Source organism: Rhododendron vialii, chromosome 4a (genome assembly GCF_030253575.1).
Source record: "Rhododendron vialii isolate Sample 1 chromosome 4a, ASM3025357v1".
Classification (NCBI taxonomy): domain Eukaryota; kingdom Viridiplantae; phylum Streptophyta; class Magnoliopsida; order Ericales; family Ericaceae; genus Rhododendron; species Rhododendron vialii.
In genome coordinates this window covers 13,613,535-13,667,889 of record NC_080560.1, presented here as the reverse complement: position 1 = coordinate 13,667,889, position 54,355 = coordinate 13,613,535, and the positions used below count along the sequence as shown (strand labels likewise).

The 54,355-nt window shown below is 41.8% G+C and overlaps 5 protein-coding genes across 6 annotated transcripts; 2 read left to right on the top strand and 3 right to left on the bottom strand.

Moving 5' to 3' along the window:
- Positions 1-5,275: 5,275 nt before the first annotated feature.
- On the bottom strand, positions 5,276-11,440 carry LOC131322636 (uncharacterized). 2 transcript variants are annotated; one of them, XM_058354030.1, is made up of 5 exons: positions 8,128-10,904; positions 7,961-8,053; positions 7,561-7,674; positions 7,239-7,291; positions 5,276-5,649 (listed from the first exon to the last, which is right to left on the bottom strand). In XM_058354030.1, exons 1-5 carry the CDS (start codon positions 8,238-8,240, stop codon positions 5,573-5,575), a joined length of 450 nt encoding a protein of 149 aa, XP_058210013.1. In that variant the 5' UTR covers positions 8,241-10,904; the 3' UTR covers positions 5,276-5,572. The 2 variants fall into 2 exon arrangements, 1 of the variants encoding a protein (XP_058210013.1); XR_009198904.1 differs by lacking the exons at positions 5,276-5,649; positions 7,961-8,053; positions 8,128-10,904 and adding an exon at positions 10,917-11,440 and having other exon boundaries at positions 6,911-7,291.
- Positions 11,441-29,543: 18,103 nt separating this feature from the next.
- LOC131322635 (uncharacterized) lies at positions 29,544-30,742 on the bottom strand. Its single transcript, XM_058354029.1, has one exon. The coding sequence runs from the start codon at positions 30,397-30,399 to the stop codon at positions 29,887-29,889; it is 513 nt and encodes a 170-aa protein (XP_058210012.1). The 5' UTR covers positions 30,400-30,742; the 3' UTR covers positions 29,544-29,886.
- Positions 30,394-32,265, bottom strand: LOC131322633 (uncharacterized). The gene is made up of 2 exons (XM_058354027.1): positions 30,600-32,265; positions 30,394-30,511 (listed from the first exon to the last, which is right to left on the bottom strand). The coding sequence occupies exons 1-2, from the start codon at positions 31,691-31,693 to the stop codon at positions 30,412-30,414; spliced, it is 1,194 nt and encodes a 397-aa protein (XP_058210010.1). The 5' UTR covers positions 31,694-32,265; the 3' UTR covers positions 30,394-30,411.
- A 2,753-nt stretch (positions 32,266-35,018) lies between these two features.
- Positions 35,019-36,455, top strand: LOC131322634 (uncharacterized). Its single transcript, XM_058354028.1, has 2 exons — positions 35,019-35,527; positions 35,608-36,455. The coding sequence occupies exons 1-2, from the start codon at positions 35,043-35,045 to the stop codon at positions 36,005-36,007; spliced, it is 885 nt and encodes a 294-aa protein (XP_058210011.1). The 5' UTR covers positions 35,019-35,042; the 3' UTR covers positions 36,008-36,455.
- Positions 36,456-50,641: 14,186 nt separating this feature from the next.
- LOC131323700 (uncharacterized) lies at positions 50,642-52,325 on the top strand. Its single transcript, XM_058355547.1, has 4 exons — positions 50,642-50,956; positions 51,534-51,632; positions 51,717-51,805; positions 51,851-52,325. Exons 1-4 carry the CDS (start codon positions 50,780-50,782, stop codon positions 52,323-52,325), a joined length of 840 nt encoding a protein of 279 aa, XP_058211530.1. The 5' UTR covers positions 50,642-50,779.
- The last annotated feature ends 2,030 nt before the right edge of the window (positions 52,326-54,355 follow it).

Below are 54,355 nucleotides of genomic sequence, written 5' to 3'. Positions count from 1 at the left end.
CGGTTGCAGCAACAGGAAGAGAGGGTAGCAGCGGCGACAGGAGGAGAGGATGGTGGCTGCAGTCGGTGATGGAGATCCGGATCTGGATCCAGATGGAGGCGAGGCCGGGGGCTCGACGCGGGTTATGGAGGAGATCAGGGCGAAGGAGGAGGAGATCACTGCAGCGGCAGTAGAAGGAGAGGATGGCAGCGGCGCGGTTGCAGCAGGTTGCGGAGGAGATCGGGGCGAAGGATGAGGAGGAGATTGTAGCGGATAAGGAGGAGATCAGGGCGGCGGCGGTGGCAGCAAGGGGGATCTTTGGGAAGAGGAGAGGAAAATAATTAGGTTTAGGTTTAAGTATTTATAGAGGTGGGGATTGGGGTAAATTTGTAAAATTACACCTACAGAATCTGTAAGGAAACACACATATCGTGTATAGGACTTGGCCGGCTATGAAAGTGAAAAGTAGGACCGGCCTAGCATTTTCTCTAAAATTAGGGCCCCAAAATTTTGGATCGGAGGGTGCTATACTAGGTATAAAAAATAAGCCAATTATGCTAGTGTAATTGTTGCTTTTATTCTAAAAAAATACAAAAAAAATGATATTCAAGTTATACTTTTACGTATGTAAGAGTACGTGCAAACGAGCCGAGTCGAGCACAATCTAGCTTTAAGGTGTTCGAGCTTGGCTCGTTTGAAATTCAATGAACTGGTGCTCGATTAATTAGTAATTGAGAGCTTGAGCTCCGTTTCGAGTACTAAATAAGTTGAGCCCACACATACGACCTGAGCCTACTACTAGCTCGAGCTCAACTCGTTCTACACGGCAAAATATTTTGCTCAAGCTGCCCAAGCCAATCAAAGCCGAGTCTCAGAGTAGTTCGCTAACATCTCGGTTTGTTTGTAGCAATATATATAATCCAAATGTACATATAGTTGGTTTGGATGTTCGGCTCCTTTTTCTCTTAGGCTGATGCGTTGTTGGGTATTTTTTGAAACTAAATACAAGTAGAATTTTATACCCAATCTGCACCAAAAAATTTCTAAGTGATCATATATTCGTATGTGAATAATGGTTTATAATTTAAGTACTTATTTAGGTAATCCATTCATATTGATCAAAGTAAATCTAGTGTTATTATTTTCAGGGAATTTTTTTAAAATAACCCCTAAATTATCACTCAAATGACCTGAACTTGTCAAAATATTGATTAAAAACCCGAAATCGTGTTTGCTGAGTTGATTCATGAATTGACCCAGAAATACATTTTGGAGGCTAATAAACGGGTGCGACCTCATCAATGTACCTTAAGGAGATTTTTTCCTTCTCGTAGGGTTATATACCTTAATTTCATCAATGTTTGAATAATTATAATAGTAATAATAATAATAATAATAATAATAGTTTTAGTACAAAATATATATATATATATATATATATATATATATATAAAATAAGAAGAAGAAGAAGAAGAAGAAGAATACACATTGTGTATGGTTTCTAGAGACTGAATAATGTGTGAATCAGAGAGAGCTAGATTCATTTTTCCCCGACGGTCAAGGGTGTTCGGTTCAGCATATGCACACCTCAACCAATCGCATTACCGGTCCGGTCAAAGGCAGGCCATCCGCGCCAAAACTAGGAAATTCACAAGAAATTATTTTCATGCAGCTTGACTCCAAGAATCAAACCTTGATCAATCGTGCAGCGAACACACCCACCAATCAACCGGACTAACCCTCGGGACTAGAGAGAGAGAGAGATTCGTGTTTCTACGCTACATGAGTTGGGGGACATTAAAAGCACTACAGACATAGGATCTGAATTGGGTAGTTGCAAGTTAACGACGTTCACATGAGTTATGTCTTCCTTTCCATTTACTTCAATCCCTGCCATATGGTCCACATTTTTTCATTTTCCAGATGTGGACGTGAGAGGAGAACCAGTGGTGCTTAATCTATTTAGCATTTACAAAGGTGCAATGTAAAACAGTACTAGGCTTCTTTGCCATCTACGAATCGGGGACCGCAAAGATATAACTGTCGGGTTGTGAGATTTCTTCAAATCCAGGTTTGATGTCTTGAATTATTTACCCGTGTGAAGCCTATTGCGTGAAAAGATTATTTTTCTTGTAAGAAATCAAGTCGATCCAACATCAATATAACTTCATGATTTGGATCGATAACATTATCCTTATCTGCTAAAATGATAATCTAAGCGGACTCTACTAAAAACGACTTGAATTTGGAGTTGGGCTTAATTGGAAGATGCCCACATTGCCTACCAGCTTAATTTATCTTCTGTCCAATTTGTAAACCTGCACACGAGAATGTAGATGATAAAAGCAAGGGCCCCCACGAAAACGATCTAAGTCGTTCATTAAATGTAAAATATTTTTTTAAGAGCCCTCACAAAAAATCAGATCAATTCAATACTTTTAGGTGTTCAATCCAATCATCTAACTTTTTATTATCCTGAAATCCGACTAAAAAATTTAATGATTCGATAATAAGAATCGGATTGAGCTGATTTTTTGTGAAAACTATTGAAAAAATATATTACATTCACTGAACGGCTCGAATCATTTGTATGGAATCCGTAATGAGCCCCACACCGCGATCTTTGCACACAATTTGTGCACAGTTGTTTGAGTAGCAGCGTTGAATTAACTAAATAGACATATATGTACAAGTAGTGCTTGCTCTTATATAAGTGGTGGTAGGGTAGCCCCACCTGCAAATGAAAGAGATCCAGGAAAATGTTGTGTCCATGCACATGCACTTGGCGGGCCATGCTAATTGCCTTGATATGTAGGAGTAATCAATTGCTAGCTTTTTTTGCAATTAGCTTCAACGATCAAGTACTGGTCCCAATTCCCAACAAGTACTCTCTTTAGGGGATCCCATGTCTTAGTGTTTTTAATCTCCTTTGGCACCACATCCTCCACACACTATCTTCTTGACTTTTCTACCCATAGCTAGGTAGTAGAATATAGGCCCCTTGATGGAAACTTTGCAATATTGAAAGCATTGCAACTTTCAAAGAATAAGACAATATTAGTATAAACTTGTCAACCTAATCAAGTACATAAGTATGACTAGGTCTAGTAACCTAGCTAGATAGAGCCAATTTGCTTCTCTATGATAACAGCTACTATAATGTTTGGGAATTGTTTTTATTTTGTGTCTCAAATATCTGTCACTTTTGGTCATGTTGGAATATTTAGAGCCAGAAATTCTCCATCGTATGTCATTAAGCAACTGTCGTCTCATCGATAATCATAGATCTAGAAATGTTAATCATAGGGTCCATGATTTTGATGTATTTTGATTGAGCCATTCCATCTTGCTTTTCATTTTGTAGATTATCGGTTTACTTTATTGCTCAAATCAATTATTAAGTACCGTAATTTTTGAAAGTGGGTGGAGGATATACATATCCTTATTTATCTACTTTTGTTGAATTTGTAATTTTTTTGAGATGGAAACTATATATAGTATATACACAGTCCTCTTCAAGTCAGAGATCCCTGATTTTTCTTATGGTCCGGACCTCGTGCGGAAGTCCACTTTTTCGATCGAATTTCGATAATCTGAACCCTTCAATGTATTTAAAATGTGTTTTTAAGGGTATAAACGCGAAATCGGCAAAAAAAATATGATTGGAAATGGCTTGATCAAACATTTCTCGATTTCCCAGTCATATTTTTCATAAAGTCAGTCGAGGCGGTGGTCTGACACCTCGACTGGGGTCCTAGGCGTAGCGTAATTACTTTAGGCCGCAAGATGATTAGTCGATTGCTAGGCGGGATTTATCAACGATGAGTCGGCTCGGCAACCGTAGTTGGGTAGGTGGGATTAGTCGGGTAGGCGAGGACCAGTCAGCAAGTATCTTATTTAATTTCTTTGAATTGGGGTTTAAATATATAATAGCATAAAGTACAGGGTGTCAAGTTTTATCTTTCCAGAAGCGGGAACTGGTGAGGTAAAACAGGGTGGGCTTCAAGGCCCAATAAGAATCATCCCATAAGATAAGATAAATAGAAAACAGGGTGGGCTTGGGCTTTGAAGGATGTCGAGTAAGATTTTGAAATGACTACAAAGTCAATTATAAAAATGGGAAAGGAATATGGGGTGAGTGAGTGAGTTAGGCCGGTTCATTTTGAGGTTTCAAAATTCTTGGACAAGTAGTTTCAGCAGGCAACCTTTTTTGTGGCCAAATTTGACCGAGGGAATAACTATGGCCGTTTGCGTTACATCAGAGTTCTCTCCAATTTCATCAAATCAGAATTTTACCCTAGACAATATCTCATATTATATTTGTGGGAAAATGTGAGAGTGATGAGAAGAGGGTTCGAGAGTATAACATTGTGTGTACTGTGAACCTTAAGTTGAGGGAAAAAGTACCTCTTATATGTTCTCTTTACTTTAATCTAAGATAACTTATTCAGGATACACTCTGGTCCCTGTGTATTTGGAACTTTGCCCTTATCTAGATACCAAGTCTCTTTAGTCGATCTTAAGCATTTTCCATTATACTATTCTTTACGACAATTGGACTTACTCCCCCACTTGAGACGATCTCTATCTCAATTGTACCCAATTTATCTTGGTGACCTTCGTCCTAGCCTGGTCAACTAATACGGACCTAAAATCCAGCCACTACAGTACATGAAATGAGATGTGTGGGTTTTTTTTTTTGTTTATTTATTGGATAAGACTGAGGAATGATAGAGTTATTTTGAATTGGTAAATGTGGAAAAGAACGAGTTAACAATTTACTTAATTGGATGAGCGTTTGGTTTGGGTAGAAGTTTTAACAATTTACTTAATTGGACGAGTTAACAAGTTCTAAGCTCTCAAGCCCCGAAAAACAAACGGGTAGGGCTGCTCAATGAACCAAACAGCTTGAGTTCGGCTCAATCTTAGCTCGACTCTTGTTAGTTTATAAATTCAAGCCAAGCCCGAGCATATGTGCTTTTTGACTTAATAGACCTGTGAACAAACATAGGGGTGAATCAATAAATATCCTAAATATGTAAGATCTTCCCTTTCCATTTACATTTTTTCACCAATCACAATACGTTTCCAATACTTGTGCAAGTGAGATACAAAAATTTAGGGCTTCATCAAACCCTATAAAAATCTTCCATGGAACATTCACAAGGTTTAGTGAGAAAACATGGAGCTGCCATCACCTTCTTCTTGGTAGGATTTTCACTGAACAATATTTTTGCGAAGGCATATAGCTAATTGTCCCCAACTTTTGTCATTTGGAAACGTCCCGAGTTTAAGCTCAGACTTGATGGCTCGAAATTTCACAAACTTAAACCCATGCATGAAAGCTCGAGATTGACTTGCATATTTCTTGAGACAAACCAAGCTTATCACATCACAAAACTTCAATTATGAGTCGAGATTGAACAATTAATCTTAAAAATTCTCAAACTCGAGCCGATCTTGAACTCTTTTAAAAAGAATTTGAGTCATGCCTGAGCAATACTCTGTTTGGCTTGATTGCATACAAAACGGGTTAATTTCTTAAAGGCTTGCAAGCTGGACCAACATACAAGAGGATGAAAACACCCTTTTCTTAGCAAATCAGTTCTACTATGAGAACTCTGCCATCACTTTCAAGTTTCAAGAGATGGTTGACACAGACCTTTGTATCTGCTACACAAAACCAACACATGATTAGTCGAGGCTCATGTAAACTGGCCCCCAACACCATTACAAGAAAGAAAATGTATGCGAGGGCAAGATTTGCTACGCATGTCTAGATACGTCTTTTTGCAAAATCAGTTGACATCCCCTATGTGGAGAAAGACAGATAGCAAGACTGAGACTACAATTCAGGACTCTACCATCACTCCAAACTGCTACAACTCCCAGTTGTGACAACCAAACATTGAAAAATAATAATTCAAAGTCTGTTTTACTTGTAAATTAAAAAAAAATGCTCAGAAATAAATTTTTCAATCTAGATTCGCTTGAATGTGTTGGGTTTTATACAGTACTATATAGGGTTTTCTTCGATTTCGTAACAAATAATTTCCAGTATTTGGTACTGTCTACCTCCCGATCCTTGAATACTAGACAAGACTGAAACAAAGCAAGAGGCAAAGAGTGGTACTTTTTTTTTTTTGGGGTCAAAAGTGGGAAGATTATATTGAGAAACGCTCAGCGGCACTTACAAAACAAAGATCATTACAAAAAACTCGGATGAAGCCAAACTAATCGTCTAACAAATACAAAACGAGAAAATCACAAGGTAATCGATGTCTTTCATCCTAACCCACGCATGACCTGACGCAACAGCGACACTTTTAAACTGTCTAGCATCTAATTAGAAGTCTCAAACGAGAAAAAGTGCAAAGTTATTGACAAAAGACACCAAATACCCAGACGATCATATGCACTCCAACCAGGGATGAACGCACCAGGGGAGGGGAAGGGGAAGAGGAGTTGTGGTGGCTAGGGTTGAGAAAGAGGGGGAGAGAGAGATAAGGTCGGCTGCTACATTTGGGGAGAGAGATAAACAGTGGTACTGTGGTAGAGTTCAGTTTAATGCTCAAACCCTGAATCTCTCTACAAATGCAACAATGCTGACAACCACCATCTTTTCTGGCGAATAAATACTTTTTGGCGCAGATTACCACTTTTTCCGGTGACTACCACTTTTCTAAGCATCTACTACGACCTTCTGTCTGCTGGGAAGGTTTTCACACTTTTTGGAGTTCTTGTGTCTTCTTTTCAGCGAAAAAGAATGTTTAAGATGATGAGATGAGTGAATCAAATTTGCATTTCTTTTGTTTATTGGAGCTTTAACAACAAACGTGTCTTTACAAAATTTGATACTCCATTTATCTTCGCGTGTTTGATTGAATGCACCAACGATAGAACATTCTCTCTCTTTTTCAGAGTTGGGGCAGTGTACGAGATTTGTTGGTGTATTCTCTTATAGCACCAGAATAAAAAGTGAGTTACAGACAATATTTTGAGAACAAAAAACAAAAAACAAAAAACAATTTCCAAAATCATTATCCAGTTCAATAGTTATATAGGGAAAACATTTTACTCAGGACTATTTTGCGCCGTAACAAACAAAGCCTAATTCCCTTCTTACAAAAAAAAATGAATACACTACACGTGATGGTCAGCTCTCGAACACCATACCCGAATAAACTGTCATCGCGAACCTTTTTCTTTGCCTAAGTGCTAAATTGGTAAGGGGCCATAAAGACAGATACAAAGATCACCTTGAAGCAGCCGTGGGTGGAAGTAGCACTTATAGAAGTCCCAGAATTCATCTCTGCGACATGAATACAAATGTAAATTTGAAACAATATTGGCCATAATGACCATACCAGGCACAAGTTGAAGAAAGGGAAGAAGGGAGAATGCATATTGTATTCTGGATTCTAAGACAATAAATCCTTCCCCTACTTCCACACAAGTATAACAAGACGAAAAGAAAGGCAGGGGAGATAAATGATGTCAAATTCACAAAAGCCGTGGATGATTCCGATACCAATTGCATACAAAAGGACGATGGTAAAAGGAAGAGGAAGGAGGAACAACCTGACTTGGGGAAGGGTGAACAAGGAATAACCCTTAACGTCTGTGTGCATGTCAAGCACAATCACAGCTAACCGTGATAGTCCTAGTGCCTCCACATCAATCAACTTCTTAATCCTGAAATTAATTTGAGAAACAGCCAGACAACCATGTCGTATGAATCAATATGTCAACACTCAACAAACCCAAACTCACAGGATTTGAAAAGTACATAAAAGAGAGAAATGGCATTTCACTCGGCAGCACAACAGCAAAATCAACGAAGTAAATTGAAATGCAAAACTGGCAGATGTAGAAAAGATCTGGGGAAAGATACACAATTAAAAGAAGACAATCCGTAAAGCAGCTAATAAGGAAAGGTGTTTTGCTTGACTAGCAGGAAAGTTGGGAAAGTGTCTTTCACTGGTAGCTTGCTTTTACTGCTTTGACAGCTCTCTCTCCTTCCACCGATCTGTTGAGGTATGGCTCAACCCCTCTGGGGAGAGGGCCTCTCTTCCTGCATGAAGTCCGGAATAGAGTCAGGCTTTTCGTGAATAAAAGTCCAAACAAGTACTATAGTCAGTACTTTACCTTTCGCTAAGAGTCGAGAGCGTCAGCCCTTTCATCCATCCAGAAATGAAACGACTTTCCAGTATGGAGTTGTGTGGATAGAATGGTCTACCTCGAATAAGAAGTGGAGCCATAACAATTGGTCATAGCTAAGGTGGCGATAGGTGTCTATGGAATTATTCAGAGGTTGTACTTGCCTTGAGCCTTTTGCCAAACAATTGAGAACACCTTTCCAAATCTCTGTTAAGCACTCATAGTTAGAGAGTCGGACGGTTTTTAATACCACTAGAGCTCCTCTTAAAACTGCCGCTGTTGCCTTGTTAATTGAAGCTCATAAATATCCCCGAGCCAGGGAAGTACTCTTGGAATATGGGTTACCGCCATTAGGCACTAAAGAAAGCCCTAACCCAACCTATATAATCTTCCTTCCTGTAAGCTGCAGTCCTAAGGCCAGTGCTTGTTGGAGTACCCGTTATAGCCCAAAAATGAAGACCCTGTCAAGGATTTATGTCTTCTCCTCTTTTGGATAAATTCCTTATTTAATTACTGATGTAGAGAACTCCATGTTAACTCAGCCTCCTTCAGATGAGGTCAAAGGTGTTCCACATGGAGCAGCAGTTAGATTTCCTTTCCAGGTTATTACTAGATTCACTTCTATTATTTGCTGGGAGATTTTCACAGATACCTTTCTAGGTTCGAGGGAAGCCCTATGGGTTCCAGTTCTATTATTTCAAATAAGACTTTCATGGTTACACCTTTGTACTTGGCTGCTACTATTTTCAGTTTGATGGAGGGGCTTGATATTCTTATGCTTCAGGGTCTTAGGTTGCCTTGCCCAATTCTAAGATTCGTAAGGGGTATCTGATTTGTTGGTGCATCGTTAAACTTCCCTTAATTAACATAAAATATGATGACTGTTATTGTGATAATCCAGGCATTGCTAGAGACTCTTAAGGTCTTTTTTTTTGGCCCTATGCTCAGCCCATAGCCCACAGTTCCAGCTTGTTGGTGGAGTTTCATTCCAACAAGTAAATTTTCAATAATTCGGAGGATATGACGCATTGAGGACATGCTTTAAAAAATTATCTTATTCTATTATATACCCACAACCACACTCGGGCAAGCTCCTGAAGATGAATTACAAAAGATAAAGCTATACATGTAATTAAGATATCAAATGTGCCTTGATTCACACCATCATTCACACAAGTACTCTGACAAAAACTGTTTCACCTTTCTTGCGTGCCTTTAAAAGCCAATAAATTGTCACCCATTTACACACACACACAAATAATAAAAATCATCTTCTATGATTTATCTTGAGCCTAATATTCTGTTTTAAGACCCCGAGTTCCCAAGTGTCTGTAGAATGTCCTAAGAGTCTCCTAGCTGGTCCAGAGTGTGCTCGCTGCTTATGAGTGTTAATGGGCCTAAAGAAAACAGTTGAGGGAAATATAGGACCCTTTCAATTTGAGTGTTGGACACATGTCTCAGAAAGTGTCTGTAGCATTGGTGTTCGCCAAAGTTGTGACACCAGTAAGTAATCCGACAAAATGTATGTGCTACATAGATGTGAGATGAACTACCGATATATGAATTAAAGCCTGAAACTGCATATAAAGCTTATTTACAATTAACTTTGTGCAAATATTTGGATATTGGATGGCAAAGAGATAAATTGAAGCAATATTAGAAAGGGTGTTTTAGCACTCGGATAAAAGAGGGAGGAACACCAAAAATCAGCACGAGAGAAACCTGCCCATGATTACGTAGCAAACTGACAACTACTACTTTCAAAGTTTGATCGAGTTCTCTAGTGAATAGTGTTAAAGCGCACTATTGGAAAGGGTAACTAGCACTAGCATATGCATATTGCTCAAAAGAGAGGGTAGGAAAACCAAAAATCAGCATTAGAGCAATCTGCCCATAATTACCTAGCGAACAGACACCTACTACTTTCATAGAATGAGTTCTCTAGTGAATATTGCTAGAGCGCACTATTGGAAAGGGTGTTTTAGCACTCGCATATCGGCATATTGCTCAAAAGAGATGGGAAACACCAAAAATCAGCACTAGAGCAACCTGCCCATGATTACCTAGTAAACCAACAACTACTACTTTCATAGTATGAGTTCTCTGGTGAATATTTATAGAGCGCACCCCTCCAACCACAACCAACAAAACAATAGTAGTTTTGCACGAGGAACTAATGTATTCAATTGAGAACAAGTCTTTTTATGAGTCCACAGTTAAGATGATTATTAGTATCTACAAATAGGAGAGCCTTCATTGTAACATTCCTCTGTTGTTTGATGTGAAGTAAATAATGAGTTCATCATAGCAAGTTCAAGGAATTGAGGTGATCAACTTTACGGGGTAATATAATACTGACTATGGTTTTATCATCAGACTAAGCAGACCCTTCGTACTTCTCGATTGAGTTAAACAAGCTGATTTCAGGGCTAGTAAAAGTGTGAAAGTGGATGTGAACCTCTTGGCACCTTGGCAATACACCAATACTGTCTCTCATACTATCAACTCTAGTGACTTCAAAATATTTCTTTTTCTGAACATGAATCACTTTGGTTATTTAGCATTCATGTTTGTGCTCTAGAAAATCCAAATCCCTGTAGTTTGACCTCAGACTCACCCGAGTAATACTACAATGCGACGTACGCCATTTGGGATGCAATAAAAACTTTAAAGGTCAATTGTCCATCACAAACGAAATGGGTAGCCTTTCACCCCGCCTTTATAGAGCCATGGTTCTGAGAAATAAGCAAACATAAAATCAAAGTTATAAGACTAACCTGCTTGGTGTACCACAAGCAATGTTAACACGGTTCTTTAAAATGGCCACCTGAATTCATTAGTAAGAACAAGGATAGATAAGTGCATATACAGTATAAGTTGAACAACCAATAAAAAGTAAACAGACTCAACACTAGGTCAGAATATTTACTCAAATAATACTTCCTTTGCGGTATGCTAACCAAAACACAGAGCATATCTTAAAATTTGTCAGTTCATGAGTTCCTTGTTTAATGCAATTACAGTATTGGATGATACCATATAATGCTCCTAATACCATAACCGAGTACCAAGAGACAATTTGTCTCTAAAAGTGGTAGGCAAAGTTAATGAAGGCTATTTCTGGTCTGCCAGCATGTTTCATGTCCCTTTGACAACTGTGGGTATCCAGCAAGCCTTTGCTACATGGCATATCGCTAAGCAACCTTACACTGTACCACACGCGGATTCCAACCTCTAAGTAAGCCCACCTCTTGGCACTCTACATCCGAAAGCACATGATAGCCTCCAAGCACCTCACCTCTAGATAACCAACCAGGCAAGGAGCATCTTCCATTCTTATCAAAAAAAAAAGGAGCATCTTCCCGAAGGATAGAGGAAGGAGCGTCCATATGTGGTTGACGTTAGTTAAGGGTATGTATGTCATTTTGAGTCCTTTGTAGTAGAGGGTCTACAAATAGAAGTCTAGAGTGCTCATTAGGTGGCTTTTGATTATTAAGAATAAGAATATTGAATATATTGATTGAGATATAGTTTCTCTCTCTACCCTTTGGGATTTATCCCCTTGAATGCAATTTTGCTCCTCTATTTGAATCTTTGATTCTCTTTGATATTTGATTGCATCATTTGGTATCAGAGCTTCTAGGCTTGATCCCAACCGTTCATCTTGCCAGAACTCTCGAACCCCTACCAGAAACCTGACTGGAAACTTTGCCGAAACCCTAAAATGGCACCGAAAAAACCTTGCCGGAGTTCCAATCCCCTCGGAATCCACAGTTTGACCTTGTAACCCACTCAAAGATTTGACTCGAATCCATGATTCGGGCCTTACCCAGTTGATTTCGCTGTAGATCAACCCATTTCGAAGCCAGTCAGCCCCTGTTCAGTTGGTTTCGACCCTTTTCGAAGCTGTACAAACTATTTTGCGCACAACCCAGCAGCTTTCTACAATTTCGAGCACAACCCAGTTGATTTCAAGCTGACCCAGCCCCTAATCGACCTTCAATTTCCAGTTTCGAACGTGACCCAGCCATTTTCAAGGTTTGAATTCAACTTCAGACTCAAATATGCCATTTTCGGCACTCGAAACAGAGATTTGGTGAACGTTTTTACTGTTTCAACACTCGATACTGTGATTCAGACTTAGATCTGCCTTTTTTGGTGCTCAAAACAGCAGTAAGGGCTTCCCTTCTACTCTTTTGGCTCTTGAATATGTGTTTTAGGTTTGATCTTAGCTGGGCTTGTCTCGTTTTCTGCTATTTGCTGCGATTTCTTGTGGGTTCATATCATTTGGGGATCATTTGTGTCGATTGATTGTGATTTGAGGCTGTTTGTATACTGAGTTGACTGGGTTTGGGTTCAAAACCACTGATTTGACTGAGTTTGGGTCTAAATCATTGAGTTGATTGAGTTCGGTGACTGGGTTGACCGGGACTGGTTTTGATTTTGTTGATATGGGTGATTAGCTTGTGAAATGGCTCATAGAGCACGGAAAAAGAGAGGACGTAGACGTAGAGATGTTATGGAAAATTTTGGTGACGAAATTGATACTTATGGCAATTCAAATTGCAAGAGAAATGAGTTAAAGAGTTGAGTGAAGAAGTATCTATCTTGGTTGAGAAGATGCGGCATGTGCAACTTCCAACCAAGGTATGAATTGCATTCGATTTGAGAATTGTTTTGGTGCTCCACATTGGGTTAGAGCATGTTCGAACAACATTGGCTATGAACTCCCTCAGTTTGATGGAAGCTTCACTCCTAAGGAGTTTGTCGATTGGTTGAATACTCTTGAGAGAGTATTTGAATGCCATGTTATCTCGGATGAAATGAAAGTAAAGTTCGTTTCTGAACACCTTCGAGGAAGAGCCTCCGATTGGTGGGAACAATTACAAGATAGCTGGAAAAGGAGAGGCAAGGGAAAGATTAGAGAGTGGGAAAAGACAAAGAAAACATATCTTTCCCTTCCTTTGCCAATGTTGGTTCTTTCACTAATGTTGCTAAGTATAGGACTTGTGGGAAGTCTTTTGGGGTTGGAGTACAAAGCACAGTTGATATAGGTGCTGTCCCAGTACAAAATCAGCCATTATTTGACACTTTGAAGGCTAGAAATTCTTCTACAAATGAGAAACTTGAATGCTTCAAGCATGGGAAATATACTTTCAAGTTAGAGGTTGGTGAAAATGCTTACGAGAATCAAAGTAATGCCTTTTTTGTTGAGGAGAAGATGAACTTCAATCCGGATGTGTTTGATGATGAGATGAAACACAGTTATTTCGACGATGCTCCCATCTTTGATGAGCATCCTAATGACAAACTTGAGGGTGTTCTTGAAGATGATTGTGTCTTTGATGTTGAAGATGAGGTTGAAGATTTGCCCATCTTTGTGGAGTCTCCAAATGAAGACTTTGGAGGTGATTTTGAAGATGTTCCCGTGTTCGATTAGTATCCTAATGAGTTCAACAATAATAGTGAAGAGGGAAGACTTGTTGACATTGTCAAGGAAGGGTTCCTCGTGTCTGGGCAAGAAAGTGTGGAAGTGCAAAAAGGGAAAGGAGTTGATCTTGCTTTGAGTGTGCTACCAAAGTCCAAAGAGGTTGTCTTTGATTTCCCACCGGTTCTAAAGGATTTCATAGGGTCGAAGCTTGATGATTGCTTCCATGAGATGCCTCCCGAATTATCTTTGGTGCGAGATAGCGAACTTTGTGTTGAATTCACTCGTGGCAACTTGAGACAACTTGAAGATCCTTTGGGAATGGTCTTTACTCACGAAAGTCTTGGGCATGATTTTGGGAATCGGTTGAGGTTGAAATTTCTCTATGCAATGGTTGGTGATTCTTGTGACGTTTTGGAACCTAAGGTGGTCACCTATGTTGAGGAAGTGTTGAGCCTTAAGAGGCATGGCAAATGGATGATTTCTTGGCACATAAGCAAGGAAGCGGTGGATGTACATAAGCGGAAGCTCGTATTGAAGATGGGTTATTACATAAGGGATGATGATGGTCAATAAAATGTTGCTACATGCCTAACCCGAAGCTTGCATGCTTTATGTTTTCTCTATTTAGTGTCTTGTGTTTGGTTATCCAACTTGACAACAAGTTGTTTTCTTTATAGGTGGTGTATGATGCAGTAGGTTTAAGAGTACGTATGTCATTTTGAGTCCTTTGTAGTAGAGGGTCTATAAATAGGAGTCTAAAGTGCTCATTAGGGGGCTTTTGAATATTAAGAATAATGAATATATTGATTGAGACATAGTTTTTTTCTACCCTTCGGGGTTTATCCCCTTGAATGGGATTTTGCTTCTTTCTTTGAATCTTTGATTCCTTTTGATATTTGATTGCATCAAATGGCTCTCGCGTCATAACCATCTCCTCTCACGTGATGATGACGTATGAGGCTCGAGGGCTCCGATAACCAAACCAAACCGAGCCTTAAGTCCCAATCACTTGGGGTCGGCTACATGAATCATTTTCCTCCATTGAGCTCTATCAAGGGCCCCACTTGTTCACACAAACCTACTATACTCATATCGTTGCGCACCACAGCATCTAATGTCAATTTAGGTCTACCCCTCCCCATAGCATTGCTACCCAAAACTATCCTATCTGCTCTCTTAACTACTGCATCTCCTAGTCTACGGTAGACATGTCCAAACCATCTTAGCCTATTTTCCCTCAACTTCTCTTCTATGGGTGCTACACCTACCATCTCACGAACCGTTTCATTTCTAATCCTGTCTCTTCTAGTCTTGCCACACATCCACCTCAACATTCTCATTTCCGCTACACTCATCTTGTTCACCTGTTGTTTCTTAATCGGCCAACATTCTATCCCGTAAAGCATCGCTGGTCTGATGGCAGTTTCATAGAATTTTCCCTTCAATTTTATGGGTACCCTCTTGTCACACAGTACACCAGTAGCGCTCCTCCACTTGAGCCACCCCACTTGGATCCTATGGGTCACATCATCGGCAATCTCTCCATCTCTACTAATGATTGAGTCTAAGTATCTAAAATGATCACTCTTAAGTATCTACTGGTCTTGGATCATCACTCTTTCTTCGTGCACACTGCTGGTACCACTGCTTGAGGGCTCCGATGCACGAGGATAAACCTTTACATCCCAAATTGTTCGGATATCAAGGACCCCGGTCCCGCCCAGCGTACCGAGCGATATGGCAATGTGGTACCAAGATATTAGGATGCCACGTGGGGCCGCACTCCGTGTAGGCCCACAGGGCTGACATTGGTCATGCTCAGAGGCATATGGCTAGGGAACGGTCCGAGCCCCATTCACGGGGCCACTACAATAGCCCCTCAACTTCTCCGAGCGTGTAATCGCACTTGGGGGAGTTGACAGTGACTATGCCCGATCACAACCTGCTGATCAAAGATTCCTTCGGTAACCGCCAAAGGCTTAGCCCTAGCCCCAAGTGCCACACGTCAATCATCATCGCTTGGAGAATCATACGGCATTAGGCATCTCGGCACGTGTCGTGTCAATTGATTGGTACGAACCGTTGTGTCATGGCCACACATCAACCCTCTAGTGGTTCGGGGAGCCGGGACTCTGTCTCCCATGCGGTCGATTGGTACACAGCCATTGATCTATGCCACGTGTCGTCCATCTGACGGTCATAAGGCGTCACTTTGTTTCCTATGCACCTGCCACATTCGAACCACCAATATATAAAGGTAGGTGAAGAGAGAAAATCACTTCTGCTTCTCTTTCCTGTTCATCGTTGTTGTAGAGCTTCTCTCTCTAAACTTGACTTTTCAAAGCTTTGGATCAATCTCGAGGGCGTTTTGCGGCAAGATCTCTCACAGAGTTCAGGTATGCTGATCGATCAGGCAATAACACCAGTTTTTCCTTCTTCTTTTTTTTTTTTTTGCATTATGCAACGTCTTTTGCCCAAATCAAGGCTTGGAGTAGGTTTTAGGATGCTTGGAACTAAAGAAAGAGATGAACAGGCACTGTTCATCATTCTTCCCGAGCTCTAGATTCTACTTGAACCTGATATTTTTTCCGAGCGAGGATCGAGGGAGGATACCTCCTCGACCTAGAGTTCCAAGGGAGGATACCTCCTCCAAGGCTTGCGACCTAGAGTTCCAAGGGAGGATACCTCCTCCAAGGCTTGCGACCTAGAGTTCCAAGGGAGGATACCTCCTCCAAGGCTTGCAACCTAGAGTTAGGTGTCCGAGGAGCGACGATCTATTCTGCCCAAGCTTTTAGGACCTCTTTGCCGCCATGCATCCACGTAGCTAATGACTCTTGCATGTGCATCTTGTCAGGTTTAGGCGAATGGTCATAGAGATCTCCTCGGACAGCTCTAGTAGTTCTTCAGCCCTCTTGTCACCGAGTGACGAAGATTTTATAGATGAGTTCCTACACGATTGCATTGGGCCACCCCCGTCCTAGTGGACCACATTGAACCTTACGATCCTCTTTTTGAACGAAGGCCAAACCCTCCGCTCGGGCCCTTTCACATGGATCCCCTGGGTCATCTGAGCAAGGCTGTAACAACCCGCTCTTGGAGGATTAGCTAAACCAGTTCAAAATTCCTGATAAACCAAAGATTTCTCTACAAAAACAAAACAAGATCAATTAAGCATATTACAGCCAACTCTACGACAAAATAAACAAGGGAGAGCTATACAAGATGTGTCATGCGTTCATAAGTCCATATGTTACAAACTTTTCCTCAAAAATATATCACAGTATGTACAAGGCCAAAAAGGACACCAAGTCAACTCCCATCTCAACTCCTAAAGCCTGTTAGACTAGTAGTGGACCAAACCTCTACTACACTCACTTGAAATGGATAGTGAGTGTTACTGCTCCATTCAAGTGGAAAGCATAAAAACAATTTACAAGAGCAAACATGGATCGAGTAATGCTTCCAATCATAGATAGCAAGAAACATACTACTTTTCACAAAACTATAAAGTAAGCAACAATTTTTCAAGAAGCCATAGGGTTGCTTCCCTCACAACCAAAAGTTATGACGTACCGTGACCCTGTGAACAGGGAACTTCCAACAATTTATATACCCTGTTTGTGTATAGCAAACACACAATTTATATACCCTTCTTGTGTACATCAAGAAGAAAACAAATCCAACCAACATCAGAGCGATGACGTACATTTGAAATAAAAACACATTTTAAGCAACTTGATCCATATCCACAATCTTCAAAATATTTTAACATTTGCAGAAATAAGTTTAATATTAGCTAGCTACTTCAATGAAACAACACACTCACTTTAAAGATCCAAAAAGCTAAAGCGAAAAGCCTCCTTCTCAAACTTGAGGTAGAGACACGTCCCCTGAACCTAGGATATGAATGACACTATGCTTAATATAGCTCAAGCTCAATGCAAGTGAAATGCATGCTTATGCGTTATGAAATCCAACCGCGCTACACTCTACGAATTTCTAGAATTTTTCTATTTATCCGTTTATCACAAGATTATTACCACAGATCTTAGACCCATATAGGAATTTCAGAATTTTCTGAGCTCAATAACTATTTTTAAACGGATACCGATCAGGCTGAATGCTTGCAGCATCAGCAAAACAGATTTTTGGCCAACTTTAAACAAAAATCTGTTTTTATACAGACATAATTAAGGCACATGGCTTACATATTTTGGAACCTCTATGTGTCTAGTTTCTAACAAAACAAGCGGAACGTGTTTTCGAGTCTCGAGCTAGGAGATATGACCGTTTTCCCAACTTGTGTCGGTGCAGTCAGCACTGCGAGTTTCACAGCAACAGCTCAGTGTATGAGTTTTAACTTCTTCCCCTCTTTGAATTTAATTCTAAAAATTTTACACAATAAACTAGACATGTATAGCCATCTCCAGCAAAAATATCAGAAAATCAAAAGGTCGGATAGTATGTAAGAAAAATTTGTTAAGAACATGATAGATTCAATCATGTTCAAGCTCTAATTGACATGCCCATAAGCCAAACGAATTTTCTAGGGTAAAATCCTTTCACCTCTGACCTAATTAGGATTTAAACTACACAAATATGCATGTATATCAATACCCAAAACATAAATTAGGTATAAGATAAGGTTTACCTCTAATTTGTCTTCTTCTTCTTCTTCTCTCTCCCTTTCTCCCTCTCTCTTTCTACGTTATACAGTAAATGGTGGAGCAGTGGAGACGGTGTAGAACAATGTAGAATGTCTATTAGGGAATAATTATCCCATGTGGTTAAATGTATGGGTTCAAATGAACCATTATTCATCTTTACCCTTCATTCCACCTACTAAGACCAATCTTTTTCATTAACTTAATTAGACCCTCAAATTTAATTATATATTGCTAGACAATTAATGATATGAGAATGATAACAAAACACGTGTATCATCAGATAGCATGACCAACGCGATATAAAGTTAAATGTCAAATGCGATGCACGTGCTTGCTCAGAACGAGTGTCTAAAAGGCGCTTGCGCCAATGCCCTAAAAGAAGTCCACGGTCCAAAGTGAGTTGAGCGCCCCTGCTAGTTCCTTCATTTCTTCAACAAGGAGCTGGGGTCCTACGAGGAATTTATACAGACCTATGCCATTCATCCGGACGTTAAGTCAGGTGGGGGCTGTCGCATTCGGACGATAATGTATACCGGGAGGGAGAGCTGACCTTTCCCCTTATGGCCATTAATGAGGGCAGAATTAGGTTCCCGCTCCACCAGTTCGTTTAGTGCGTCCTCCGAGAGTTAACTTTCACCTCCCAGCTGTCCATCAATTCCATCACATTACTATGAGCCTCATAGAGCTGAGGAGGTGGGAGGACTTGGCGTTCGGCATCGAAGAACTGTTCGGGGCGTACCAGTTGGGAAAGAATGCCGGTTACGAGCGGTATTACCTTACTAGCCGGTCTGAGTTTGACGCATATGTTGTGGTGTTAGGAACCTTCATGTTCGGCGCTGTGGAAGCCACTGCCACCCCGGTTCAGTGGAACACGGGCACCCCGGGTTTGTCTGTACCTCTCTCCTGTCCTATTGCTTTTACTTCCGAGATATTTTCCTTTGTGCATGCTTTTCATTGATTTTTGTTCCTTGCTAATTTCTGCAGGAGCAAACGTTGTCGAATAGTTTAGGAGGAGGAGGAACCAAGAGGTAATCAATGCTGCCTACGCCATTCCTGTTCAAAGGAGGAGAGCTCTATCCTGCTTGGGTACAACCGGTCCTACACCTGCTATCTGCAAAATAAGCCGAGGAAAGAAGTGAGTGTTAACCCAGTTCGGACAAGAGGTTGGGGTAGGGGGGAGAGGCAAAACATGAGGGGGGGCGAACACATTGTCAGAGGCGACTGCCACCAGTTCACCACCACTCGGCATCATCTAAGAGCCGATTGACCGAACTACACCAGAATCATCCGGGCTGAGAGGGGAAATGGTGAGGAAGGAAAGAGAGCCGGCGGATCTCAGGAAGGCTGTTAGGGGAAGATGGGGAGGACAAACTACAGCTCCTCTGATGAGTTCGTCTCCACTGACCGAGGTGCGGCCTGAGGAGCGTCCGAGCAAGAAGCCTCGGATTGAACATCCAAAGGATGGAGGGGAAGTGGGGAGGCGCCCCGAGAAGCGACAGGTGATTGACTTGGAGGATCAGTGGGAGAATTTCAAAATCGAAGGTCCATCCAAGGACGACTCGGCAAGGGACAACGAATTGAATGCCCCATGGACTCCAGTGTTCCAGACTTTCAGTGGTCGTCCAATCACCTATGCGGACTGTGCCGGTCTGAGCTTGTTGGTGGCATACGGGAGTCTCCAAGCAAGGTCACTTCCGAGGGACATTAAAGCAACCCTGGCGGAGGCGAATGATCTGATCGGTGAGATTGCCCAAAACTTGGTACTATCGTGTTTCTCAATTGCCATTCCCTTGCCCGAGGCGACTGATTCTTTATCGTGGCAGGCTGGAGTACGCACTCTCTGTCTCCACGAGGATATTGTTAAGCATTCTATTGCCGTGAGGGACCTAGATGATGCACTAGCAAACGAGCATGAACAATCGCGGCTAGCTCGGGAGGCTACCTCCCAACATAAAAAGAACTTTGAGAAATCCGAAGAGCTGAGGAAGGCTGCCGAGCGCAGGGCTCAGAAAGCCGAGAATGACAAGGTGGATGCGGCGGACCAAAAAGGCTTCAACGAAGGCTATGACAAGGCGACAGTTGAGTACCAGAACCAGGTGAGGGAGATCATGGGTAATTATTACGCCGAGCGATTCAGGGCCGGGGTGAAGTAGTGCCATGAGTAGTTACTAACCAAGATGAATCCTAGTGAGGATTTTGACCTCCGGAACGTCCCTGAGCCCCCACTTGAAGAGCTCGTCATGCCCGAGCCGGAAGCCAAGGAGCAAGAAGCCCCTTCGACCGAGCAGCCGTACGGGGACCAGAATGGCAAAGCTCCTTTAAAGATTCTGACTAGGACCGTCATAGCTCCCCCATCCTAGGACTCCTTTTTCCTCTCCAAGAACTTGACTTTCACACTTATGTTTTTCAACCGGACAGCTCCGAACGGTTGGAGTTTACCATTCCAGAGGTTTGTAAATACTCCATCCATCCCATTTTCTTTGTCCTTTTTCAAAGTTCGTGTCACTTTTCAATCGCTTATATCTTCAAAATGAATATTCAAAAATATGCAATATGGATTTTGTTTGATAATTTTCGATTAGATCTATAATACAAAGTTCTCAAAATTATGAAAAATATAATAAATTCGAACATATAAGCGTTTAAAGAATAGCACGGGTAATGAAAAAGGACAAAGAAAATGGGATGGAGGTAGTAACTATCTTTGTGTGACTGACGCCGAACAAGCCAGCTCACTGTAATAGTTTGGAAGGACTGGCGCCAAATAATTGGCCTACGTCATGTCGTTAGTAGGATTTAACACAACACTTCGGGGTTTTGCACATGAACGATTTTATATGATGCTCCTTATTTTGAAATGTCTGTGTATTTTTAACTCTGCTTAACGGTCTCTGCACCCTTTGCTTCGGGTGAGCTTGACAGGGAGATGAGCAATTTTAACCAAAGCACAAAAGTTGGAATTTTTTTCAAAGAATTTTTAAATACTAGCACCCCCTGGTTCGGGTGAGTGTGGCAGGAACTCACAGGCTTGTGCCGAAGCAATGTTGGGATTAAATTCTTAGAGCCATGGGAGAGTTTCATGTGTAATTAATCCAAATGATCGGAGCGATACCTAGTGATTGGTCAGTTTGATGGGGAACAAAAGCTGCGATCCCGAGGGGGTCTATCCTGGGCCAAACGTCGGGACGCAGCTTGGCCGAGCAACGGGCTAACTTGGAGAGGAAGAGTTTTGAGGGCTTCGTAGGAAGACTGAGACCCTATTCGTTTTGGGATTTGGATTTGTAGGTAATTAGTGTAGAGAGAAATAAAGTAATGATTGAAAATAGAGGTAATGATTGGAGAGAGATAGAGAGAGCAATGATTGGAGAGAAATAGGATAATGATTAGAATCCAAAATCCAAAACCATTAAACGAATGGGGTCCGAGTGTCCTTGCATCAATCCCTTGAAAGTTCGAAAGACCTTATCGGTCCGGGTGACTTATTGGGAAATGCTCTGAAAGGGGTTGCCCTTTGGGGGGCTAGATCCCTAAAATCGCAAAGTAACGGGTCTTGTAGTTGTAGATCGAATCGTAAAAGAGGAAAAACGATAGATGCTAAGAACAAACATAGGGAAAATGAGAGTTGGTTTTCTTTGATTATTGTTCAAACGTTAGTCATTACAATAGAGCTTTTGCCATAAGGAAAACAACAAAATCGGGGTCGTGGAAGGCTAACCCGAGACAAAAAGATATCTAGCTATAAAACTTCTTGACATTGTTGGCATTCCCGGATTTGGCGAGCTTCTACAATTTGTAGTTGCCTGAACCAAGTGCTTTATCATTTGGTACAATCCCTCCCAATTGGGCATGAGCTTCTTTTTCTTGAATTTTTCAACCACCTTTCAGATGAGGTTATCCAATTTGAACGCTCAGAGATGAATGCTCCTGTTGTAGCCCTTGGCTACTTCCTATTGATAAGCGATGAGTTTAATTCGGCATTTTCACATCCTTCCTCGACTAGATCCAAGTCGGCTGCGATGGCAGCATCATTGATCGATGCATCGAAATGCTCAGTTCGGATAGTGGGAAGCCCCACTTGGAGAGGTATGACAACCTCCATCCCGAACGCGAGGAAGAAGGGAGTTTGATCGGTAGAACGCCTAGGAGTGGTTCGGTACCCCCAGAGCACCGGTGGCAGTTCTTTGGCCCATTTGCCTCACCGAGATGTGAGTCTTCACTTAATCCCAAAATATATAGATTTGTTAGAGGTCTCTGCCTGGCCGTTTTCTTGCGGGTAGGGAGCGATTGATGTATCATATTTGATACCTAACTCGTCCAAGAACTTTATGTACTTCTATCCGACAAACTGGTTACCATTGTCGGTGATGATGGCAAATGGTACACCGAACCGAAAGATAATTTTTGGCCAACCAAACAGAATAACATCGGCCTCTTTAGTGTAGAACAATGGTTCGGCCTCTATCCACTTAGTGTAGTAGTCTTTCGTAATGATGAGGAATTTGAAGCTGCCTAGTGCTACCGAGAACTTGCCTATGATGGACTCAAGTGCCGGGCAAGCTGGTGGATGATCAGGAAAAACAACTTCAACATCTCTTGACGTACTGATCTGAGTCAAGCTTCATCTTAGGCTATCAATAGTTCTTCCAAGATTCCTAGTACCTGATTCAGGTGTGTCACTAGCAGGTATGGCCTGGTGAAGGATCGATGATAGAGTTTGCCCTTGGGATTTAGCCAAAACAGAGCAACTTTATTGCGCAGGCACTGTGCCTCCTTGCTGGTCAAAAGCGTCTCATCCCGTAGGTAGCTGACAATGTCGTCCATCCAACTAGGACCTAGGTCAATGTTTAAGACCTCATGAACCAAAACATTGATTTCAAAACTGGGTTTGTCGATCGTTCCAAATGAAATGGATCGTGGACCCGTCGCTAAGCATGCAGAGGCTAGACCAGCCAGTGCATCAGCGTGCGAGTTTTGTTCCCGATCTATCTACTTGACACGGATACCTTTAAACTTCTTGATCAAGCTAACTGCCGAGCTAAAGTACGTGCGCATACATTTGTCAAGGGCTTCGTATTCCTTGGTGAGCTGGTTAACAACCAAATGCGAATTATTATTATTATTACGAGCTCCTCCACCCCCATTGCCTCAGCAATCATGAGGCCATATGTGAATGCTTCGTATTCAACTTTATTGTTCGAAGCCGGGAAGTTAATGGAGAGGGAGTTCTCGTGGAGGATACCGACAGGAGGAAGAAGTACAATACCGGCATCGGCACCTCGATTATTTGAGGCTCCGTCAACATACATTTTCCAAACATCTCCGTGGAATAATTTCCAAGCAGAGCTAGGGTTGGCTTGTAACACCACCGTGCAATCCGGGGTCGGGGCTTCGGCCGAGACGTCGCTTGGTGTGAGCTCTGCAATAAAGTCGGCGAGGGCTCAGGCTTTAATTGTTGTTTGAGGCTGATACAAGATGTCAAAATTCGCAAGTTCCACCACCCATTATGAGATTCGGTTGGATAAATCTGCCTTCCAAAGGAGAGATTGGAGTGGAAACTCGGTAAGAACGACTACGGTATGAGCCTGGAAGTAAGAGGTGAGCTTTCGGGATGCCGAGACTAACGCTAGGACGAGCTTCTCCAAAGGCAAATACCTTGTTTCGGCCAAAGTCATAGTCTAGCTTGAGTAATGCACAGGCTGATGGTCCCGTCCCTCCTGCCGGACAAGTACCGAGCTTACCGTGTGCGGTGAGACAGCTAGGTATAAAAAGAGGTCTTCTTGACCTCGAGGCATGACAAGGAGGGGAGGTTCTGCGAGATAATTCTTCAACTGCTGCAACGCTAGGTCACATTCCCCGGTCCAATTAAAGCTGAGCCGACTTGCTTTCAAGAGTTTAAAGAATGGTTGACATTTATTGCAAGACCGACTAATGAATTGGTTTAGTGCGGCGGCCTGTCCTTTTTGTTATGGGTGGGACAAGTTTTTTGATTGCCAAAAGCTGGGCTGGGTCTGCCTCGATACCTCTGCGCGTCACCAAGTATCCGAAGAACTTCCCAAAGCCCACGCCGGAGGCGCATTTTTCGGCATTGAGTCTGAGCTTGTGCTCTTTCAGGATGTCAAAGACTTCGGTGAGATTTTCCAAATGATCGCTTTCCATTTTACTTTTGATGACCATATCATCGATATAAGCCTCCATCGTGTCCCCAAACTGTCACTCGAACATCTTTGTGACCATCCTCTAGTATGTGGCTCCCACGTTCTTTAACCCGTAGGACATAACTCAGTAGCCATAGATTGTTTTGTTGATATCGTCCTATTTCATTGCTATTTGGTGATAACCTCGGTAAGCGTCCATGAAGCTGAGGCAGACGTGTCCTGAGGTGGCATCAACCAACTTGTCAGTCCAAGGCAATGGGAAGCAATCCTTCGGGCAAGCATCATTAAGGTTCATGAAGTCTACAGACACACACGCGACTTGCCATTCTTTTTCTTCACGACCACGGTGTTTGCTAGCCACTTCAGGTATTGGATTTCATGGATTGCCCTGGCATGAAGGTAACGCCCGACCTCTTCTATGACCGCCTCGGAGTGTATCGGGGAGGATCTTTTCGCATTCTGTACAACCAAGTGTCAGTTTTCGTTGACGTTCAATTCATGGCAGATGAACAAGGGATAGACCCCGGCCATCTCGTACAGGGTCCAAGAGCTTAAGTTCCTTGAAAAGGAGTTGTAAATGACTTCGGCGGAGACGTTGAATGCACCAATTCGTAGGGTAACCACGAAAGCATCATTATAAGGCAGTTATACACGATCGAGGTCTTTCTCGGTGAATGTGATGGTCCATTGTCATCCATCGTCAGTCTGCGCCTTCTTCATTTATGGCCCCACCGTCATGACCTGTTTGGCGGTCGCTTGGTCGAGCTCAGAACAGAGACATTGGGTAGTGTCTCGATCTACCTGGCCATGGATAATGTGGATAGTTTCGACCTCTTCTTTGACCTGATCTCCTGCTCGCTGCACCCGTGCCAGGGTTTGCTCTTGGTCAATCAAACTACCGAGGTGGCCGGTCGGGACAAGTTGCTCTAAGTAAGCCTTGAACGGATTGCAAACAGTTTTGAAAATGGCCTTGTTCATTGTGGAAGGTGCATCGAACAATGGGGTTTTTGATTTTGCCATTTTCCGTTCCCAGCTTTTGGTTCAGGAACGCGAAATAGGGATATGATCCTTGATCTGTTCAATGATCCTATACCTTGGAATGTTGAAAACAGTTTTCTCGCCAACGAAGTCTTCTGGCTTCGGACCATTCTTGGGGGCCTATTTAATGTTGTTGACCTACTTTTTGGAGGTCGGGATATGTGCGGTTAAAGCACCGACCAGTGATACCACAGTAGCCTTCAGAAGGGTGGTTTTTTCAATCCCGCGCTCAACTTTGGACTCAATCAACTAGCACCATCCTTCGATACACATCATGAGCTCTTGCATGGATTTTGGTTTATTACTGGCCAAATCGTCGTACACCTGTTCGTCGTCGGTGTTCAAACTGAGCTTGAACCCTCTCGCCGAGATGACTTCATCACAGCCTTCAATTTTGTTAAAGAGCTCCCAATAATGAGCAACATACTGGCATAGCATTTCGTCGTTTCGCTTCCGTAGTGCGAGGAGTGAGTCGATTTCCTTCTTGTGTTTGTTGCTCGTCACAAACAAAGCCATGAATGCGGAACAAAGGGAGTCGAATGACGAGACGGACTTAGGGGAAGTTGGTTAAGCCAACTAAAATCGAGGCCGGGAATACTTTGTTGGGTCAAGACCCCGACCCTGATCCACACCTCTCAGCACAAGTACAAAATAATCCAAGCACAAACGAGAGATATCTGAGGAAAAATTCCACTATGTATAAATCGCATATACAAGTATGAAAAAACCTCTCCGGGAGAGCCACAAACCGGCTTCCCCACTCCTCACTCTCTCTCCCTCACTCCGGTGACTTTCCGACAGTATCACTGGGCATCTTCGACGAGCCCCGCTCCTCCCGAAGGACGAGCTCTCACATGCTCAACCTCTCGCCTCTCACTCTGTCTCTAGCGCACACACCACTGCCTTTGGCAGTCAACCAAAAAACAGGGAGAATAAAACAAAGGGTTTTATCCCCTACATCTCACACATGTGAGACAAAACCCAACAATCACCCCCTCACATGTGAGAAAATTGTTGCATCCGTTTAGCCTCTCTAGCAAGCGCCTGTGTCACTTGCAAGCCAAACTTCTCAACACCCCCACACCGGAGTGTACCGCCTGACCGAGTGTCTCCTTGCTTGACTAGATCTTCCGAGGCTAAACCCATAGCTCTATCCGGCTGCAATCCCGCCACTCTAGCAACTTCTGCATCCCTCGTAGAGCTACTTCGTGGCCCTCAAACCAAGATACAAACTCGCGAATCCGGGACGCCCTCATCCTGCTAGATCTCCATGGCCCATACTAGCAAAATCGCCAATATGCCACACCCCCTCACCGGGTGCCCGTGCCCAGTCAGAGGACACGATCTGTGACTCCATCTCTCCTCCTCATGCGACCGCATACGCTGAGAGGATCCAGTCACAAAATCCCAGAAAGAAGAGAATCCAGCGATGCGTCGTCGCGTCTCCATCTCAGTTCCTCTTTCTGGAGCTCCAATGAACACCCCCGCAAGCAGTAGCAATCATCACCCGGCCGGTATCCCACACACCCCCTGATTCGTATCTAGGCACACATATCCGTATGTCTTAGGTCACGACTCCTCGTACTCCGTGCCTATCCTATGTGCATCCACAACTGTTACTCAACCCGTTCATTGCCGATACACACCATACTAGTTGATCGTGTCAGGCATCAACTCCATTTGCCGTTGCACACCCACAAGCCCGTATGGTGGCCCGTCATCCGCTAAACCGAAAATCACATCCGATCAGCTCCTCCGGCAGCCCGATTCACAAAACTGCATCTCCGGATGTAGGACTTTGAACCTGATTGAACCAAACTGCCTCCAATCTCCATTGATCATCTCTACAAACACCCGGTTGCCATGATCAACCTCTGATCTCTGCAAGTTTGCACTGTCAATCGTCCGTGCCACTTTCCTGAGCCTCATGCCACTATCAGCCATCTCTCCCGAGTCACCTTCTGCCACTCGGTCCATCCTCGTTCCATTCCTGGCCATTCTCTACAACCCATGATCTCCATTGGATCTCCAATCCGTTGCCTTAGCAAGCGCCTGTGTCATTGCCAGACGAGCTCATCTGCACCCCCAAACCCGGAGTAAAAAGCTCAAAAGAATGTATCCTTGCTTACTAGCTCCTGCGACTGATCATAAACCCATTCAGGACATATCCCCATGCTGCAATAGGCCTCCACACAACCCGAACCGCCTTCAAAACGCGTTTTCTTGCTCCACTAAGAAATCGCACCAGCCTAGGAGCCTCCAAACTGAAAACCGAGCGAGGGGTTGGATCCGGAATGAAAAAATAGTCGAAATCGACTACTCATGCGAACAACAGAGTCCGAACGGCTCCGAAAAGCGCAAAAAACCAATCTGGAATATTCTCGAAATATTCATGTCGACCAGGCAATTGACCGTTGACCCATTGACCAGCCACGTCAGCGTTGATCGGCTAACGTGGCAAACAAGTGGGTCCCCTCTGATGACGTGGTTGCTCACATTGCGCCAAGTGGCGCTGATGTGGCGTGGGCTGCTGATGTGTCACCACATGCTAACACACGCGTGGCACACGCCCAGCGCGTGTGGCACACTCCTGAGACTAGATCTCACGTGCAGTCAACTCCAAACTTTGACTAGCGCGTGTGGCTTCATCCGGCGTCCTCCAGCGACGGTCCGACTCTCGTCTTGACGAGATGAACACAACCCCGTGCTCAAATCTTGTACTCGACAACTCCTGGGACGAGCCGCCCTTGAACCTCCTCTCCGCCACCATTCCGCCGCCTTTGACCGGCGATTGCCACCACCTCCGAGCTCTTCTGGCAACGTGCTGCACATATCTGTGCTCGTCTCGACAAGACGAACACAACCCCATGCTCAAAACTTTGGTTTGAGCACTCTTGGGATGAGCTCCAGTAGACCGAACTGCTGCCTCCACCCGCTGCAATTGAACAGCCCGTACGTCTTCATCCGGTGACGGAACTCGACCCCGTCACCTCCTATAGACTCGTCTAAGGGAGATACACAACCCTTACTGGTCCGATTGAGTTTTCAGACGGCTCAATCGAAAGCCCAGTAAAGAAAGTGCTCTGTGCTTCCTTCCGATCGTGCTTTGCTTCTTCCAGTGCACTCCGCAGCCCGAACCCAGCATTCTGATACCACTGTTGGGTCGAGACCCCGACCCTGATCCACACCTCTCAACACAAGCACGAAATAATCCAAGCACAAACGAGAGATATCCAAGGAAAAATTCCATTATGTATAAATCACATATACAAGTATGGAAAAACCTCTATGGGAGGGCCACAAACCGGCTTCCCCACTCGTCACTCTCTCCCCCTCACTCCGATGGCTTTCCGACAATCTCCCTGGGCATCTTCGATGAGCCCCACTTCTCCTGAAGGAGGAGCTCTCACACGCTCAACCTCTCGCCTCTGTCTCTAGCATACACACACCACTGCCTTCTGCAGTCAACCAAAAAAGGGGAGAATAAAACAAGGGGTTTTATCCCCTATATCTCACACATGTGAGACAAAACCCAACATACTTTGCAAAGGAAGGCGTTGTTTTGGTGAAAAAAGACATGATGTGCTTGTATTGCACTAGATGGGTATAGGCCTTGGTTTGTCGTCATACTTGACAAACATGGGCTGGGAGAATCCCTTCAGGGGGGTCACTAAGTCGATGTCTTCGGTAAATTGAGAGGTGCTAAGTCACTCTAAGCGTGCGTTGTGACAGGGCCGGATCAAATGGTCGGGACCGTCTGGGCAATCCATCACGTTGCGCTTCTTTGGGGTGAGGTTATACCACTTCGGGTAATCGCTGGGTTTGTCGCAGCACTCCCTGATCATTGTGGGGTATGCCCGCGCCGATCCCGTCAACTATTTGACTTGTAGCCATCTCAAAGGCCACCCTTTTTGACACGAGGTGCTCAGTCGCCGAGCTCTTCACCCTTTTGTTTTAGAGATGATCACAGTATCCTTTGGTTTGGATCTCTAGAAGGTTGTTGTCTTCCCGGGTGAACACGGTTTGTCCCAGACTTTGCCGGATGGAGTGGGTGGAAGAGGTCGAGACACTTCGAGCCTGTTGTCTAAGTAGCACGGATACGGACATGGACACGGGACACGGCAATTCTAAAAAAATCAAAATACGGACACGACGAGGGACACGCCACGTGTATATAATATATATATATATATGATTTATTTTTATTTTTTTTTCTTTTCTCCATGCTTACATTGCAATATGTAAATAATGAACAACTTAACAGTTAGCATTCATATTTTGCCATAAATACTAACCATTAGTAGTTTTAACATAATAGATTAGATGCATACATCATAACATCGGTCCATTAAAGCAAAACAAAACATCCATAGTCATAGATTTAATAGTTAATACAACCCAATCAAAAGAGAAAACATCCATAGTTCCATAAACTAAACAGCCACGTGTCCAAATATCAATTAGACCCAACTTCCATCACTTCTTCATCGCTATTGGCTTGGTCACCATCTCCATCGTCCGTGAAGATTACAACCTCCATTTCGGGTTCATCAAGTGAGAGGTTTGCAACCTCAAGCATCCCAATATCATCAAGTGAGCCAAATTGGTCTCCCGCAATATCCCACATCTTAGTTACCCCATTACAATATTGTGGACTTCTCCTTGATAAAAGACGGAGGTTACTATGAATATACACCAAGTCCTCCGCCCGTTGAGGGGTCATTTTGTTCCTTCTCAATGAATGGATGAAGGAGTATGTACTCCAATTTCTCTCACAACATGAAGAAGAAGAAAGTTGAGTGAGAATCTTCAAGGCCAAAGTTTGAAGAATCGGGGCGGATGCACCATGAATTACCCACCAACTATGAGGATCCATATTATATCTATCTTCAATAGAATCAACATCGGAAAATGACCCCTCCTTAGTTGAGAACTTGGCATACTCCACATTGGCTTTGGTACGCTCCATGGAATCATTTAATTACCTTTTCAAGCATTTCTTTCTCTCATTCATGACCTTTTCATCCTTGTGTGGAGGAACTCGCTTTGGATCCTCTTCAAGCCATATGTCACTATAATACCTACATTATAAAGTAAATAATTAACTAAGAGGTGTTTGCCCTAAAGACTTAGCAAAAATGGTAAATTATGTTGTAAACTTGTAATTACCTTAGATTTAGAGCATGTGCCAAGCAATGAAGTGGTGTATTGTTCTTGTTCCACCTATCCACTAGAATTTTATGAACAACATCATAAAATTCGCTCTCATCTTCCAAATGCTTTTCTTCGTGCTTGTAAATGACACACTTCACTTTCTCAATCATATTATCCCACATGTCGTAAATCAAGTGAAGAGTAGGCTTATCCGTGTCACATCCTCTAAGCATGTCATAAATAGGTGCCGTAAATGATAGAATGTAGTCCACCTTATCCCACCACTTCTCATTCAACAAAGTCTCCCTCACAAATGAAGCCCTTTGCTCCTCCCTATGAGAATTCCATTGAGTACTAATTAGCATCGATTGAAGACCTTGCTTGATGAGCGTAAACCTCCTAAGCATTACAATGGATGAAGCAAAGCGAGTCTCGGCAACCAAAAGCAACTTCAAAGAAACAAACTCATTAAAAATAGCCAATTTCATCGAGTGATTCATTATGAAATTCTTGATGCAACTTGCATCACCAACGACAATAGTAATCCAACTACACTCATCATACACAAGTGAGTTATTCTCAATGTTTTTCGCGGCACAAATGTTCTTCAAGGCAAGATTTAGAGTGTGCACTACGCAAGGAGTCCAAAAGATGCGAGGGTATTGGGCTTCAATTATTTGTCCTGCTGCCTTACAATTTGCAGCATTGTCTGTAACAATTTGAACCACATTCTTAGGCCCAACCTCAATAACTACCTCCTTCATCAATGAAGCAATGAAATGTTTATCCTTTATTTCCCCCTCACAATTAATAGCCTTAAGAAACATAGGTGCACCTCCGGTGACGGCCATAAAGTTAATTAAAGACCTTCTTTGAGAATCACTCCAACAATCACTTGCAATCGTCAAGCCCTTCTCCTTCCATGTCCCTTTAATAAGATCCAACAACCGTTCAATATTCGCCCTTTCCCTTTGAAGCAATCTAGTTCTTAACAAGTTGTACCCCGGTGGTATATATCCTGGTATGCTATGATTCGTAGCATACATGTAGGAACTAACATAGTGTGGATTTCTTGCCAAGTTGAAAGGCAATCCCCCGGAGTAAAACATTCGAGCAATTTCGCTATGTAAGTGGTCCCGAGCCCCAACATTGAATGCTTTAATGACAGGATTATCACTTTCCCTAGTGTTTGCCCTCCTCTTTTTCGATCCCAAGCCTCCTTGTGTTTCATTGAAACTTGTGCCCGTAAGAGAGGCACTAGAAGGAGGCAATGGAACTTTCTTCGGTTGGGATTGTTCCGCTTTTGCTTTCTCTTCTTCAATCAATTTATGAAATTTTGCAACTTCTGGACTTGTTACAACCTCACAAGCCGCTGCCCCTTCTCCGGAAACTTTCAACAAATGAGCTTTCACCCTTGTATATGAACCATTTTTTGTTACACCACAATAATTGCACTTCCATTTGAAATTTCCTCCTTTTCCACCAAATTTCTACAATTTGGTTACAAATTGCCAAAGTACTAATCCCTCCACAATGTTGGGTGCACTACTAGCACCCGTTGAGGAAGACATGTCCTATATGATTAATGTATGAGATTAACATGGTTCAAATAAAAAAAAAACAGTATGCAGGTCAGTTATACATATATATACACACTAATATATATATATATATATATATACACACACACACACACACACACACACACACACACATAAATATACAGAGAGTCAGAGACACACAGAGACAAAGACAGAGAGACAGAGAAGAACGAGAGACAGGAACGAGCGAGAGAGAGACATACCCAAGAGAGGAGAGGAGAGGAGTCGAGTTTGAGAGCTCCTCGTCAGTCGTCTAGGGCTTGAAATTTGAAAGAGTACTGAGAAAGTGAACCAGTTGATGTAATATATGAGTTTTAAAGGTATAATTACAGTTTAACCCAAAAGTCTTGAATCATTTCATATTAACCCAAAATTTTTTAAAAAAATTTCATTTTGACTCCCAGCAGTGTCCCCTGTCAAAAAATAATATAAATTATTGGACACGCCACGTGACGTGTCCAATACGTATTTAGGCGTGTCCCTGGGTCCAATACGTGGGTACGGCGCCCTTTTGGAGTGTCGGTGCTTCATAGCCTATGGTAGGCAGATCGTCTCCTTGGTTCCTCCTTGGAGCTGAGCTCAGGTGACAAGGAGTGCTTTGCACGCTAGTGTGTCCTCTTGTTGTGAGTTATCTCCTCGGGAGGGGCGAGGCGGTTTCACCGATGGTCTTGGTTGATGCTCCTTCAAACGAGCCATTCTGTCACCGTGTCATGGGCTGCCCTGGCAGACCACTGGACTGAAAGGTGGCTGACATGTGGAGGAGCCGCTTGATCTCTGTCAGTTCGTCTCGGATGTGCCTATCCCTTTCAACGGCCGTCGTGAGATTGTCGATTTTCTGCTCCAGTTGTCGTATATAAGTGTAAACTTCCTGAGATGGCACCCTGTCCGGAGACGAGAAGCCGGTCCCCACAGGAGTCGACGTCACGGAAACATGCCCCTTTCCAAGGGGCAGCAGAGCCCCCAGGAGCCAAAGTGTGAGCTCCGAGCCATTGCCATTCATCGTGCCTCCGCCTTCTAGTACATGAACCACCACCATTTTGTCTGAGAATCACAGAGGAGAAAAGCCGTTAAGAAAATGATTAGATCCCTAGCAAAGTTGCCAATTGCGAGGGTTCTAATTTTGGGATTTATGATGTTGGTGAGCTATGGTTCCTTCCTTGGTGGCTCTACTCTCCTCCGTCACACCTGCAACCTATGAAGCACCGACACCTCTAGAGGTCGACGAATCGCAGTGTCAGGACACGGGAATACGTACAAGATGCGCCACGTGGCGTGTCCCATAATTTAATATTAAATTTTGAGGGGAACACAGCGGGACACCGCTGGACACCATGGGGACACAGCGGGGATCAAATTGTAATTTTTAAAAATATTTGGGGTTAAACTATTATTTCTTAAAATATTGGGTTAAAACGTAATTAACTCAATATATAAACATTACCCACGACTTATAACCCTAAAAATTGGAAGGATCAACAGCCTTCCTCTTCTGAGAGACGACGAAGAACAAGAACAACGAAGAAGCAGCTCTGTCTCGCATTCTCTCTCTCTCTCTCTCTCTCTCTCTCTCTCTCTCTCTCTCTCTCACATCTCGGTCTCTCACACACACACACACACACACACACTGACACAGGTCTCTCTCTGAAAAACTGTTTGTATGTGTGTGTTTGCAGTGTATACTGTGTAGTATACTAGTCCAGTGTACTAGTATTATTAGTAGTATATGAGTATACTACATATATTGTTGTTTGATCCCAGATTTTTCAAATATATCCTTTATATAGGCATGTCTTCCTCAACGGGTGCTGGTAGCACACCCACTGTCGGGGATGATGCAGGGGGAGGAGTACTCTGGAAATTGTAACTAAATTGGAAAAAGTACTTGGAAAAGGAGGAATTTTCAAATGGAGGTGCAACTTTTGCACTGTAACAAAAAATGGGTCATACACAAAGGTGAAAGCTCAAATGCTGAAAATTGCACATCAGGGGACAGGGCCGTGTCTTTCGGTAACAAATAAAGATACTGTTATTTAAGAAATTATTTGAAGAGGAGGAACAGAAATCACAAGAATCCCTACCAAAGGAAGTTCCATTGCCTCCATCTAGTTGCATCTCTTTCGCGCATGAGTCACACACAAGAAGGCTTGGGATCAAAAAGGAGGAGGGGGAAAGTTACTCAAGTTAATAATCCTGTCGTTAAATCTTTAATGTTGGGGCCCGAGATCAATTACATAGTGAGATTACTCGAATGTTTTTCTCCGCGGGATTGCCTTTCAATTTGGCAAGAAATCCCTACTATGTTAACTCATATACGTATGCCATGAATAATAGCATATCGGGATATCTACCTCCGGGGTACAACTTGTTGAGAACTACATTGCTTCAAAAAGAAAGGGCGAATATTGAACAGTTGTTAGAGCCTATTAAAGGCACATGGAAGGAGAAGGGAGTGATGATTGCAAGTGATGGTCGGAGTGATCCTCAACGAAGATCTTTAATCAACTTTATGGCGGTCACCGAAGGTTTACCAATGTTTCTTAAGGCTGTTAATTGTGAGGGGGAAACAAAAGATAAACATTTTATTGCTTCATTGATGAAGGAGGTTGTTATTGAGATAGGGGCTAAGAATGTGGTTCAAATTCTCACGGATAATGCTCCAAATTGTAAGGCGGCGGGACAAATTATTAAAACACAATACCCTCACATCTTTTGGACTCCTTGCGTGGTGCACACTCTCAATCTTGCTTTGAAGAACATTTGTGCCGCAAAAAATGTTGACAAAAACTCACTTGTGTATGATGAGTGTAGTTGGATTAAAATTACCATTGGTGATGCATCGATCATTAAGAATTTCATAATGAATCACTCGATGAGATTGGCTATTTTCAATGACTTTGTTCCTTTGAAGTTGCTTTCGATTGCCGAGACTCGCTTTGCTTCATCCATTGTGATGCTTAGGAGATTTAAGCTCATCAAGCAAGGTCTTCAATCGATGGTAATTAGCACTCAATGGAATTCTCATAGGCAAGATGAAGGGGCTTCATTTGTGAGGGAGACTTTGTTGAATGAGAGGTGGTGGGATAAGGTGGACTACATTCTATCTTTTACGGCACCTATTTATGACATGCTTAGAGCATGTGACACGGATAAGCCTACTCTTCACTTGATTTATGACATGTGGGATACTATGATTGAGAAAGTGAAGCTTGCCATCTACACACACGAATATGTCCAATTGGATTATGAGAGTGAATTTTATAACGTCATTCATAAAATACTTATGGATAGGTGGAACAAGAACAATACACTGCTTCATTGCTTGGCGCATGCTCTAAATCCAAGGTAATTCATTTACCAATTTCACTAACTTAGTCTCTATACCATTATTCACCTCTTAATTATTTATTTACGTTATAATTTAGGTATTATAGTGAGAAATGGCTTCAACAAGATCCAAAGCGAGTTCCTCCACACAAGGATGAAGAGGCCACAAATGAGAGAAAGAAATGCTTGAAAAGGTACTTTGATGATTCCATAATGCGTACCAAAGCCAATATGGAGTATGTCAAGTTCTCAACCAAGGATGGGCCATTTGCCGACATTGATTCTATTGAAGCTATGTGGACTGTGGATCCTCATAGTTGGTGGATTATTCATGGTGCATCCGCCCCGACTCTTCAAACTATAGCCTTGAAGGTTCTCATTCAACCTTCTTCTTCTTCACGTTGTGAGAGAAATTGGAGTACATGCTCCTTCATCCATTCATTGAAAAAGGATAGGATGACCCCCCTATCGGGCAGAGGACTTGGTGTTTGTTCATAGCAACCTTCGGCTTTTATCGAGGAGAAGCCCACAATATTGTCAAGGGCAGACTAAGATGTGGGATATTGCGGGAGACCAATTTGGCTCACTTGATGAGGTTGGGATGCTTGAGGGTGCAAACCTCTCACTTGATGAACCCGAAATGGAGGCTACAGTCTTTAGGGATGATGGAAATGATCTTGAAGGAAATTAAGAATTGATGGAAGATGGGTCTAATTGAAATTTGGAGACTAGTTGCTTAGTTATTTCTTTGGCTTAGTATTATGGAACCATGGATGTTTATCATGTTAATTTTGTTTTCAATTGGGTATTTGGATTGTATTGAACTTATGGATCATGGATGTCTTGTTTTGTTTGAATGGTATTAGAACTATGGATGTTGTGTTTTATCTACATTTTGCCATTTAAACTTGGAAAAAATTGAAAAAAAAATTATAAATAAATAAATATACACGTGCCGTGTCCCCCGCCGTGTCCGTATCCCCCATTTTTTTAGAATTGTCGTGTCCCCGTGTCCGTGTCCGTGCATAATAGCCTGCAACCGATGATACACGGATCCTCGTTTTTGGGCGAAATACCCGTGTCGTCACGACACGGATGCGGGATCTGTACCAGGTGCGGCAGTTGAAAATAGACATGTTGGAACAACAATAGTCATCTCGAAGTTGAGGAAGAAGAAGCTCGAAGAAGAAGAAGAAGGATTGAGGACGATTGTACCTGCTTTGGAAGAAGAGAGACACACGTCGGAGAAGTAAATCTGGCGCAACAGAGGAGGAGAACATCTTCATCGTCGTCGAAGATCGTTGTCGGAGGAGTAGGAGCAGATTGTCGGAAGAGCGCGAAGAAGAAGAAAAAGAAGTGTAGGGTTTTATTACGTAGAGTAGTTGGGATTGGGCCTATTTAGTAAATAGGAGTAATGGGTTTGTATTGCACTTTTGGGCTTATTTGTTTAATTTAACAAGTGATAAGCTTGTTGGGCTTCTTTATTAAATTCGGATACATATGTGGGCTTAATATATTGGGCTTTTTACTGAGCTGGGCACATATGGGGTGTTTGTCTACTCCCAACTATTATGAATATGGCTATATATTTGGGCTATATTATATATATATAGAGTTAGGTTCCGATGAGGGATCCCTCATTTTATTAAAATGCGGGACTCCCCTTCCCGATTGAATTTCGATGATCCGAGCCGCTCAAAGTGATCAGAACGTGATTTTAAGGGTCCCAGTGGAAAATCATCAAAAAAAATGACCGGGAAGGGCTTCATCCGAGCAGTTTTCATTGAACGGTTCAAAAAAAACTGCTCGGATGACGCCCTTCCCGGTCATTTTTTTTGCTGATTTCTCGCGGGGACCCTTAAAATTACGTTCTGCACACATTGAACGGTTCGGATTTTCAAAATTTGATTGAGAAATGAAAGTCCCTCATTTTAACAAAATGAGGGATCCCTCACTTGAAAATTCCTCTATATGTGTGTATGTGTGTATATATATATATACACATATATATATATATATATACATTTTATATAACTATTCAGCGGATCCCCGCATCCTTATCCAAATTCGGATACATATCCCTGAATCCTCTATTTTCAACTTTGATGTGTCCGCCCCTTAGATATGTACCCGCACCCGATTGACGTACCCGTGTATGTGTATCATAGCCTGCAACAAGTTACTAGGGCTGGTATAGTAACCCTCTGATAGTCAAGTCAGTACTCAGGTGAATGAGGGGGGTTAGGGTAAAGAAGGACAACGTAGCTCTTTTAGGTTGATATCTCTTCCCTTTTATAGACCTTGCTTCACTTGGTCCCCAAGCAAGTGCATGTAGGATACTCTTGGGTAACCGCCTCGGGTGATGTCATGAATGACACACCGGATAAAGTGGCTACGAAGCACATGGACTCAGCTGGCAGCAATGGCTCTCGCGTTATAACCATCTCCTCTCACGTCATGATGTACGAGGCTCGAAGGCACTTGGCTCGGGAACGGTCCGAGCCCCATTCAAATGGCCACTACACTGACTCGTTGGCCTGTCTGGCCTCAACAGTGTTGACTGAGTACCGGAGGACGGTGGCTGCAGAATATCTATGCGAGCCGAGTATTGGGAAAGCCGTGGAAATGGTCTTGGACCTCGATATAGGCCCAAGCTGGATGGACCATATTATGAGTTACCTACATGTTGGTATGCTTCTAGCCGATAAGAAAGAAACTCAAAAGATCAAAGCCAAGTCCTCACGATTTTGTATTTCACCGGAGGGAAATTTGTATAAGAAGTCCTGCACTAGGTCGTACTTGCTATGTGTGCACCCCTCTATGGTGGATAAACACTTGTATGAGATTCACGAGGGAACATGCGAAGGCCACACCGGAGGAAGACCCATGGCTCACTGAGCAATCTCTCAAGGCTATTGGTAGCCACACATGGAAGAAGATGCCAAACCTTATGCAAAGGTGTTTGAAAAGCGATAGAGATTTGCACCAATCATTCGATCACCAGCCGAGAATCTAGTGCCACTTACGAGCCTATGGCTGTTTGCCCAATGGGGGATGGACATCGTGGGTCCAATGCCGAAAGCTTCTGGGAATAGAAAGTTCTTGTTCGTTGCCACTAATTACTTCACGAAGTAGATAGAAGAGGAAGCTCTAGCAAGAATCACCAAGCCAATGGTAGAGAAGTTCGTGTTGAGGAACATCAAGTTTGTTGTTCAGTTCTCCATTATTTCGGATATTGGGGCTAAGTTGCAGAAGAAGTATCGAGCCTTCTGTGCTCAACACAGGATCAGGAATTATTACTCCACGCCGGCATACCCACCGAGGAATACGCAGGCAGAAGCATAAAAAAACAATCTTGGGGGCAGTCAAGAAGAGGCTCGAGAAGAAAAAAAAAGGGTAAGTGGCCTGATCAAGGGCCAGTAGTTCTGTGTGTACTGAACTATGTCGAGGAGTTCCCTTATGGTACTGAGGCAGTGATACCCTTGAAGTGGGAATGTCAACCAACCACACGGCTTTGGTTGAAAGTGGAGGCAACAATGTTGCCCTCGCAAAGAAGCTAGAGTGCTAGACGTCGCCGAGGAAAGGAGAAAGTGAGAACTAGCAAAACTGGCATCATACTAGGAGCAGCTTGTGAGGAGCTACAACAGGAAGGTGAATCCCAAAGAGTTCGGCATGGGAGATCTTGTCTTGAGATAAGTGCTCGGGAATACCAAAGTTACGACAGATGGAAAGCTCAGCCCAAATTAGGAAGGACCGTACAAAGTAACAGAAATTGCTAGAGTGGGAACCTATCGTTTGGCAGATCTAGACGAAAATCCAGTCCCGAGGCCGTGGAATGCTCAGAACTTGAAGAAATTCTGGGTGTGAGCAAGCTAAGTAGTTGTTATTTTTACTTATTGTTAAGTATGTCATGGTTAAGCTTTCAAATAGCTTGGCATTGTGCCATGTAGTAGCAATATCATATTTGATAACAATTTATGTCATATTTGTGGTTCTTTGCTTCGTAGCCTTCGTTGTAATGTTTCTGAAGACTTTATGTTACGTGATTGTTATGAAGTCATGAATAAAACTTACGTTTCCCATGATTATTGGTTGATGAATTTTTGTTTGGTCTAAGCATGAAAACGCTTGCGTATGGACTCAAATACTTTCTTTGACTCCATATTGGGAGCAGATAGTATGTAAAATTGTGGACATATCAACTTTGGTTAAACAAATTTGGATAGCAGCATGCATAAGTATGAAAACACTTCGTTGTAATAAGCAGTGCGGAGCACAAACGAAGGCAACAATGAATGCCTTAAAATCTATAACTTAACCAAGCACAAGAAAACTTGAGCGAGAACGAAATAACTCAAAAATTAATGCTGGGTATGCCCAAACCCTAACTATGACAACAAAGAATGACAAGCATAGGCCCAGGCACAAAGAAGCTTGGGGCCCAAGCAGTGAAGAGTGCTCAAACATTGAGCTAAGTGTGAAAAGTCTTGGGCAATGGCAACGATGAATGCCAAGAGTATAGCTAAGTGTGAAAAGACTTAGGTAATGGCAAACGATGAAAGCCATATGATGGGCCAAGTACGAGTGAGCACGGCCCTTGAAAACAAAGTATAAAACAACTTAGGTTATGAGTGCATCATGCATAAACGAAAACCTAAGCATACAAATGCTTAGAAGCAATGAACATTGCTCAGAAGTTGGCTAAGTGTGAAAAAACTTAGGTTATAGCAGTGAACCATGCTAACAAAATGGCTAACTATGATTCAACTTGGGCTGAGCACGTAAAAGCTCAGGCCCCGAACAATAAAGGATCCTCAAAACATACAGAGCCCAAGTACGAATAAACTTGGCCCTTGACAAAAGGAATGTCAAAATTAAAACCACAATAAAGTATGCACCACACGGGGGGCGGGAGCAATAAAAATAGAGTACTTGACAGATTAGGGGCCACCCTAACAAAAGCCGCAAAGGGCCACTGAATAAACAAGTTAAACTGAGTATATGCCACGAACAGCCCAAATTAACTAAAGTATTGAATTACTAGGCAAAGCAGGGCCATCAAATTGTTTCAACCAAGTAGGGCAAGGAAAGCATACAATTGCGAGTTTAGGGTATGAATGATACCTTTTAATGCACCAGAGTATTGTCCACAGTCACGTCGATGATGGCACTACATATTTTCGCCAGTAGTCTTCTTAACCTACAAGAAACCATTGATTTTTCAATTTTATAATTTGAATTGCACACTTTCAAAGTTCTTATCACTTAGTGATCAATAGTTTTCACACCTACTAGGAATCACTATTTTTTTCTTTCACATGACTAGTAGTCTAAACACCTACTAACCGTTATGCGTTTTTCTCCTCTGATCAATAGCCACTCACTGCTACGAAGTAAGAACCACTTTTTACTTCCATCTCACCAAAGCAACACGCCAATTTTAGGATCTATAAAACAAATCTAATTCTTTCAACGAGAGCGACATTGAATCGAGGCAACAAGTACGCCTCGGATCTAGTACGTAAACTTTGATCCATACTAAACAAAGGTAACAACAAATCCACATGTTCCAAAACTAATCGAGCCAACAAATATTTCGCATTATTCTACCTATCAAATGAATTGGGCCTTTCTTTTGAATCGGAGCAACATATATTTTAGACTCATCAAAGATTCTCTGTCTAACAAGATTTTCACAAATTCCGTCCTTTGTAGCCAGTAGCCTTCTACTAGGACTCACAGTTTCAGTGACCAGTAGCCTTCTACTAGGAGCTACATATTGTCGCTAGATACTAACCTACTAGGAACCATTGTTTTTACGGTTTCATTATCTAAAATCCACACTTTCAGAGTTCTTATCACTTAGCGATCAGTAGTCTTCGCAACTACTAGGAATCACTATTTTCCATTCACATGACTAGTAGTCTAAACACCTACCAACCGTCATGCGTTTCTCCTGTCATCAATAGCCATACACCGGGAAGTAAGAACCACCTTTTTATTTCCATCTCGCCGAAGCAATGAGCCAATTTTTGAATCTATAAAATTGATCTAATTCTTTCAATGAGAGTGACAATGAATCGAGGCAACAAGCACGTTTCGGATCTACTACGTAAACTTTGATCCATGCTAAACCGAGGTAAAATCAAATCCACATGTTCCAAAACTAATTATCTACTACGTAAGCTTTGATCCATGCTAAACCAAGGTAAAATCGAATCCACATGTTCCAAAACTAATCGAGCCAACAAATATTCGAAAAATTGTACCTATTAGATGAATTGGGCCTTTCTTTTGAATGGGAGCAACATATATTTACGACCCATCAAAGAATCTTTGCCTAACAAAATTTTCACAAATTCCGTCCTTGGTAGCAAGTAGCCCTCCACTAGGAATCACATTTTCAGTAACCAGTAGCCTTCTACTAGGAGCTACATATTGTCACTAGTAGTATTGCTAACCTACTAGGAACCATTGTTTTTCCGATTTCATAATTTGAAATGCACATTGTCAAAGTTGTTATCACTTAGTGATCAGAAGTCTTTGCAACTACTAGGAATCACTATTTTTTTTTCACATGACGAGTAGTCTAAACACCTACTAACCGTCATGCATTTTTCTCTTGTGATCAATAGCCACTCACTACTAGGAAGTAAAAACCACCTTTTTATTTCCATTCACCAAAACAACATGCCAATCTTTGGATCTATAAAATTGATCTAATTCTTTCAATTAGAGCGACATTGATTTGACGCAACATTTATTCGAGGAAACAAGTACATTTCGAATCTAGTACATAAACTTTGATCCATATTAAGCCAAGGTAACATTGAATCCACAAGTTCAAAAACCAATCGAGCCAACAAATATTTCGCAATACTCGACTTATCAGATGAATTAGGCCTTTCTTTTAAATCAAAGCAACATATATTTTACACCCATCAAAGATTCTCTGTCTAACAAGATTTTCACAAATTCCACCCTTGGTAGCCAATAGCAAAATTACTAGGAATCGCATTTTCAGTGACCAGTAGCCTTCTACTAGGAGCTACATATTGTGGCCAGTAGTCTCGCTAACCTACTAGGAACCATTGTTTCTCCGATTTCATAATCTGATATGCACACTTTCAGAGTTGTTAGCACTTAGTGATCAGTAGTCTTTGCACCTACTAGGAATCACTATTTTCTTTCCACATGACTAGTAGTCTAAACACCTACTAACCGTCATGTATTTTTCTGCTGTGATCAATAACCATACACTACTAGGAAGTAAGAACCACCTTTTTATTTCCATCTCACCGAAGCAACACGCCAATCTTTGGATCTATAAAATTGATCCAATTCTTTCAAAGAGAGCGACATTGATTCGAGGCAACAAGTACATTTCGAATCTAGTACATAAACTTTGATCCATATTAAACCGAGGTAACATCAAATCAACATGTTCCAAAACCAATCAAGCCAACAAATATTTCGCAATACTCGACTTATCAAATGAATTGGGCCTTTCTTTCGAATCGCAGCAACATATATTTTAGACCCATCTAAGATTCTTTGTCTGAAAAGATTTCACAAATTCCGCCCTGGTAGCCAGTAGCCCTCTACTAGGAATCACATTTTCAGTGACCAGTAGCCTTCTACTAGGAGCTACATATTGTGGCCAGTAGTCTCGCTAACCTACTAGGAACCATTGTTTTTCTGATTTCATAATCTGATATGCACACTTTCAGAGTTGTTAGCACTTAGTGATCAGTAGACTTTGCACCTACTAGGAATCACTACTTTCCTTCCACATGACTAGTAGTCTAAACACCTACTAACCGTCATGTATTTTTCTGCTGTGATCAATAACCATACGCTACTAGAAAGTAAGAACCACTTTTTTATTTCCATCTCACCGAAGCAACACGCCAATCTTTGGATCTATAAAATTGATCCAATTCTTTCAACGAGAGCGACATTGATTCGACGCAACAAGTAAATTTTGAATCTAGTACGTAAATTTTGATCCATATTAAACCGAGGTAACATCGAATCAACATGTTCCAAAACCAATCAAGCCAACAAATATTTCGCAATACTCGACTTATCAGATGAATTGGGCCTTTCTTTTGAATCGCAGCAACATATATTTTAGACCCATCAAAGATTCTTTATCTAAAAAGATTTTCACAAATTCCGCCCTTGGTAGCCAGCAGCCCTCTACTAGGAATCACATTTTCAGTGACCAGTAGCCTTCTACTAGGAACTACATATTGTGGCCAGTAGTCTCGCTAACATACGAGGAACCACTGTTTTTCCGATTTCATAATCTGATATGCACACTTTCAGAGTTGTTAGCACTTAGTGATCAGTAGTCTTCGCACCTACTAGGAATCACTATTTTCCTTCCACATGACTAGTAGTCTAAACACCTACTAACCGTCATGTATTTTTCTGCTGTGATCAATAACCATACACTACTAGGAAGTAAGAACCACCTTTTCATTTCCATCTCACCGAAGCAACACGCCTATCTTTGGATCTATAAAATTGATCCAATTCTTTCAACGAGAGCGATATTGATTCGAGGCAACAAGTACATTTCGAATCTAGTACGTAAACTTTGATCCATATTAAACCAAGGTAACATTGAATAAATATATTCCAAAACCAATCAAGCCAACAAATATTTCACAATACTTGACTTATCAGATGAATTGGGCCTTTCTTCCGAATTGGAGCAACATATTTTAGACCCATCAAAGATTCTCTGTCTTAAAAGATTTTCAAAAATTTCGGCCTCGGTAACCAACAGCCCTCTACTAGGAATCTCATTTTCAGTGACCAGTAGCCTTCTACTAGGAGCTACATATTGTGACCAGTAGTCTCGCTAACCTACTAGGAACCACTGTTTTTCCGGTTTCATAATCTAAAATGCACACTTTCAGAGTTGTAATCACTTAGTGATCAGTAGTCTTTGCAACTACTAGGAATCACTATTTTCCTTTCACATGACTAGTAGTCTAAACACCTACTAACTGTCATGTGTTTTTCTCCTGTGATCAAAAGCCATACACTACTAGGAAGTAATAACCACCTTTTTATTTCCATCCACCGAAGCAACACGCCAATCTTTGGATATATAAAATTGATCCAATTTTTTCAACGAGAGCGACATTGATTCGAAGCAACAATTACAGTTCGAATTTAGTACATAAACTTTGATCCATATTAAACCGAGGTAACGTCGAATCCACATGTTCCAAAACCAATTGAGCCAACAAATATTTCGCAACACTTGACTTATCAGATGAATTGGGCCTTTCTTTTGAATCAGAGCAACATATATTTTAGACCCATCAAAGATTCTTTGTCTAACAATATTTTCACAAATTCCATCCTTGGTAGACAATAGCCCTCTACTAGGAATCACATTTTCACTGACCAGTAGCCTTCTACTAGGAGATACATACTGTGGCTAGTAGACTCGCTAACCTACTAGAAACCATTGTTTTTCCAATTTCATAATCTGCTATGCACACTTTCAGAGTTGTTATCACTTAGTGATCAGTAGTATTTGCACCTAATAAGAATCACTATTTTCCTTTCACATGACTAGTAGTATAAACACCTACTAATCGTCATGCGTTTCTCCTGTGATCAATAGCCATATACTACCAGGAAGTAAGAACCACTTTTTTATTTCCATCGCACCAAAGCAACATACCAATCTTTGGATCTATAAAATCGATCCAATTTTTTCAACAAGAGCGACATTGATTCGAAGCAACAAGTACATTTCGAATTTAGTACATAAACTTTGATCCATATTAAACCGAGGTAACATCGAATCCAAATGTTGCAAAACCAATCAAGCCAACAAATATTTCGCAATACTCAACTTATAAAATGATTTGGGCCTTTCTTTTGAATCGTAGCAACATATATTTTAGACCCATCATAGATTCTTTGTCTAACAAGATTTTCACAAATTCTGTCCTTAGTAGCCAGTAGCCCTCTACTAGGAATCACATTTTCAATGACCAATAGCCTTCTACTAGGAGCTACATATTGTCGCCAGTAGTATCGCTAACCGACTAGGAACCACTGTTTTTCCTGTTTCATAATCTTAAATGCACACTTTCAGAGTTCTTATCACTTAGTGATTAATAGTCTTTGCAACAACTATGAATCACTATTTTCTTTTCCTCTAAACGCCTACTAACCGTCATGCCTTTTTTCCTATGATCAATAGCCACTGGCTACTAGGAAGTAATAACCACCTTTTTATTTTCATCTCACCGAAGCAACACGCCAATCTTTGGGTCTATAAAATCGATCTAATTCTTTCAATGAGAGCGACATTGATTTGAGGCAACAAGTACGTTTTGCATCTAGTGCGTAAACTTTGCTCCATATTAAACCAAGGTAACATCGAATCGATATGTTCCAAAACTAATCGAGCCAACAAATATTTCACAATACTCTACTTATCGGATGAATTGGGCGTTTCTTTTGAATCAGAGTATCATATATTTTAGACCCAACAAAGATTCTTTGTTTAAAAGGATTTTCACAAATTCCGTCCTCGGTAGTCAGTAGCCCTCTACTAGGAATCACATTTTCAGTGACTAGTAGCCTTCTACTAGGAGCTACATATGCGGTCAGTACATACTAGAAACCATTATTTTTCCAATTTCATAATCTGAAATGCAAACTTTCAGAGTTCTTATCACAAATTCTTCTTTTATGTCCCTTTTACTATTTATACTTCACAAGATGAAACTGTAACACAAGTAGAAAACTTCACATGCTAGTAAAACTAAGCGTCCAATGCTAAATGTCGAGACTTACTGGAACAACTCCATCAAGAATGTTGACGGTCAAAATAGCAGGGACGATACCAGCACTGATACCTTGGATATTTGGGGGGACCTTCAACATGAAAGCAACCTTCCCATTATGAAATAGTCAAGATGACAGTATTGCTCTACTATAACTAGTCAAGTTCACATTTCTCAAATACCAGCCAGCTTGTAGTTAAATTAGGACGGTATAACAATATTTGAGTATACGAAAAAAGTTAAGTTAGAAACTATCACCAACCATCATTTGGCTCCAATTCCAATGCGTTTCTGAAACTTCAGCAGCAGTCTATGTCATTAAGAGCTATGTGTACCTGACAAATAAAGAAAACCAAAAAATTATTAGCCTCGAAATCGTCCAATTGGACTCGTGCCATCAAAGACACATAACATGCAGACGAAGATGCATAAAAAGCAGTTGTAGATGCATAAAAAACAAACATTCACAATCAAGCCTAAATTAAGAGAACAATGCAAACAGAAACCACAAACAGCTATCAAAAGCAGCAACAAGACAGCCCCAAAGAGCATCAAAAGACTGCAGCTGACAATAAAAACGAATAACAGGAGAAACAACACCACAACATCAGCAAAAACTCCCTCAGCAGCTTCAAAAAGCAGCAGCAACAACAAGAAAAACAGCAGCAATAAACACAGCTCAATGTCCCAGGACTTTGCTCCAACAATTAAGCACTAGTTTCAGCATTTATATAGAAGATACCTGGTCATCAGGTCTTGGTGGTGCCCTATAACTTTGCTCCAAAGATGTGTTGTCATCTCCGACAGACTCTTATAGTTCGATGTCCACTTGCTGCATCCGGAAGACGTAAATAATTAACTTGCAAACATATGCATGCGTCCCAGTTTCAAGAAATGTAGCATGCACAAAATAGCTGCATTCATAATCGCTGGATTGTTTGTTTCCACTGTTCTGTTCGTTGCTGATCTTATGAAGGAAGAAAAAAGGGGATGTTTTATTCCTAATTTCCGAATTTTTAACTATGCTAGCCCAAAGGACGTGTTTCCCCAATCTAGCATAAAAATAAAAATAAACAAACTGCAATCCTAGGTCCTCGACTACTCAAAACCCCCATATCTCTTCACCCCACGAAATTCCAAACAATTGTAAAACCTAAAATAAGAGAAATGCTCTATGCGTATGGATCTCAAACAGGGCTTGGATTTCTCTCGAAGAAAGAAGAGGTACCACTAACTTAGATTACCACAAAAAAGGTACCATTGACTCACAATTTCATACACTCATCATCAAGAAACAATATCATACATGCATCAACAAGTTCCACAACCAACACTTCATTTTACACAATAGAAGCTCGAATCCAAACAAAAAGCATTCAATTTCAACAATGCCAGTCATCAATCCCTCAGATCTCACTTTTTTTTTTCATTCAAGTTCACCAAAAAGAACTTCACAGTTGGTATCTTAGGATATACTACTACAGTCATCAATCCCAGATATATACGCCGACATAACCAATTTAATTGGATGGAAAGGGAATAAAAAATAAACCGTCTGGAAACCCTAGCAAGAGAGAGCTGGATCGTCAAAGCTATTCGATTCGATTAACCAGCCGGCTAGCAACACGAACAGATCACGTAACCTAGACAGAAACAAACAAGATATATATATATATATATATATATATATATATATATATAGAGAGAGAGAGAGAGAGAGAGATACCAGTAAAGGAGAGCTATTCGATTCAATTAACCAGCGCTCCTTTTTTGGGCAGGGAGCGCGCGTGCGCGCACACAGAGAGAGAGAGAGAGAGAGAGAGAGAGAGAGAGAAGAACCAACAAGGGAGGCAGAGATACCTAGAGCTACAAAGCACAAGATCGAGATAGAAACCTAGGGCTCGTTTGGATGAAGGATTGGCAAGGGGGATAACTTATCAGTATCACCCCTGCTAAGGCCATGGGCCCCATTGTTATCCCTGGTTTGGGAAGCTCAAAAGGCGAGGGTTTTCATTAATCCCCATCCTTGCTTATGCCGGCGAAGAGGGGCTGCGGAGGTATTATTTTCGGCTGGGTTTCGAGGTGTTCATAAGTTATCCCCTCTATTCGACCTGGAAATTTGACAATTTCACCCCTCCTTATCCCCCTTCCCCCACTCCCAGCATCCCATCTCTATCGCTACCCACTTTCTGCTTTTGTTCGAAGAGAGGTCAGGGTTTTGAGGCGATTTGGAGAGTTCAACCGATTTGAGGTTCGATTAACTCATGTATGGCTTCGATTAAGTTGTGCGTTCGGTTTTCTACAGTTTTCGAGTCCATGGATGTGTGGGTTTTGACTGTAGCTGCGTCTTTTGCATGTAAAACTCCATAGATCTATAAAAGTGTACTGTAGCCGCAATTTGTTTGTGAAGATTTGAAACCCTACCAAAAAATTAATGTATGTGTTACTACGTTTGTGCATGTAGAGATGAATCAAAAACCCTAACCCTAAAACTAAAAGTAAGATTGTGAGCAAGATTGGTACTTTACCCACTTTTTTGAAGTGGCTGATCTTTAACGTCATATACATTATTTGGTCCATTTGTGAATGTGTAATTAAAGACTAAGTATGTGAGTAAGAGGTGAACTATGAACAATGGGTTTTCAAAAACTATGAACTATGAACAATTTGTAAGAGGTGAATTATGTGTGTATGGTTTGTATTGCTACATTTGATGCACTTTTTGGTAAATGTGAAAATTTAATTTGAAAATCTTTCCAATGACAGGTTTTGGCATAATGTGTCTTACTAGGGCAATGATGAATCAATTCAATTCTTAATTAAGGTAGATACCTCGGCGGGGTAACATTAGTTACAGCCATGAGTACCCTTATGATTCCAAAAAAATTGTCTGAGCCCAATCTAGTTTTCTGCTGTGCTTGACCCCTTGACTCTCTATTGAGAGTGTAGCAGGGTGGCCAACTACGCCTAGCCTGTTGGTTCCAATAAGTATTACTATCTATAGAGATACAAAGACTTGCAAACGAGTGCTTAAATATAATTGCGCACCATTTAAGAGCCAGCAAGAACATCCATTCCGCAATCAATGCGTAATCACCTCCTTCCGTACCGTCCCAACTCAATTCATTCGGCGAACCATGTACTCTCTTCATACTAAGAACAATTTCCGCCTTCAGATAGTATCCCCAAATCACCATTCGCTCCAAAGAAGCACCACCTGACGTCAACTCCACCGCATACAAAATGCCCTTCACCTCCTCGCTCGTGTTATTGTTCCCAAACAACCACTCCTCGCCTCACTCCACCACCTGAAAAACACCATTGGACACAACATTTTTACCAAGAAAAAAAATATATCACCCAGCATCAAACTGCACAAGTAGGAATCTAATGACAAATAGCACCTAAGGGGTTGGCCCAGCGACTTAGCATTTGCTCTTCGAAACCTCTTACGCGTTATCCACCTTTTTCCGTCTCGCCGGTGGACGGTGGGATTGCGCTGGACGGTAAGATTGGTCCCTAGGACTTGCTATCGTCTCCTATTGGTCCCTATGACTTAGGGTTTTCTCTTCACTCAAGTTCTATCGACTTCTTTGGGTCCATTACGTACTCTTTAGACTCCTTTGGGGCCAACACATCTCCGGGTTTAAACGGCCCCGTCAGTAGAATTAATCAAGGGGTGCACGTAAACTGCTCGGGACATTTAAAAGAAAACAAGAAGTGTCGGGAGATGGGGTGGCGGTATACCTGTAAGGAACGAAGTAGAGTCGTTCTTCGTCGCAGGCGTAGGCGTCGGGGGCGGTGGAAGAGGGAGGGTGGGGCCATTCGTCGGCGTCGAGGAGGTCCAGGGAGAGGAAATCTAGGGTTTTGGAGAGGAGCGGGCGGAGGCGATGAGGTTGCACAGAGAGAAGCGGAGGGTTCTCGAGAGAGAGAGATCATTGAGAGAGAGCTGTGGGTTCATTGAGCTGTGGGTTCATTGAGAGAGAGAGAGAGAGAGAGAGAGAGAGAGAGGTGGTTTTTTGAATTTTGATTTGACGAGAGAAATAGAGTGGGTTATAAATACTTAATAGTAATCGTTCTCTGTCTTGTGCACGGAAGAGGCCAAAAAAAACCAAAAGGAAGTTTAAAAATATAACTGCGAATTTACTGTATGTAATTTATTTTTAAGTAAATAATTTTTGGACAAAAATGTCCTTATAAAAATGGATAAAAATACCCTTACTTTTGTTACATACAATCACAAACATATAACCACATCAAAAAAAATATACATTTCATAACCCACCCACGTTTCCCTCCATTTTTTCCCATCTCCTTCCGGAGGAAATCTTCTGGTTCTTCTGATTCCATTCTAGGCCACCACCATTGTTGAGCTCTCACCTCTCCACCATAAACTCGGTCGACATCTACCTCCGAACTCTCGCCTCACACCTCCTAACTCTCAATGGAAACCTCTATTGCTTCTTCTCTATCCATTGGTAAAGAAGAAGTCTCGAACCCAATATATGAGAGCAATATGCATTTTGATTGGGGATTGGAAGGTTGTGCAATGGAAATGGAAGTTGACAAGGAAGAGGGAGCCATGGATGTTGTAGTTTCAGAGCCAAAATCACAGTACGAGGTAACTCATCACTCCTTCATTTTTAGCCTGGATTTGTCCCGATATTGTCATATTTTAGCCTGGTTCTGTCCCGACATTATCATATTCTAAAAATTGACAACAATATCATATTCTAAAACTCGGAATTCTGTTAAAATTTCAAACTCTAGAGTTCGAAACTTGTTGACAATAATCACTCCTTCATTTTAAATCTGGTTCTGGCACGACGTTGCTAGATTATAAAATTTGAAATTAGGCCAATATTTCAAATTCTAGAGTTTGAAAATTGAAGATAATATCATATTCTAAAACTCAAAATTTTGCCAAAATTTCAAACTCTAGAGTTTAAATATTGTAGACAATAATCACTCCCCCATTTTTAAGTTGGTTCTGTCCCGATGTGTTCAGATTCTAAAATTCAAAATTATGCTAAATTTGCAAACTCTAGAGTTTGAAACTTATATCATATTCTAAAACTTGAAATTATCACAAAGTTTCAAACTCTAGAGTTCGAAACTTGCTGATAATATCATATTCTAAAACTTGAAATGCTGCCAAAATTTTAAAATTTTAATTGGTTTTTCTTTTGGTGTTCTAGGGTGACACTTCAACATTTGGTAGTCATGTAGGACCCGCAACTAATCCTACTCCCACTCCTACACTATATAATTATACGAAGCATTTCACAACGGACAAAGTGAGTGTTTCAAACCATGGAGTTTTTTTTCATGTTCTACCTTATGGTGCAGGTTATGATTTTTTTTTTTTTACTTTTCGACAGGTATTTTTGTCCGAGAAAGAATTGGTAGAGTGGACAAGATCTGCGGGTAAACGATACGGCTTTGTCATTATCATTAAGGCCTCGGAGAAGTTTATTAAGAATCGCAAACCGAGGATGAGGTTTTCATGCTAAAGGAGCGGGAAGTATAGGAAGTTTGTGAAGAAGTCTTTGGGGGAGGAGGTGTCTGTGAAGAAAAGGGCGATGCGTTCCACGGGCACAAAGAAAATTGAATGCCCATTTCTATTGAAAGGAGTAAAGGACAATGATGGTTGGACTGCCTCTGTCCACAATGGCACTCACAATCATCCCCCAGCGGTGTACTTGGAGGGGCATTCGTATCCTGAAAGGTTGTCGGCGGAGCAAACTGTCACGTTGGTGGATTTGTCAGTCGCTATGGTTAAACCCAAACAAATTCTAAGTCAGTTAAAGGGCAATAATCCTTCGAACGTCACGACAATCAGACATGTGTACAATGCACGACATAAGTACCGAGTGATAGAGAAAGCCAGGAGAACTCAAATGCAACATCTAATGGCTCGGCTACAACATTTTAGCTATGTGAATTGGGATCGTTCGAACAAGGATAGAAATGTCACGGACTTGTTTTAGGCTCCCCCTTGCGCTGGCGAGATGTTACGTGCTTTCCCTCAAGTGTTAATGATGGATTGCACGTACAAGACAAATAGGTACAGGTTTCCATTACTGCAAATTGTTGGCGTAACATGTACGGAGTTGACTTTTAACATAGCCTTTGCTTTCATTGAGTGTGAAAAGGAGGAAAACTACACTTGGGTGTTGGAGAAGTTAAAAGGAATGATGGATGCTGATGCGCTTCCGGTTGTTATCATTACGGATAGGGAGTTGGCGCTTATGAATGCCATCAGAAGTGTTTTCCCTCATGCTACCAATCTCCTATGTAGGTTTCATATCTCAAAGAACGTCTTAGCTAAGTGTAGAAAGATGTTTGATGACAAGACAATGGAGGAGTTTAGTTGTAGTTGGGGCCTAGTTGTCCTTTCAGCGAGTGTTACACAGTATGAAAAGCGCCTTCGTGCTTTGAAGCGTGATTTTCAAATGTTTCCTGCAGCACTTGATTATGTGGAGAAAAATTGGTTAATACCTTATAAGGAGAGGTTTGTTGGAGCTTGGACGGATAAAGTCATGCATTTGGTAACCTAACAAGTAATAGGAAAATGTTTTATTCGCAATTTAAGCACTTTCTTTTTGCATTTCAAGTAAAATCCATATATGTTATTTGATATGGCTAACGTCTGGATATATTTATTTTTTCGTAGGGCGGAGAGTGCACATGCTGCGCTAAAACATCAACTAGAGCACTCCCAATGTAACTTTGACAATATATGGGAGAAAATGCATCGACTTATTTTGTTACAAGAAACTGAAGTCAAAGCTTCTTTGGAGAAGAGTCTTACTTCTATCCCACATGAATTTAGGAGTCCTCTATTTGAGATGTTGAGGGGAGTTGTTTCGAAGAATGGCATGACACATGTTCTGGCCGCGTCCCATCAAGTGGAATGGATTGTGGAATCGAACCATGTGTGCGAGTGTGCTTTGAGGTACACCCATGGTTTACCTTGCACTCATGAGATTGCTCCTTACAAGACGAAAAATATCCCCCTACTACTTGAGTTAATACACGACCATTGGAAGAGGCTGTCTTTGGTTCTAGCCCAGAATGATGCTTCGTTGGGGGAGACAATGAAGGCTAAGTTTCAGATTTTCTACGATAGATTTGTTAGTGAAAAGCCTGATGTCCAGCGCCATATGTTCAAAAAGTTCGATGAGGCTATCAATCCGGATTGCACTACCCTTGTTGAACCCCAAGAGAAGGCAAAGCCACGCGGTCGCATGTCAACAAAAGAAAAAAATGCAGCCAAAGTGAAAAATGCAACTAAAGTAAAAAATTCGACACGTAGGAATCCTTCGGAGTTTGAGCACGTTTTGGCCTCCCTTCAACCCTCCCTTGAAACCCTCAAGGCAGTCAAAGAGAAACCACGGCGCAATCCGAGAGCCAAAGAAAAAGTTACAGCACAAGTTTCAACATGCCACTTCATCGATCAATTTCCGGAACCAATAAGACCTTACATCGAATCGGTTAAGGATGTTGAATCTGATGGGAATTGTGGGTTTCGGGCAATATCGGCCTTCATCAATGAAGATTGCAATGAGCATGAGTGGAAACAGGTAAGAATTGATTTACTAAGAAAGTTGGATGCAAATTTTGACCTGTACGAAAGAGTGGCATTGAGGAGCGGGAGGGCTTGTGATAGGTGCATAAATATGCCTATTTATACCCCATAACTTAGGTTTGTTATGTCCGTTTAGTGCGCTACTTGGAGTTTGATACTCGTTTTCTTTATTTCAGAACCTACGGAGCCGTTGGATAGCATTTGAAGCTAAATCGATATAAAAATAATTAACGACGCAAAGTGAGCTCGAAGTCATGCTTGGAGAATGTAATACTTGCCGATCAAATTAATTAAGAGGTGAGGCCAAGCTTATAATGGATGGTTCAGCCAATAAACTTTTTGGCTTGGCTTTGCACGTGCATATGATGAGGGCCCACTGAATTCCTTTTATTGGGCTAGAGGTTTACAACAGCAAGTATAAAAAGAAGC

Coding starts and splice junctions, on each gene's coding strand:
- LOC131322636 (XM_058354030.1), bottom strand. CDS start 8,240: ATGGCTCCACTTCTTATTCGAGGTAGACCATTCTATCCACACAACTCC. Junction 8,054..8,127: donor CTCTCGACTCTTAGCGAAAG/GTAAAGTACTGA, acceptor GACTTCATGCAG/GAAGAGAGGCCCTCTCCCCA. Junction 7,292..7,560: donor TTCACCCTTCCCCAAGTCAG/GTTGTTCCTCCT, acceptor TTCATGTCGCAG/AGATGAATTCTGGGACTTCT.
- LOC131322635 (XM_058354029.1), bottom strand. CDS start 30,399: ATGGAGCGTACCAAAGCCAATGTGGAGTATGCCAAGTTCTCAACTAAG.
- LOC131322633 (XM_058354027.1), bottom strand. CDS start 31,693: ATGTTTTACTCCGGGGGATTGCCTTTCAACTTGGCAAGAAATCCACAC. Junction 30,512..30,599: donor GCACATGCTCTAAATCTAAG/GTAATTACAAGT, acceptor TTTATAATGTAG/GTATTATAGTGACATATGGC.
- LOC131322634 (XM_058354028.1), top strand. CDS start 35,043: ATGAATCACTCGATGAGATTGGCTATTTTCAATGACTTTGTTCCTTTG. Junction 35,528..35,607: donor GCGCATGCTCTAAATCCAAG/GTAATTCATTTA, acceptor GTTATAATTTAG/GTATTATAGTGAGAAATGGC.
- LOC131323700 (XM_058355547.1), top strand. CDS start 50,780: ATGGAAACCTCTATTGCTTCTTCTCTATCCATTGGTAAAGAAGAAGTC. Junction 50,957..51,533: donor AGCCAAAATCACAGTACGAG/GTAACTCATCAC, acceptor TTGGTGTTCTAG/GGTGACACTTCAACATTTGG. Junction 51,806..51,850: donor ATCATTAAGGCCTCGGAGAA/GTTTATTAAGAA, acceptor TTCATGCTAAAG/GAGCGGGAAGTATAGGAAGT.